This window comes from Lycium barbarum, chromosome 2 (genome assembly GCF_019175385.1).
Source record: "Lycium barbarum isolate Lr01 chromosome 2, ASM1917538v2, whole genome shotgun sequence".
NCBI lineage: Eukaryota > Viridiplantae > Streptophyta > Magnoliopsida > Solanales > Solanaceae > Lycium > Lycium barbarum.
This window is the reverse complement of record NC_083338.1, coordinates 147963055-148031774: the sequence shown is the minus strand read 5'-3', so window position 1 is coordinate 148031774 and position 68720 is coordinate 147963055. Positions and strand designations below refer to the sequence as shown.

The 68720-nt window shown below is 33.8% G+C and overlaps 4 protein-coding genes and 1 pseudogene across 4 annotated transcripts; 3 read left to right on the top strand and 2 right to left on the bottom strand.

Moving 5' to 3' along the window:
* Positions 1 to 11376: 11376 nt before the first annotated feature.
* On the bottom strand, positions 11377 to 16958 carry LOC132629132 (uncharacterized). Its single transcript, XM_060344864.1, has 11 exons — positions 16608 to 16958; positions 15072 to 15896; positions 14186 to 14530; positions 13906 to 14007; positions 13737 to 13835; positions 13165 to 13281; positions 12704 to 13064; positions 12461 to 12602; positions 12242 to 12374; positions 11630 to 11742; positions 11377 to 11542 (listed from the first exon to the last, which is right to left on the bottom strand). The coding sequence occupies exons 1-11, from the start codon at positions 16956 to 16958 to the stop codon at positions 11377 to 11379; spliced, it is 2754 nt and encodes a 917-aa protein (XP_060200847.1).
* A 10219-nt stretch (positions 16959 to 27177) lies between these two features.
* Positions 27178 to 28620, top strand: LOC132623573 (calcium uniporter protein 4, mitochondrial). The gene is made up of 2 exons (XM_060338355.1): positions 27178 to 27751; positions 27905 to 28620. The coding sequence occupies exons 1-2, from the start codon at positions 27281 to 27283 to the stop codon at positions 28361 to 28363; spliced, it is 930 nt and encodes a 309-aa protein (XP_060194338.1). The 5' UTR covers positions 27178 to 27280; the 3' UTR covers positions 28364 to 28620.
* Positions 28621 to 31483: 2863 nt separating this feature from the next.
* On the top strand, positions 31484 to 34981 carry LOC132627963 (uncharacterized; annotated as a pseudogene).
* Positions 34982 to 49099: 14118 nt separating this feature from the next.
* LOC132627962 (uncharacterized) lies at positions 49100 to 58286 on the top strand. Its single transcript, XM_060343608.1, has 16 exons — positions 49100 to 49666; positions 50469 to 50816; positions 50908 to 51048; positions 51533 to 51665; positions 51786 to 51899; positions 51983 to 52131; positions 53209 to 53301; positions 53447 to 53507; positions 53590 to 53922; positions 54366 to 54492; positions 54577 to 54676; positions 55955 to 56024; positions 56133 to 56285; positions 56372 to 56467; positions 57325 to 57644; positions 57744 to 58286. Exons 1-16 carry the CDS (start codon positions 49535 to 49537, stop codon positions 57924 to 57926), a joined length of 2553 nt encoding a protein of 850 aa, XP_060199591.1. The 5' UTR covers positions 49100 to 49534; the 3' UTR covers positions 57927 to 58286.
* Positions 58287 to 65770: 7484 nt separating this feature from the next.
* Positions 65771 to 67164, bottom strand: LOC132623564 (pathogenesis-related thaumatin-like protein 3.5). The gene is made up of 2 exons (XM_060338345.1): positions 67046 to 67164; positions 65771 to 66676 (listed from the first exon to the last, which is right to left on the bottom strand). Exons 1-2 carry the CDS (start codon positions 67095 to 67097, stop codon positions 65979 to 65981), a joined length of 750 nt encoding a protein of 249 aa, XP_060194328.1. The 5' UTR covers positions 67098 to 67164; the 3' UTR covers positions 65771 to 65978.
* Positions 67165 to 68720: the final 1556 nt, after the last annotated feature.

The following is a 68720-nucleotide window of genomic DNA, read 5'->3' as shown; positions in this document are numbered from 1 at the left end:
TTGGAAGGTTGGATGTGTCATTTAATATTTAATCCCGATATTGTCCAAGTGAGACTAATAATCGTGGTATAAACAACCAGCTGATTACTAATTAGGGAATTAAATGGGATAAGTTAATTTTGAATTTAATCCCGAAATTATAATCTCTTATTCTACAAACTAAAGGACCCCCTAAAGTGATAGATAGATGGTGTAGCCATCAAAGGATGTGGTGTATCGGATGAAGTTACTCCTCTCTTAACTAGAGGTCTCGGGTTCGAGCTTGGGTATGATTTTTTTTTTTTTTGTAGGGAGCGCTTCCCCTGAATGGGCTCCACGCGAGGCGTATTCGGATATAGTGGGGCTTCAATACGGATGCAGGACACCCGGTGGGAAACAAAAGTAAAAATAGATAGATGGTGTAAACTCTTGTGATCATGATAGCAAGAGAGAATATGGAAAGCTATAGTGATGCTGCCAAAATGGTGGGTATAACCTTGGACGTGAAAAAGATTGATACGAAGTATCTGATCCATTTTCAAGTGACATCACTATTTATATACATATAATATTCTGGGAATTAATTATCAGAAATAAATAAAGATTCAAAGCAGATTTAGCAAGAGATTTATGGAATTAAGAAGCTTCTTTCGGTTTGTAAGGTTACACAAATTTCTCAAGTGGAATGAGGTCCAAACCAGCCTTAGCGCATTTCGGTTAACTTTATGAGGTATTCGTTATTTTCGGCCAGCACAAATATCGGTTTTGAACGAGATGTTTGTCTAAGTGCAAAATTTAAAAATGTTGGTATGACTCATACATTATGTTTGTAAATAATAGTTAATTTGATAAAGAAAATATTTGTTATATTTAAATTTGAATAGTTAAATAGTTTTGAATGCATAATTGCTATGAAATTAGAATAAGATATTAGGGGTCGTTTGGTAGCTGGATAAGAGTCAAGTTATTCATGTATTAGTTTCTACATTAACTTACACCATGTTTGGTAACTAGTAAAGAGACACCTTATTCATGTATTAGTTTCTACATTAACTTACACTTGGTAGCTAGTAAAGAGACACCTTATTCATGTATTAATTTTTGCATACTTATACAACGTTTGGTAGCTAGTTAAGAAGTAAGTTATTCATGTATAAAATTAGTACGAAGTTTGGTTTGCAATTTAGAAACCCGCATAACTAATACATGTATAAGTTATGAGGGAATCTATGTATTATTTTATGCGGGGTAAAAGATGGAATAACTAATACATGAATAAAAATTTGAAATGACTATATTACCCTTATCACCCCCACTTAAATACTTTCCTTTTCTAAACAATTTTTTTATATATTTTAGTATAATATTTTAATTTTAATTGTAAGCAAGTATTTTAATTTTAAAAAGTATATAATATTTATTAACTTTAATATAACAAACCAACATTCAAAGAAATAATTTATGCATAGCTAAACACTGCATAACTATTATCTGCATAACTAATACCAGCATTACTAATACCTACATAACTAATACCTACATTACTAATACTTGCATTACTAATATCTACATTGCTAATACCCGCATAATCCTAATCAGCTACCAAACGACCCTTAAAAATTCATGTCAAACATTATGGACGTTTCAAAATCAAATAATATCACATAAATTAGGATAAATGGAATAGTTGAACCACTAACCCTATATTCGACAACGAAAATGATTAAACAGATGTCTATCATAGTGTGATTTAGATTTTTGGAATTTCTACTTTTCTTTCCTTTCCCAATTGATATTATGTACAATGTCAACTCCTTTTTCATTTAGGAATATATTATCCCAAATGATTCTCCGCAACTAAACCAAATCCTAACAAAGGAAACGAGAACTTCGTATGATTATTCTTGTCGAAAGTATAACAAAGTTTGTGGAGGATAATATTCTTTTGCAATAAATAATCAGATGCGAAACTCAGAATTTTAGGTTAATGAGTTTTAAATATTTTAGTTCTGTAAATTCAATACTGATTTTCAAGGATAAAACCACGAAAAATTATATATGAGGTAATGAATGAAATAAACAATCTACCATGGAAACAAATAACAATAGATATTAACTCTCTATAATTCCATATTCAATTCAATTAATTCAAAATAAATGTCATTTAATTCATGATATTTGGTGCAGCGGATTAAAAGGGCTGCTCCTCCCTTAACCATAGGGCTAGGGAGCGCTTCTCTTAATTAATGTGCCTACGCGGCGCGAATCTAGATATAATCGGGATTCAATGCGGATACCAGACACCAGGTGAGAAAAAAAAAGACATTTGTATAATCCATAATCAATTTAATTAATTCAAAATAAATGTCGTTTAATTTCAAGGTTAATTCCAAAAAAAAAATACAATAAAGCAAGTGTTATATATTAAAGTAAGTATATATCATATACTTGTAGATTATATCTAAAAAGTACTTCAATGAAAAGACATAGTATATTTTATCGGAAATATATCCATCACAAAGTTAAAGTTAAACAATTGAACGTGAAAAAAGGGATATATATTATAGTGCTCGCTATATTGTAACCTTAGAATATGAAACAAGCTTTTTCTACAGTTGAGTCATCATCATTTCTTCTCCTTGACTTTCTGAAAAAAAAGAAAAACAATTAAAAAGCAAATAGGACACAAGTTAATTGCATATTTTCGTAGAATAAATTAAGTTGCTTATAGTGTACATGAATTATCGACTTTCATTTGTTAATACTTTGTATTATTGTATTATATTTAATTTCGTTAAGGATAATTGTCGCAAGACAAAGTTGCTCATGAATCAGAAGCTCATTCGTTAGGGAACACACACACACACATTGACTTTATAGTCTCATTATCATTATCCGCAAATCACAACCCTACCAATTCGCCATTATTATGAATATTAATATGATTTAAGTTTTATGCAAGGGCATTATAAAATTTATTTAATTTACACAGTCAGGTTATTCAGAAAACAATTGCTAATAACCATTTATAATTTTATTGATTGGATAATTAATTTGAAACATAAATAAATGCTTACTACTATAACAGGTTAAACATATATATAAAAAATCTTTACATTGTTAAGGTGTAACTTAAATTCTTAATATATATGCTAAATTCTAATTCAAGTTTTAGTAACGTATCTCCTAATTATATTCTAGTGGTCCCCTTATTATTTGCTATATCATGCGATCCAAAGCGACATTAACATTAAAAGCTTAAAGAATGTTCTTTAAAACTTTAAACCCCTCACATTATTAAGTTTTTTAGTTTAATTTAAGGTTATTGCTTTTTTCGCTACTCGTAGCTTTATAGTTAGGGCAATGATGTAGATTCTAATTCCATTAATACGATTCCACACTCGTTAATTTACCTATAGAATATTGAGCTATTTTGCAGCTTATTTTAGTTTCGACCCACCCCAGTTCACATTACCTTCTACATGAAGATTGATCAAATACATTTTAATATGGTTAAAACAGGAAAACTTTTTAACCTTAACGTTCTAGAAAAGCCGCATATTTCCATTAGTTCAAGTCGCACTAGAGGCAATTGGAGTTTATGTTCAATATTTAACTGAACCCTTTATTTTTGCACAAAATATAGATATATCTACTCTGTAAAAGTTATTAAATTTCGAAGAATATTAATTATTAAACTCATAATTTCAAAAGTATAAATTACTATATGCATGAACTCAATGTCAAGACCCTTAAACGGGTTGAACTCGAATCAGTTTAAATTTTGAACCCGCCTTTCATCGTGGAGTAAAATAAACATATGTTGAAGGAATTTCAAGAATTTGTGAAAAGGACATTCGTTAAACATAATGTTTTCCAAGTTCTGCAGCACTAAGCTTAAATGATTGGCCACAAGGAAGGCATCATCGATCGTCTTCTCCACTTAAAAAAGTGATCATGAGAGTTAATTACCCATTATTATGTATTTTAGAGTTTGTTGATTCTTCCCTCAAGGTCAATTTTATCTGTTTTGGCTCTAACAGAACTAATTAAGCCATATAATACAAGGAAGAAAACAACAATCAAACAGTATTGACCCCTTTCAATCTAGCTTTTAATATTCAAATTTGCAATTATTATGGTTTTCTTTCAAGTTGTGGATAGTGGATACTAGCATCAACAACTTTTAAGATGGATAATGGCATTTTGACAAGGAAAAAGGATTTATATGAAAACAAATTAATACCTATTTGTTTATGCTAAGGGATCTTCGGTTTAATTTGGAACAGAAGTATCATTAAATTGTCTCATATTGGTTGAGGGTTGTGTTGTTTTCTTCTTATATGGGTTTGGATGATTCTCAGCCTTATTAGGTTGGTGTTTGTGATTGACTTAGACCATAGATTGATTATCTTATTGTTGTATTTGTGTGAAGCAGCGTCAAATCAAATTAAAATACCTAACAAACATTAGCTCGCCCAATATTACTACATTGTACGTCTTTACTCTAGATTACACACTATGTTGTGAGTTGGGAAGAGAATTGCTCCGCCAGGCTGAGTGTTCAATGTTCTTATGGCGGAACCATACTAAATAGAGTGGATAAGGAATAAACATCAATCAAAGGCGTCTTGGGGATTGGCAATAGCTAAAGATTGTGGCATCTCAAATAAGCTATGTATGGTTGTAGTACAACCTACAACTTTTTTAGCCAAAATAAAAAGAGCAAAAAGAATGTATTGCTTTTGACACTTTTTTCTGATGCGAATTTGACACGATCGATGTAGGAGAAGCTTCCCTTTAACATTAATCTTTATATTATTGTTATAGACAATTCCAACCATATTATCTATTTAAGATGTACTATGTTGTGAGTTGGGCAGAGTGTTGCTCCGCCAGGTTGAGTGTTCAATGTTCTTATGGCGGAACCACACTAAATAGAGTGGATAAGGGATAAACATCAATCAAAGGCGTCTTAGGGATTGGCAATAGCTAAACATTGTGGCATCACAAATAAGCTATGTATGGCTATTGTACAACCTACGACTTTTTAAGCCAAAATAAAAAGAACAAAAAGAATGTATGATTTTGACACTTTTTTCTGATTGAATTTGACACGATATAGAAGAAGCCTCCCTTTAACATTAATCATTATATTATTATATTATCGTTATAGACAATTCCAACCATATTATCTATTTAAGATAGTTATTTCTCGAGCACAGATTTAAGCTCGGCCAACCAACAAAAGGCATTAACACTGCAAAAATCGATGCCCCAATTATTGTACAAGACGATTCTAACATCTATGATTAAGTTTGAAAACTTCTAAATAGATATCATTACATTCAAACCGAATTCTTTCTGGTGAAAGAATCTCTTTCTAATTAATTATCTGTCCAATTCTTGATTTACCTAATACTGAGTGCCCGTATTAAGTAATTCACGTTCCAATTAACCAGATATGAGCATGCAGTGGTGTTAGATTAATTGAGTTGATTTTTTCAGACATTTACTCAACTAATAGTTATCAATCAGAAAGTCACATTTCATCTTGATTCCAATTTTTCCAACAAAAAAGTGACTTTCTGAAATAATAAACTATTAATTGAGTGACCATATGAGAAATCAACCCTAGATTAATGTGTCACTTTGATTGATTGAACGAGATGTTTCTCCTTATTTTCTTATCAATCATTAAAGAGACACAAATTAAAGTTAACTAACTACTTAAAGAGGTAATTATAGACTCACTGCTGGAAGACTCGCATTCTTTACCCTATAATATATAGTTAATTAAACTGACTGTGTATGTAAAATAGGATCTTAATTAAACCACGTCATTTATCATGTCAAATTTCAATGTCTTGTAGGTAAGTGGAAAATGACTGACTATATAGAAAAAGATTTAATTTTGGCACCAGAAAATTGGCGTCATCATCATTTGGTCCCAAAGTCCTGTCGCTGTTGAATACTCCCACAAATTAGACACGAAAAACAGTTGTGATATTAGTGGGCTTACGTAGACTTTCCCTAGCATTCTGAATTCCACCACTCCACCAAATGATATGTGATGACAAAAAGTCAAAACTTTGATTAGTAAATAGTACTCTTTTAATTTGGTCTTAATTTTTCGTCCAAATAATTTGCACCTATCCAGAGTTAATTTAACATAATTTTGAATATAACTAAATTAATTATGTCACAATCTAAGCCAATGACACGTATTGTTCATTTTGGCCTAACAGATTTTACAAATTCATTTCTTGAACTTTGTTGTCCCATCGAGCTCAAAAGTGTGGGTAACATGTGAATTTTTGGTATGTCTAATTATGAAGCTCTTCACTCTTCCTTCCCAATGTGAGGTTCACTAAAGTGTCACGTATACCCTTTCTTCTTCAACAGAGTGTCGGTATAGAAGTTTGCTAGTGCTTCTTTTTGACCCGTCCTCATCGACCTATTTTCCGTCTGGTCATCACTTATTCAATTCTTAAATGTTGAAAAATTATAAGAGTACATATATTACTGATATGAAAATGATGAAGTAATATATTTTAACGCTAGATGATTTCTTTTCATATGTTTATGTCTTATCGCCAGTCCTTAATTGGAAAATTGTATCGTATAAATATTTTTAAACTTTAAGATTGCTGCAAACACTCTTCCTTGTGGCAACTACATATGTCGCCACAGAGAGTCGTCACAAAGTCCATACTTTGCTGTTACTTCTGTTATTAGAAAGAAAAGTTACCAATATTATACGACTAATATTACCAGGTAACAGTACTATTACGTATATATTTAAGAAAAAAAGGAAAGGAAGGTTAATTAATTTGGGTGAGCCGGTAGGTTCGTAAGGATGCATTTGAATCTTTGTCGTGATTCGAAGTAGGGGTGTTAAATATAGCCCAAAAGCTGATGGCCCGCACAATCCGCTCAAAATTTTATGAATTGGGCTCAAAATAATTTCTTATTGGGTTGGTTTTAGCCCAACTCAACATAACACATTCTAAAGTGATCTCAAATTTAGCCAAGTACTAGGCCAATTCTAGCCCATTTTAAGATTTACTTAAACTTGGGTTTATTGCTCGAGATTTAGTTTTTTTTTTTTTTCTATGTATTCACTTTTCTTGTAGCATGTATCTTATAAGTTTGTGGTGTGTTTGATATAAAGGAAAATATTTTTCACGAAAAATATTTTTATCGAAAATATTTTTTCCATGAAAAATGTTTTCCTCAAAAATATTTTCCTCGAAAAATCTGCAAAAATATTTTTCGTGAAAAATGTATTTCTAGAAAAAAATTCCACGAAAAATATTTTTCTAGAAAATAGACCCTTCAAAACAATTGGGTCAAGTTGGGCGGGTCATGACCCAACCCATTTTTAGCCCATTCCAGTCACCCCCATTTCAGCCCAAGTAACTTTTGGGCTAATGTTAGCACACCCCTCTTTATGGGAAAATTTCATAAATGACTACTATTTGGGGGTTTTTTTTTTCCTCATAGCTACAGTTTAGCTATTTACTTTTCGTGGCAAACATATAGCTAAAGCAAGCGTTTGTTTCATGTTGTATTCGTTATTAAGTGTCACTGTATTCATGAATACAGTCATTAAATTTTGCTAAAATCGTGGGATGAAATCTCCTAAACAAGGCAAACTAAGTAAAATCTTCCTAGAATCACTCTCAATGACCTGGCTTCCAAAATATCACACGATTCTTTTCGATTACAATTACTCCAATTCAAATTCAAAAAATAATATTCAAAAATGGAAAAAACAGAGCTTAACCTCCTAACAGTAAATTCAACTCAAACATATAGAATGCGTTCAGAATACAATTTCAAAAATCAATTGCGATTTTAATTTAGATTGTCGCAATCGAATCTGCTGTTGTTCGTATGAGTTTCTACAGGTTTTTTTAGAGTTGTTCTATACAGAAATTGCTGGACTTATTATGAATTTCAAAGGTAAATAATAGTTCAGTTGATGTTCATGATACAACGAGTAGTTTTACATTGAAGTTGTTGATAATCATTAGCACTACTGAATTCAAAAAAAAAAAATGTCTACCATACCGGCAGTAATTCGACATTCCGGGATTTGAAACGATGAGAATCGTTTTGTGAATTACACAATCGATGCAATAGTTTTCAAAGATTATGCATCGTATGAGAATGTAGTTGATGTAATAGCGAAACAGGTAGGAATAGATACAAGTAACAAAACAATTAATATCAAATACATGATCAAAGGTGATTCGATGCCGCTTGAAATACACAATGACATGAGTGTCAGGGTGTATGTTGAACTGAAGAAAGATAGTAGGCAGTTTGGGAGTTATCCTTTGTGTATTACCACAACTGATAAGTTGATTGAATATAATGTGTCTAGTGAAAGTGTAGTTGAAGGTGATTTAACGCAATTAGAATACAATCGTCAATTACAAGTTATGAATACAGATGATGCGACAGAAGTGGCAACGTCAACTTTTGGTCAGCAAATAGTTGTGTATAATGATGTGATCATTTCAAATTATAATCACAAGGAGATCATGGTAAATCAGGTATACAATGACAAGAATACTTTGAAGGCTGTGATGAAAAAATATGCAATTGACAATAGGTTTCAGTTCCGTACAGAGAGATCAAATTCTATAAGGTATGCTTGTTAAACTGTTTATTATGTATTTGTATATAACAATAAAATTGTATATTTTTTCATTAAGTGATGTGTATTTAACTAGTTGATATTTCTTACATATATCTGACTATCTAGTTTAAATTGGTATATGAAATTGTATTCAATTCTTTGCCTAATAATTTGATATGTGTCGGCAACTGAATGTATAAGTATACAATTGTGGATTTGCAGCTACACCATTGTATGTATATCAGAACAATGTGAGTGGAAAATGAAAGCTTCAAGCATTAACAAATCTGCAATGTTCAAAGTTAGAGAGTTTGTGGACAAACATACATGTCCATTGAAGGATAAGGCGTGTTCTTGTATTCAAGCAAGTAGTGGTTTTATAGCAGGCATTATTAAACCAAAGTTAACAAATCACAAGAGGAAGTATACGCCAAAGGATATAGTAGATGATGTGAAAAATGAAATTGGGGTGGATGTAAATTACATGAAGGCTTATCGTGCTAAAGAAAAAGCTATGATCGAGTTGAGGGGACAACCAGCAGATTCTTACAAGAAGTTACCTGGATATGTATACATCTTGGATAAAACGTATCCAGGTTCTCATATAAGAATGCCAAAATCGCCTGAAAATGAGTTCTTATATCCGTTTGTAGCATTGTATGCCTTTATAAAAGGGTTCGACTATTGTCGACCAATAGTGGTTGTAGACGGGAGCCACCTAAAACAAGAATACAATGGCACCTTTGTTTCAGCGAGCACTTTGGGTGGTTGATAAGTTGGTATTTTACCAACTTATCTCTTCTTTAATCTTATATTTTTGCTATATTTGCTTGAGAAAATAGTGTATTTAATATCATTTACATCTATTTTACAGGTCTTACGTGATTTAGAAGTGATCAGAAGAAACCAAGTGAAAATTTAGTCAAAAAGAGGCCAAATGGGACAGTTTTGCAAAAACGGGACAGAACTGCAAAAAACGGGCAGAACTGCAAAAACTGAAAGTTGGGGCATATTTTGTCATTGTTTTGACTTGGAAAAATCTGGGCATAAAGAGAGGCTTAGGGCAACAAAACATGATCATCTTTGGCTCAACACAAGTCCTTGGAGGCTAGGGTTTCACACCAACACATTGGAGGAGAAGATTGGAAGCACTTTAATGAGATATTCTTAATCCTTTCTTCAATTTCTTGTTTGGTATTGAATATTTATGTGTGTAGTATTTCATTTCAATACTTGAACCTTGTTTATGGAAGTATATATTGTTTAAGTTTGGATTGAATCTCTTGTTTTGCTTATGTGTTGAATGATTTTATTCCTAATGAAGTGAGTTATTGTTTCTTTAATTAATCTCATTTTGAATGATTCTTAAGGGAGTAGCTAACCCTAAGACTTGCCCATTTATTTCGGTTTAAACTTGGAAGAGGCAAACTCGGGATTGGGAAAGATTAATTAACAAGAATTTGGGGCGTTAACCCTCATCTAATGGAAATCGACCTAGGAATAGGCGACACCACTTGTAGCCATATTCGGGTGTTCTTAATGCTCCTAATTGCTTTAGGGATATTCAATTAGGTAGTCTAGTTAGTCTTCGGAAGAAGCTAATTTAGAGTCATTATCCGAGGCTAAGTAATATAAATTCACCATTATTTGTAAATCATGAAATACATTGGATCGTTACTTGAGCGTAGTCTCCCTTGTATCCATGCTTGTGGCCATTGATCATTTTACTTGCTTTCTAGGTTAGTTTACATTTTTGCATTAGTTATAATTTTCTCTCAAACAAAACCAAAATATTATCCATCGTTTGGCTTTAGCGTAGTTGGTAAAAATTCCTACTTTTCCTAATCGCCTACATATTGTTCTCTGTGGGATTCGACCCCGACTCATAGTTGGGTAAAATATATTTGCATACGACCGTGCTCATTCTAATTAATAGGGTGGATTTGGACGTTATCAAAAATGGCGCCGTTGCCGGGGAACAATTGGTGTATTTTGGCTAATCTAGGAAATAAGCTAACTTGCTTTGAACCGAACCCGTAAATATTTGTGTAGTTGTTTTCTGTGTGATATTTTATTTTATTTAAAAAAAAAAATGGCATCATATAATGAAAATTGGTTGGATGGTAGTTGTTCATACTTTGATGACCCATGCCCATATTGTGGAGGACCTCACTTTTGGCAAGATTGTGAAAATGCTCCCAGGAGAGAGATGTGTGCACCGTCTCAATCCTATGATGGGAATATTTGTACTATATGTGGTGGTGAAAATGGACATTGGAGTGATTGTCCTAATTATTTTCCTTCCCCTCCGCCAAGTTGTTCTAATGAAAATACTAGTTGTGCTTTTGAGTTTGATAGGAACAATGATATGGCAAACGAAGGGCAAAGTACCGGATATGAAGGTATCATGGAATTGCTCCAAGCATACTTTGACCGGGAAAGGGAGGAGGAGCGAGAACTCGTCGGGCAATCCATTTTGGAAATGAACAAATCACTTGAGGATGAAAATTTTTCAATTTCCATGGATGTGCCTATTCCTCAAAATGAAGTAGTTGAAGAAGAGATTTCAAATTTACAAGCTCTGTATTATCTTTGAATATATTATTTTAACATCTCTATATACAGCAAATGGCCAATGATTAAATCGACAAATGTAAAATAATGGCATCCCATAATGATTAACTCAACAATGTAAGAACATTTAATTGTATTCATCAAAAAAAAAAATTGTACATTGTGAATTCATACTAACAACTTCCATTTTGACAACAAAACTCCTTAGACCTGCAAGCGTAATCCCACAAAAGAGCACCATATCTCGTACGAAGTAATTCTGCATCAAGGTCTCCATGTGGAATACCTTCTCCCTGACTCAAATACTCCGCATATGCAGCAACATACATTCCACAATCCCTGCACGAAAGAAAGAAACAAAAACTGTATTTAAATGATGTATTATCCTCATATATGTCAGTTTTAAAAATCCAAAAATTGACATACATGCTTCCAGGCCTCTGTTGTGGCAAATTGTCAACAAACATGACGTCAAATTTGTCAGCCAGTGCTTTGTCTTTGTACGCAAGGTGATAATTCCAATCAACTCCCTGCTTGGACTGGTAGAAGTCTGTTAAATGTAAATACAAGGGAAATAGATTGGCGAGTTTGTCTATTTGAGATCTAACAGTTGCATCATGACCAGCCGCTCGGTACGAGTCATATATATATAGACGTCTGTCAAGGAATGAAAGGACTGCCAACAACCAATGGTTTTTTTCTTTAATGTTGACTGGGATGAATACATAGTGAACCAAATGCCACGGGACAGTGCAATGCAACCGGTGACCTTTAACGTATTCACATAAAACATCTTCTTGTTTCCCAACACTTATGGCACCATCCGGGTCAAGATAGCCTTTGTGAATAGCATCAATTTTGATATTGAAAACACAGTCTACAGTGGTAAACTTGTATGTGCTATTTGTATCATATTTGACTTTTTTCCCGAAGTAGTAAAACATGACATCAAGATGTTGCAATGAAAACGAACAAAAACATTGAATATTTAAATCACAAAACAATATAATGTATGTAAAAAAAGAAGGTAAATCACACCTCGTCATTCCACATCTGACCCTCCATTGATAAAAGATAGAACCAATTTTTGTCGCTGATTTTCTTAATACCACAATCCATGGATGTTGGCAGTTTTGCCTTACCCTTTTTGTAGTGGTCCTCTTTGTTCTTTCTATAAAATACACACAAAATATATATCAAAACATTATTGAAACTATGTCTATACAACAAGTACATACGATAGATCAACTAACTTACCTGCTGTCATGCCTAACAAGCAGCCCATCTTTTACCCATTTTGAGAATTCACCGAACAGCTTGGCATCATGTCGCCCCGTGATGCAATTATTATCAAATGGGTGTTTTTTGTCAAATATCTCTGTCAACTTAACTGAACTACCTGTTTGAATACGAATAGAGTTGAATACAATCTTTAATCACATTAACTACAAGCAGAGTCGAATACAATGTAAAAATAAAAAAATACATCATAATGCTTACCCGAAGCTGACCCAAAATTTGTCATGTAAGGAGACATTTGCAAAGGGCCAGGACGCCTCTCTTTACGCAAAGTCATGACAATTTTTGTTATAGTATTCTGTGTTGGAAGGAATTCATCCGCCAGCTCATACTGAGGCACATGTTCCTGTTCCTTACCAACATGAATACCCTCAAACTCAACAACGACATTGTGCGGCGTCACTTGATTAGAATGATCTGTACCGGCACAAAATGAAGAAGAAGATACACCTTGCACAATATTATCATGAACTAACATGTTGCTTCCTTCGTTGATAGGTATGGCAGCAGGAGTAACAACGATAACATCAGCTGTCTTGATAGGGATTTGTGATCCAAACGGCTATAAACAAAGAGATGACAAACTTTAATCGTAATCTGAAATGTATTTATCATATAACAAAATTTCAACGAAGAGTTGAATAAACTATTAAATGTAGTACCTCTGGTTCGACATAATCTCCCAAAATATCACCTGGTCCCTGAATTTCCTGTGTTGAATCCCTTAATGTATCACCAGTAGAATTAACCTCGTTTACACCAACATCTCCCACTAGGCCCTAAAATGGAAAGGAAAAAATCAATAAATTTAGTAATGAACATGCATTACACAACCTGCTCATATGTGTATATAAGACTTTCAAGTATTTGTATACTGGACTGAGATATGAATACAGTCGTTTAAACTGTTTCAGTAAAATATAAGGTGTTATATTTATGAATACAGTCAGTTAAATATGAATACAATCACTTAACTGTATCATAAAAATGGAAGTATAAAGATAAGTTTAAACATGAATACAATGTTATGTTTATGAATACAGTCTGTTAAAATATGAATACAATCACTTAACTGTATCATAAAAATGAAAGTCTGGATATAATTGAAAACATGCATACATGTTTGGATACAATCAAGTATTTTGGATATAGTCAAGTATTTTTGATACAGAAAAAGATACAGTCAAGTATTTTGGATACAGCAATAGACTGATACAGGCAACTCATCAGATACCTCTGTTGGAAAATGAGTCGTATAACTCCCGTTTTGTATCGGTGATTTATTGTGTATTCCATTATCATGTTGCTGAAATGTAGATTCTCTGGCAGCACCCTTAAAGAAAAAAAGATCATATATGTAAAGATTATTTCAGTTGAAAATATTCAAATTGTTTTTATTTTACCTTTTCAGAATCCCTATTCCCTTTAATTGCTTCAATAGCTTGAAGAATCGTTGTCAAGTTGTCATTGATCAATTTGTGCAAATCATTGAACTCATCCTTCACCTAAAAATATTAAAGAAAATCAAATATAGGAGAGACACATTAACTCCTTGAACTCATCCTTCAACTAAAAGCTATAAATTACACTCACCGACTTTTTAAATTCATCAATTTCTTACCTCATGAGACACAACTCGTCTTGTTTGGTAGATGTCGGGAATTGGACAGGTGGGGTATTTACATGCACTTGTTCATTCCCAATTGGAGAAGACGACTTTCTTGTTTGTACAATAGGCGTCTTCCTACGAGGAGCAATGTTGGAAATTGGAATTGTTTCAGGTTGCAGATCTGCTTTCTTTGATGACGAAGTCCCAACAGACATCTGCCTACGTTTCTTAGACGGTGGAGATTCTGATTGAACAACTCCCTTTTGATGTGTGTCGTTATGGGGTGGTGTAGAAGCAAAATCATCATCATCAAGGACGGGGGCAGTGGTACTTTCTGGTACACCATTGACAAGTGGGGGCAATTGAAGACAAGCAAGCTGATCGACCGTCGGGACTATGTTGGCAAAAATACGCATTTCCTAATCACCATTTTAATACTGTCAGAACTTGTATCAAAATACAAAATATAAGTAGTTTTTGAAAAATTTGTCAAGTATACAAGAATGTAAAGTATACAGTGTATGAATTATATGCTACAGTCAAAATGCCAGTGAATACAAGAATTGTACTGCAGATTTATGAATACAACAAGAAAAGCAACGTAGACTACAGTGAAATATAAAGTTGATACACTGTGTCTTTGACTGCATTGTATCAAAATAATATCAGAAACAGTGTATCAAGTATATACTATAGTCAAAATGACATTGTATCCAAGAATTGTATTGCAGATTTATGAATACATCAAAAAAATGCAACATAGACTACAGTGAAGTATAAAGTTGATACACTGTATCTTTGACTGCATTGTGTCAAAAATAAAAGTCAAAAATAGTAGTTCCATATTTATGATTATAACAAGAAAATATAATACATTTGTCAAAATATAAAATAAAGAAACAGTAAAAATTTAAATACATGAAGGGAACTTATATAACAATGTTGAGTACAACATTTTACCGGGGTGTTATCTTCTTTAAACATGTCGTCCATCAGTTCCTTAAAGCTTGGTTGACTTTTAATGGTCGTCCAATTCAACATTCTGGGAATGTTGTTGCCCGTCTTGACTGCAAGAGTGGCGTCAACAAATGAACAACACTCATAAAGCCAAACTTGCATAGCAAGTGGCATTCCATGGAGCCTATAAAACTTTTTCTCAGAAGTCATCTTGTGAGTCATACTTTTAATCAACTCATTGAATGCTTTCTTACCCCATGGGTAATCCACGTATCTTCCAGACTCTACCAAATCAAAGTGTAGCCTTGGTATTTTTACTGCATTCTTCTCATTGGACAAGATATAGGTATGAATGAAATAGAGGACAGCAATCTTAACGGCATCAGCATTATTGAGGCCCCAATTTTTATCTGTGAAGCATTCAATCAAATCTGCCTTTGAGGACATTTTCTTAGAACCACCAAAATATGTCTCCAAAATCCTGTTTTTACCCTTGCGGTTAACTTTAAAAGCATCTTCATCACCAACACACTTCAAACCAGTTATTATTGCAAATTCTCTTATAGAAAACCGCAATTCATTACCATTTATATCAATCAAAAAAGCATCAGGAGTACTTCCAATAAGTTCTCTCACCATGCAGCACCTCAACATTTGTGCTTGAACATCAGAGTGTTGCATTCGGGTGAATACACCAAAGCAAGTTTCCCCAAATATTTTGTACTGCTTATCAGTTAGTTTGTCCTTGAGATCTTTAAATACTTCAATATTGGTGTAACAACTCATGTGCACCGAATGAGGAGGAAGATCTTTCAGAAAAAACTTACTCTGCATTATTCAGTTCAACAACAGTCAAAAACTCAGTATGCAACAATGACAAATTTAAATACACTACAGGTAACAAAAAAAAAATTCCAATTGTATCCAGAAAGAAAAATAATGTATCTATTTAACTATACTACAGTCAACAAAATACAAATTCATTCTAATTGTATCCAAAGAAACAATGTATCTACTGGACAGTAGTTATGTATACATTGCATTTTGTGTATACATAGTATTCAATTCTACAAATTGTATTCAATACTTACCAAGACAAATTTCAAATTGTATTCAATTCTACAAAAATGTATTCACAAGTAGACTGATATACAGATTAAATATAGAATATATACACAATATATATTGTATTCAACACTAAAATGTGCAATCACAAAGTGCATCAAATTGTATCCAAAGAAAAAATGTATCTACTGAACAGTAGTTATGTATACATTGCATTTTGTGTATACATAGTATTCAATTCTACAATGTATTCAATTCTACAAATTGTATTCAATACTTGCCAAGACAAATGACAAATTGTATTCAGTTCTACAAAAATGTATTCACAAGTAGACTGATATACAGATTAAATATAGAATATATACACAATATATATTGTATTCAACACTAAAATGTGCGATCACAAAGTGCATCAAAATTAAAAACTAATAACAAATAAACATTGTATTCATAAATATGAACTAAATACAGTACCTCCCCTGCTTTTGAAGGAACATCTTCAACAACATTTTTTCCCTTACTAATTGAAGAACCATCGATAATTTTTCTCCGTTTTTCAATACTTGGTAGGGATGCTTCAGATATCGATGAATCAACGACATCTTTTCGTTTGGTAGATTTTGAACCTTCAACTCCCATTGTTTCCATACTTACCGGGTCATGGCGCCTCTTAATACTACTCTCAGCATCCATTCTAGCAACATAGCCTGCAATTTCTTCATCATTTTGAGTGATACACAAATTAAAAGATGGACCATCATCATAATGGTGCAGATAATTGGGTATGCCTCTAGTAACTCTGCATGGAGTGCTTTTGTCCGCCATTACACCAAAAAATCAAAGCAAAATGCAGTAGAAACCCTAACAATGGCGTAAAATCAAAAAATTGGAAGAATATATTTAACAAAATAAACACAAAAACTTCTAAAAAACTTCTAAATAACTTACCTAGAAATGCGCAGCAAGAATTTAGGTAATGGAATCGGTGGAGGATCGTGTATAGATATAATGGAGAAAAAATCGGAAGAGATTGAGAGACAATGAGAGAGAAAATGTGTTGATCAGGGGAAAAATATGAATACAAGCCTTATGTTGCGGTTGGTTTTTAATTTTAACCATGTTTAAATGTTTTAGTTATGTACAGTAAATTGATATACACCTTTTAGTTATGGAATGTAATTAATTTAAAGTATAGCTACTAGATATAAATAAGGCCTAATGTTATCTACACCGTGTAGAAATCTCTTAAATCACCTCAGCCCATTTTAATTGAGCCAATTCAGCCCAACCCGCCCATTTGACACCCCTGATTCGAAGCATCAATTAATACTGTATTAGAAGAGATAGGTAAGTTCTCTATATGCATGGGGGATTCCCACTACCACTACTCTATATTTTGGAAAGGTGTTTGCTTTCACGGTACTGCCACCCAACAATTCTTACATAGGATTTCTTAGGTTTTAATTAGGTGTTGTCCCATGCATGTATGTTTCTAGTGGATAAGATTGCTTGATATAGATGGTGATTTTTTTTTTTTGTTAATAATCCAAATTAATTAAACCAAGCATGAAGCGTGACGTTTCTTGGTACACGAATCATATCAACATGAAAGAATATATATTACTCGAGTTATATGTCTACTTTACAAATTAAAGGTGCCACAAACTGCTCAAGAGTCACAATTTAAATGAACAAAACTTTGGTCATTCACTTATTTAGCAGACTAGCTAATTAACAAATGGAGTCAGGGAAAAAATCATTTCAAGAAAGCAACTGCAAACTTCAATGAAGAGGAAATAGCGAGAGATAATTTATGTCGTTAAAATTTGTCGCTAATTTTATTTAATAAATGATTGACAATAAATAATTTAAAAATAATGTTACCTACAGACTATATAGCGATAAATTCCGTAATTAGTTCCTATTATTTTTAGTGGCATGCTGAAAAGATAGAAAATGGGAGTAGTAGACATCCCACCCAACATGGAATCCTACAACTTTGGATGATTCTCCAAATTGGTGGGGATTCTTTAATCCTTGGAAAACAAGAAGTTTTTAGCCATAAATATCCTAATGTGTGAATCACATCAATTCTTTCAAGTACTTGATTCATTCTCTACAAGGGGATGCATTAGAATCACCGCCCAAAGCACATTCTCTAATTCCCTAATCCGTTGTTGTCCATTGATGCCAAAGACGACATCATTTCTTCTGATAAATACTTACCCGCACTTTCGTATTTATATTAAATTTAATAATTTAATGTTTATATTAAAAATTAAACTCTAAAATTATAGTAAAGATATATCATTTAACCATGATCAAATGATAAATGTGTATATAAATACTAATGTGTATCCAGTTAATCAAGTTGATAGGTAAAGAAGGAATATGCAATTAGATTAATTAGTCTGTAAGAAGGTATTAAATTCAAACTTGTGATACTGTGATTTAAATTAAATCTCTTATAGTATTCAGTAGACTGTAAAACGTGTCTATTTTTATCACTTTATTGTGATTTTATGTTGTTTTCTTCGATTGTAGAAATATGAATGTTGTTCTGCCAAACATTGTCAATTATGGAGTTTAAGTTCTAGACACTAGCAAATATATTTATGCAATCAGATAATTTTTTTTAAAAAATTACAAATAAATTCCTTGATAGACATTAATTGGCAATCTAGTAAAAAATAATAACTCACTATAACAAATTAAAAGTTACTGATACGGAAAAGACCAAATATACCCCTGTACTATTGGAAAAGGGCCAAATATACCCCTCGTTATACTTTTGGTTCAAATATACCCCTCTTCCGTTAAAGTTGTCTAAGGTGGATACTTAATCCTACGTGGACTAACATTAGATGAGGTGGATGCCACGTGGCATGCCACGTCAGCGCCCTAACTCATTTTACCCCTCTCTTCTAGTTGATCTACCATCCCTAAAATTTCCTTCACCTCCACCACTATTGCCACCCTTATCGCTGCCGCTACAACTAAAATTACTACTTTAATTTGTTGAAAGGTTTCGAGCCAGACAGCATTCCCTCAACAGTTGTTTCTTTCTATCTTTAGGAAGAAAATTAGGAGAAGAGGTGGGGGACTAATCGTGAAGTATACAATAGAGACGGGCAAAGAAAAAGATACAATCTTTGTTGATATTCAGATAAGCATGACATATAGATAATTCTAATCTTTGTAAAAAAAAAAAAAAAAAAAATCTAGATGGGTATCGATCAAAATGTTTAACTGAAATAGGGTTACGTTCTTTTAATTTTTTTGGGTTTTTATTTATTTGGCTAGTAATAGAGATACAATCTTTATTGATTTTCAGAAGAAGCGTGATATACAATAATTCTAATCTTTGTAGATGATTAGTTGATCAAAATATGTCGATTGAAACGGGTTCCTTCTTTTTTTTTTTTTGGCGAATTGCTCAGCCATGATGACGTCATCATCTCCGCCACCATTGCTGGGCTGGCTATGGGGGAATGGTGGCATGGTGTGGAGGGGAATGAAATTTTAGTGGTAGAAGAACAAATAAAGGAGAGGGGTGAAATGGGTTAGGAGTGCTAACGTGCCTTGGACAACTTTAACGGAGGAGGGGTACATTTGAACCAATAGTATAACGGCAGAGGTATATTTGGACCCACAGTACAACGAGGGGTATATTTGGTCCTTTTTCAATAGTACAAGAGTATATTTGGCCCTTTTCCGTTACTGATATAAAGATATGTTTACTCATCTGTGCATCCCACTTAAATTCATTTTATCTAACGTGGGCACGTAAAGATATGATTATTTTTGTTGGAATTACGAATCATATTCTTGTTAAAATTGGATTGCATCAATGAGATAACTCCAAATCTTAAACAAATGTGTGAAATTGCAATCCAAATCGTGAAGGTTCCCTAAAGAATTCTCTGGACAAAAGTAATATTGAATTCCATATTAATCTCACGTTCTATATACTAGTAATTACACTTAGATCCGTTTCATATTTAATTACCATACATCAGCAAATTAAAGAAGATTCTGTCCCCGAAGAATGATTTGATATTAAATGACTTGATATTAAACTGATATGATGCTTATTCCATTAAAAATCAAGTTTCAAAAATCATGTGGTATACAGTAAATAGTGAATTATACCGCCGCTTCGCGTGGATACTGAACCAAATTAAAATAATGATAAATAATGTTTGTGTTAATTTTTGTACCTAAACAGGTTAAATTTTATTCGATATAACTTTTTCTTTTTTCTAAACTCCAATTTTAACACTATCAATTGTTCTAATTATATTTTCTAGATCGATATCAAATGGGGAAAAAAAGAATGCAGCCCAACACATTCGCTACCAAACAAATGAGAGATGATGTAATTTTAAGCGATATGTAGGGACTTAGTAGCTCAGTTGGTTGGCTACCTGAACTTTCACATTATTGGTGAGGATCCGAATCCCCGCATTGTAATCTCCTCCCCAATTCCCCTTTCCCTACCCCCTATGAAATAGAAACAATTTTTGTTTTTGTTTAAATCTTCTCCTATTATCCAACAATCCACCGCCTCTTTCTCCTCATTTTTCTCCAATCATCCTTATGTTATGTACTACATTCCCCCCCCCCCCCCCCCATAAAGTTGCTCACTTTCCTTGATAACTCCCCGTACCATTTTAATACTACATACTCTTTGTATAACAGTTCATCTTGAGGATGGGTACCTAATATCTTCTCTCTCCACTCTCCTCTCTCTTCCATCTCTCTTCTCCCAACGGTAATAATCTGACCTGATCTAATTGCCGACCAGCGACTACCGGAGGTCGCACCAGGTAAGTCGTCAGTGCCTCTCTATCTCTCTTCTTCTCCCTCTCCCTCTATCCTCCCAGCTGGTTTCACTAATTTTCCTCTTCTTTCTCTCTTCCTCTTCTTTTTTCCCGAACCATCGCAAACCCTAACCATCACTATAGGGTTGGTGTGGTGTTTCTCTTCGGCCCTCATCTTTGCTGCTCTTTTCTCACTTTTTGGTTTTCTTGTGGTCTTGCAATACAGGTGCAAACTGAGCAGCGGACATTTGCCGGCGAACAGTACTTTTCGGTGTACAGTATTTCCTGTCACCGGCGAACTGTACTTTCCGGCCTCGGCAATCAGCGACTTTCAGTGTTTCGACAGCAGCAACGGCACTACTTAGCAGCTAATTCAGGTTACATCCAGCCCTGAGTTGGTACCTCCGGCTACACTTAGTCGATTTTGTTTGTGTTTCGTCATTTTAGCGAAGCTATTCTTGTAATTCTATTCCTTGTCGTTCCACCTTAGCTCGACCTTTATTATAGTGGCTGCGATGAATGATGGTAGAGTAAGGTCATGTCCTCGGGTGGGGCGAGGAGTGGGGGGTAGGAAGAGGGGCAAAGGCAGAAAGAGAGCCGCTTAGACGGGGAACATTGGGACTTTGACGGGAAAGTCCATAGAATTAGCAAAGATTCTCGAGAAGAGGAAGATCAACATAGCTTATGTCTAGGAGTCAAGATAGGGGAGATATGGCTCTGGATGTAGATGGGTTTAAGTTGTGGTTCTCCGGAGGCGCGAAGGGTAAGAACGGAGTTGGCATTTTAGTTGACAGAGAGCTCCTTGATATGGTGGTAGGGACCAAGAGGGTGAACGATAAGCTGATGACTATTAAGATAGTAGTTGGAGGGCATGCTTTAAATATGGTTAGTGCTTACGCACCACAAGCAGGCCAGGATAAGGAGATCAGAAGGAGATTGTGGGAGAATTTGGACGAGGTTATGCGGGGTATTCTGTACTCAGAGAAGTTTTTCTTGGTGGTGATTTCAATGGTCACATCGGGACGACTGCTAGTAGTTATGATGTTGTGCATAGAGGCTTCGGGTTTGGGGATAGGAATGAGGGAGGTACGTCGCTATTGGATTTCGCGAGAGCTTTCAACTTGGTGATAGCAAACTCTAGTTTCCAGAAGAGGGAAGAGCACTTGGTCACCTTTCGCAGTACGAGGGCCAAGACCCAAATTGATTACCTACTTTCCGGGAAGTGCGACAGACGTTTATGCAAGGATTGCAAGGTTATCCCGAGCGAGAACCTTACGACCCAACATAGGCTCTTGGTTATGAATATGGAGTTAAAAAGGAAGAGGAGAAAGAAGGTTGTGTCTGGTCAGCCGAAAATTAGGTGGGGTGCTTTGAACAAGGAAAATGCCCAGGAGTTGGGGTAGCGGTTGAGAGCATTAGGAGCTGGAGGAGTAGTAGGGATGTGAGTAGTATGTGGACTACGACGGCTGCTAATATCAGGGAAGCGGCAAGAGACGTGCTAGGGGTATCGAAGGGTTACTCTGGCAGACACAAAGGGGAATGGTGGTGGAACAAAGAGGTCTAAGGTAAAGTGGAAGCTAAGAAAACAGCGTATTTAAAGCTAGTAGAGAGCACAAACGAGGAGGAGAAGAAGACTAACAGGTAGCAGTATAAGAAGGCGAGGAAGGAGGCGAAGTTAGCGGTAAAGTCAACTAAGACTGCTGCGTTTGGACGCTTGTATGAAGAACTAGGGAAAAAAAGTGGGGACAAAAAGTTGTACAGGCTAGCCAAAGCGAGGGAGAGGAAGACTCGAGACCTGGATAAAGTGAAGTGTATCAAAGACGAGGGAGGCAAAGTTTTGGTGGAAGATGCCCATATTAGACGAAGATGGCAGACTTACTTTCATAAAATCTGGAACGAAGAGGGAGACCGGAACATCGTATTATGCGAATTGGAGCTCTCAGAGAGCTGCCGCAATTTTGGGTACTGCTAGCTCTCAAGGTTGAGGAGGTCGAGAGGGTTATAGGGAAGATGACCAGGGAGAGAGCGACCGGGCCAGATAAAATTCTGGTAGAGTTTTGGAAGAATGCGGGCAGGAGAGACCTAGAGTGGCTTATGCGGCTGTGCCTGAAGAGTGGAGATGGAGCACCATGATCCCGTTGTACAAGAACAAGGGGATATCTAGAACTGCAACAACTATAGGTGTATCAAGTTGTTGAGCTATACGATGAAAGTTTGGGAGAGAGTAGTGGAAGCGAGGATGAAGAAGATAGTGTCTATTTAGGAGAACCAGTTCGGATCGGGGCGTTCGACTTCATAAGTCATTCACCTCGTGAGGAGGTTGGTGGAGCAATATAGGGATAAGAAGAAAGACTTGCACATGGTATTTGTTGACCTAGAAAAGACTTACGACAAAGTCCCAATGGGAGGTGCTGTGGAGATGTCTGGAAGCTAGAGGTGTTCATGTAGCTTACATCATAGTGATTAAGGACATATATAATGGAGCCAAGAGCTAGGTGAGGACAGTTGGAGGTGACTCAGAACACTTCCCAATCACGATGAGCCTGCATCAGGGGTTCGCTCTTAGCCTCTATTTTTTTTTTGCTTTAGCGAAGGACGCACTGATGCGTCACATTCAGAGGTGTCGTGGTGCATATTGTTTGCAGATGACATTGTGCTAATTGACGAGTCGCAGATGGTGTTAACGCGAGATTGGAGGTTAGAGACAGACCCTAGAGTCGAAAGGTTTCAAGTTGAGCAGGACAAAGGTAGAGTACTTAGAGTGCTAGTTCAGTGATGTGATTTAGGTAGAGGACGAGGACGTGCAGCTAGATACTAAGGTCATCCCGAAGAAAGAAAGTTTCAAGTACCTGGGGTCGATCATCTAAGGGAATGGTGATATTGATGACGATGTCACACATTGTATTGGAGCGGGCTGGATGAAATGGAAGCTCGCATCGAGGGTGTTGTGCGATAAAAAGGTGCCGCCTATACTAAAGGAAAAGTTCTACAAAGTAGTGGTTAGACCGACTATGTTGTATGGGACAGAATGGTGGCCAGTTAAGAAAGATCATGTACCAAAAAATGAAGGTAGTAGAGATAAGGATGCTGAGATTGATGTGCGGGCATACTAGGAGAGATAGGATTCAGAATGAAGTGATTCGTGACAAGGTGGATGTGGCCCCAGTGGTGGATAAGATGCGGGGAGGGAGGTTAAGATAGTTCGGCCATGTGCAGCGGAAATGCGTTGATGCGTCAGTGAGGAGGTGTGAGAGGCTGGCAGTGGTGGCCTAAAGAGAGGGAGGGGTAAGCCAAAGAAGGCCCGGGGAGAGGTGATTCGACAGGATATGGCACTACTTCAGCTTACCGAGGATATAACCGGTGATAGGAGGGTGTGGAGGTTGAGTAGCAGGGTAGAAGGATGGTGGGGGGACGCAAGGATTTCTTTTTCGTATTAGGAGTATTATTATCTTTGTTCACTCACTTATTTTTTCTAGATCTCTCACATGGCTTGCTTGTTTCTTTCTTTCTTTCTTTAGCGTCATTTATCTTATTATATGTTGCTATTACTGCCTATTATTATTGTTGTCTTGACACCTTTTCTTGAGCCGAGGGTCTATCCAAAATAGCCTCCCTACCTCCCAAGGTAGGGGTAAGGTTTGTGTACACTCTACCCTCCCTAGACCCCACCATGTGGAAATATGCTGGGTATGTTGTTGTTGTTATACTCTTTGTATAAATTAAAAAAGTAGAAAAGAAAGAACTTACACTTCATGTTGATCACCATCCCACACTTCAAAAATATGTTAAGCACACATTTCAAAAATACAGCTTCAAAGGAGATCTCGAAGGTTACCGATTCCGCTTTATTGATATTCGTGATAAAATAAGATTTTGTTTTTACTTGTTAGATCTTGTGACTGCTTGTAATGACTGTTTGGAACCTAAGACCAATTATTAATTTTTTTGTCCATTAACCTCCAAAGAAAATAGGCATAGAATAAAATTATGACCATACCTTAATCTTCTTCTATTTCAGTCCATAGCCCCGCCCTTCTCTAGTCTTAGAAATCATGATAATATTTTGGTCTGATCATGCTTTGGTAAAGGATTCGTTATTATCCTTTGCTCTAGAGAAAAGGATGACAAAGAGGTGTTATAATTAAGAGAAATTAAATTGAGCAGTTTCAAATTTTCAATGCAAATGACATTTATTTTTGGAATTTGGGAAGGCTAAATTAATTGCAATTAGACATGACCTGGGAAGGCTAAAGTAAATGCAATTAGACGTGACTTTCATAGGGCCAAAACTGTCAATCCTTTAATAATTGAATAATAATTGCATTAAAATGTCTCAATAAATGTAATAAATGCCAATAATGAGAAGAGATATATTGATTATTTTGGAGGGTTTTAGGACCAAAAAATGAGGAAAAATTCAAAATTATGAGAAAAAAGATAAATCGTGCCAATGAGATATGCCACATCACCGTGTCATTCCCAGCTTTATTATTATATACAGATATAGATTGAAAGTAGAATCATAAGATTAAGCGTATAAATTTCTCGTTTGTTATTTATGGTTAGAAAAGTTAATTTGATGTTCTTTGTACATGTTTTATTTTATGTAATTAACTGTTTTTTTCTTTGTGTATCTAGTCCAAATCCAATGAGAGCCTTCCACTAGACACCTATTTATCATCTATGCGTCTGAACAGAAGTCAAATGAAACAAAATGAAAGAAAGAAAAAAGTAGTTTCGTAGCTCGTCCACAGAAAGATCGATAGACCCGTTATACTACAAATTTGTCAATCCTTATGTTTGGCCAAAGACGTATCCGAATTTTTACACAAACGAGATTATTAGTGATTAATTTTGACACCATTCATCTTTAAAAAAAAAAAAAAAAAAATTGCATAGGGGGTAAGGAAAAAATGGGGGAGAGGATTAAAACAAGGGGATTTAAAACTTGAGATAATCATATTTTTGGCCCTTGATTATCAGTTAATTCTAATATTAGTCCTTATGATATATGATTAAATGCAATTAACCTTCAAATAAGTTCAATGCGTGTTTTTTACCCCTTTATACAAGAAATATGCTACATTAAGAAATTTTTAGAAATATATTACTCTCAAATATGGAGTAGTAAGACAAACTTAACATAAGATATGAGTAATTAAATAATGTAATGATTAATAATTAATTAAACTTTTGAAGATTCAAGAGGGATCAAAAGAGGGTATGTCTAAATCTGACGTGACATAGTATATCATTTAATGGTGTAGTTAAATCAACAATAGTTCAGGTTTATCCGAACAAAAGTTGTCAAGTTTAGAGAGTCTTGAACTATTAAGCCTATTGAAAAATATTTTATTCAGTTAATCCCATTATTTACATGCTATAACCACCGTCGATCGTAACTGGCGTAACTATTTTCAAAGTGTCCATCGTCCATTTTGCTCTTTTTGGGCACGATAGACTTGATAGTATAAACAAATATTAAACGACTCCTAAATTTAGGAATTAGACACTTGTATGCCTTACCATGTTTGGCTCAAAAAAAAAAAAAAAGGAATGGGCGAATGTAAGCCTACTATACGTAGTGGATGTCGACGTAGAATAAATAAAATTCTGATAATGAGTCATGACGCTATACGTAATTTTAGACAATTATGAATTTTCTAACCAAGAAGTTTAGTTAATAGTACCCGTTTGGTCCAAAAAAATATACAATTATTTGAGGAAAACATTCTTTCTTACTGCAGTTTTTTGAAAACTAATTATACTTTGTACTTAAAAGAAAATGAAGAAATCGGCTTTCGAACACACTACAATAAGATATACATAAATGAGTTTTAAGCGTTATGCACTTATGATATAAACAATTTTTACATAATTAAACTATTTATTACATGTATTTTTTTCAATAGAATTAATTGATAGTTCGTTAAAAATAGTAAGTTACCTACTATCACATGTTTAAATTTATTAAGAGTGTAAAAGAAAATACTACCAGTGTATATGACTTAAATGCTAAATATATTAACCCTTTCACGCTACATATAGTCATTCTATTCATTGTTTTAATAGAGAGAATATTCCTCCTATTTAAGTTTTGCAAAATAAAAATCACGGGTACCCATTTTCTTTTTCTTATGACATCATAGTACCATTATTTAATTGTAAAAGGAAAGTAAATCAATTCAATAGTAGTATTTACAGAACAGAATATTTCGTCTTCCACCAAATTAGGACACTATATAAACCCCCATCCTTCAGTTCCAACTCAACCATCACAAATTTCCCGTTTTTCCTCCACACTTAGACTCCTCAAATTCATAAATGGCGCTTCGGCGTATATTAGCGAAACGTCTAATTAACACCCTAAAAATAGATCCACTTCCATCGGTTAAAGTTCTAGAACATTCTAGAGAAATTAATCATGCAGCTAGACTGCCTGAATTTTTATCTATTCCGGTAGGTGAAAAATTAAGAGAGAAATTAAGGTCTATGAACAATATTACCGGTGAAAGGATTCGATTTCAAGGCTTAGCTCCACCAGCTCCGGCGCCGGCGTTGACGGCGGAGATGACGGTGAATGATGCGAAGAAGATATTGAAGATATCACAGTTGGAGAAAGTGAAATCGAGACTTAGAGAGATACCGATGAACTCGATTACGTATGATAAATTTGTTGAGATTTGTGGTGAGTTTTGTTTCAGTAGAGAACAGAGTTTGGAGTTTGCGAAAATGTTGGATGAATCTGGGAGCGTCATCGTTTTGGGTGACGTCGTTTTCCTACGTCCACATCAGGTATGGAATTCATGCACGATAAATATTAAAGAAAATTAATCGTAGCGTCTTAATTATTCATTTTATAGATATATGATGTTATTTTACTAGTGAAAAGCTGTTATTAAAATTTACACAATTTGAATTAGTAGCTAATCTGTTGATGTGTTATAGGTGGCAAAATCAATGGACAAATTAATTTCAGAATCCATAGCAACGCCAAACGACCCAAGAAGAAGAGAGCTAGAACATATGGAAAAGCAAAAATCCCTAATTGATCAAAAAGCCCAATCACTAGTTAAAGGCGAACTTTACTGTGGGCTGGGCTTTCTAGTCCTTCAAACACTAGGCTTTATGAGGCTAACATTTTGGGAATTGACTTGGGATGTGATGGAGCCCATTTGCTTCTTCGTAACCTCACTTCACTTTGCCCTTGCCTATGGATTCTTCCTAAGAACATCAATAGAGCCCACTTTTGAAGGGTTTTTCCAAAGACGTTTCAAAGTGAAGCAAAAGAAGCTCATGAAGGTTCACAATTTCGATCTCGAAAAGTATAATAAACTACGAGAAGCATTTTATAACCAATCATGTCATGGATTCTCGTCGACTTCTTCGATCATGCAACAAGTGTAGTTTTTGGTACTTTGCATGGTTAAGTGTGTATATGGATGGTTTTCATCAAAACAAGGGAGAGAGTATAGGTAGGAATATAACGATGATGATGAAAATTTCGGAACGCTCGATGTAAAATGTGTTTGTTTTTCCTTCGAGTATGGAATGAGAAATCTTTAGAATTTAGATATCAAACTTGATATTAATACTAGTATTTGCAAATCATGTTTGAAATATATGGGCGCAAAATAGATCAATTAACTTGATTTCTATCACTTAGTCCATTACTATTGATTAATAGAATCTAATCTAGAATGAAATGACTTGTGGTTACTCGTTCGAACATGTATCATTAAGTTCGGTAACATCAGCATCCTGGCTATAACAAGGCTTAGGTCATGGATGGGCTGTGGATGGTGCGGTTCGGAGTCATGGTCATCTAGTGTTAGTACAAGTTATGCATAACTTATTTCGAAACCACACGACCCCAAAAGTCTTTCTTTTATCCTTGCTTCTGAACAGTGTTATGAGTGCGTCTTTTAGTTGTCTGAAATTGAAAGGGCTGGCTCATCCAACGAGGAGTATTGAGGTTCTTCCCTTTTCGGAGAACTTGAATCCTTCTGCAATACTCATCCTCTTCTGTCATTCACGTTCCATCACTTCCCTATTACAAAAAAACATATCAGACTTGAGTGCGACATCTGATTCAGGACTCATTCTATCACTCATCCTTTTCATCATCTACTTTAAAACTCTTCTCACTTGTTAGCTCACATCTCCATCGCCACGCCCTTTCCCTTTCTGCCTTAATTTGCCACATCTTTTCCCTTTTTTCCTCTATCTTTTTCCCCAGCATTACCTAAACTCCTGGATATATATACATAAAAGGAGATAATTTCACTTTCAAGTCAAAATCATTCCTTTTGAAATTTGAAATGGGTTGGACTCAGAATTTCATATGTCGTCAAACACTTCACAGTCTTATAATTCCACTTCTCCTTCTTATGCTTTGCTTATCCCAGCTAACATTCAAGGCTGAAGGTATTTTTCTTAGCCTCTGTTCACGGAACACGGGAACAGAGTCCTCTGCTCTGTTTTTAGCTCACATACACACATCGCCACAGGCAACTTTAGAAGCTGAAATTTGACATGTGTAGTCCAATTCTTCGAATATGATGCTTGCTTGATAGGTTTAGTCAAGAAATAAAGGTGTCTTTTCTATTAGCTATAGCTTTTACCATAATGGTAAGTGATTGATCCTAAGACGTTATTAGCATAGGTAGGCCTATGCACAAATCGGTTCAACCTGAATATCTGAACAGATTCGAAACAATTCGGATAATTCAATTTGGATAATACAGTTCGATTTCGATTTACAAATGCAATTGTAAAATATTACGGTTTAACGTTTCGGATACGGTTGGCTTCAATTATCAACCGAACTGACCCGAACAAATCGAATTTATATGCCACTAATGACTAATATGACTAATACTCTAATAGTCTAACTATATATGCGGCTAATATTTAAAAGTAATACTTATTTAACTTCAAAAGTGGTGCAAATGAATGTTTGCATGCATACCTTGCACTGGATATTCGTGGCCTTCTTGTTGGCCTCAAGCTGAATTCTACCAACAAGTATAGCAGTCATTTTTCGTAAAACTCAATACAACAGCAGTTTTGAGACTACTCAAGTGCAGCGACATTTATCCACCATAGTATTCCAGAATATAGTTGAGTTGCAGCAGTTACTTATCTCAAAGTGCAGCAATTACATCAATGTTACGGCAGCAATTAAGTATACGAAAATTTAACAGCAAACGGCCTCTAGAAAGCAACAATATTTGACCTCAAAACCTCCCAAAATTCAACTAGAAGTGCCACATAAACCAACAAACACATAGCAGCCAAAAGCATTACTTTTAGCCTCAAAACACCAGTAGTTATCAGCTTTACAGTGCAGCAACAACAAATAGCAACAACAAATTGCAGTTATTCTTATCGCAGGCTTAGTAGCATCTCAAGGATATTTGGGATGAAAACTCCCCAATTCATGCAAAAGAAGAGGGGTGAAGGATGAGTATCAAGAATCAAATAACAACTAAAATGGAGAAGGCCATCCTCAATTTAGACAGAACCAAAGCAATTAGTGAAAAAGAAGTTTAGAAACTCAGCATACTTTCCTAAAAGCTGCCTTTCATCTTTTCGGCATTCTTCTCATGAGCCATCTTTGCCTTTTGGCCATTGCCTCCACCCATGGCTTTATTTGTTCTTTGATCTTAGCCTGTACAAATTAGAGTTTTTTTTTTTTTTTTTAATTTTTAGGATGCAAACTGAGTTATTATACTTGTCTGCTTGCAAGTTGCAAGATGCTAGATTATTAATTTGGTTTATGTAATGTGGTGTTGGCGGATTTGTGTGCTTGCACAAGTTGTCAAGCTCTTGTTTTGCTATTTATATGCTATTATGCCTGCAAGTTTATGGTTTTTTCTTGGTTAATGTCTTGGTTATACGGCTGCAAATTTATGATTTCATTATTTTTTGTTATGTTTACTCTAAAGCTGAAATGAAAATAGTTGTTTGTTTAAATTTCGAACAAACCGACCAAATCGATTTGTGTAACCGAATCGAAATAATAAAAACGAATCGAATTGAACCTAGAATGAATCGAGTTTGATTTAGAATTTCAAAAAGTCGAAATTTAAAATTTCAACTCGATAATGATCAAAACCGAACCGAACCGATTTGTGCACTGTGCACAGGCCTAAGCATAGGCATGTAAGTTTTGATCTTCCATCTCTTCCTAAAGTATTCAGTGTTTAAATTTGTTTGTTTGGGTCTAACTTCAATATTTAGTTTGTTTCATTTATTTTTGTTAGAAATATTTGAGCTTTCAGTTTACATTTGTTTTAAATCTTTAACCTTATTGTCCATAATATGTCAATTATTATTTTTATCAGATGACTAATTAATATTTATCAAAAAAATTGTCTATAATTACTTAAAAGATAACTAATTGTTTAAATATCTTTTAAACCAATTCATTGTAAAATAGTTTTGTCTTCATCATAATGGTCCCATTTTTTTCCCACGTCCCAATTTATCCTACAGGTTTTTTTTTTTTCACTTCTTAAAAACTCCACTTTAATTAATTCCGTTGCCACGTCATCAGTTCATGCCTCTGGCGTGCGCTCTTTATTTTCTGTTTGCACGATCTTCCCCTGTTCGTTTCTCTCCTTCTAAAATCTTGGCCTTTTGATAATCGTATGAAATTCCAAAGTCAAAACACTTCCATCTTAGTATTTTTTTTAAAGAAAATTACCTAGCTTTGAAGATCAGTTAATCCATATTACGGATTGTAATTAAATTCATCTGAAACATAGGAGATTGGTAATTAATTAATGGCGGGGTTGTTCGACAAGCAGGCGCAATTGTACTCCGATGCACGGCCAACTTATCCCGGCGAATGGTTTACGATGTCGGCACCGGCAACGGCCAAGCTGCCATCGGCGTAATTCCCTCTCCCTCTCATATTTAACTTATACTATAATTATAAGTGCGAAATCCTTTTTACATATCAATATATTTTACCTTATTGTAGCAAATAACTTTGCTTTATCCCTTTTTTATATTGCTAATTTCATTTTTAAACAACAACAATAACATATCCATGGTAATCCTATCAGTGGGGTCTGGGGAGGGTAGGATGTATGTCGGGCTGTTTTCAATAGACTCTGGGCTCAAAAGAAGAAATGTAAGTCATGCAGGAATGTAAGAGACAACGAAATAGCAAATGCACAAAACAAATGTAGTAACACATATTAATACACAGTAGTGAAAAAGATACTACGCAATCTAAAACATACGACTATAAGTACGACAACACTCTGGTACCTACTAACCTTCTACCCTAATCATCGGCCGTTATACCTTCCTATTATGTCCTCAGTCAACTAGTGTTGTGCCTTGTCCTGTCTAATCATCTCCCCTAGTTCTTCTTCGACCTATCTCTACCTCTCCTAACTCCTGCTATAGTCAACCTCTCACACCTCCTTACTAGCGCATCCTCGCCCATCTTCTTCACATGTCTGAACTATCTCAGTCTCGCTTCCTTCATCTTGTCCGCCATTGAGGCTACTCTGACCTTGTCCCGTATAACTTCGTTCCTAATCATATCCCTCCTAGTATGCCCACACATCCATCCGAGCATCCTCATCTCTTCTACATTCATCTTCTGGGCATGTGCAGTCTTGACGGCCAACACTCTGCCTCATACAATAGTGTTGGTCTAACCACCACCTTGTAAAATTTACCTTTAATCCTTGGCAACACATTTTTATCTCACAGTACCCAGAGACGAGCCTCCATTTCTCCCACCCCAACATCAACATCAATCTCTCCATCTCCTTGGTTTATGGACCCAAGATACTTGAAGCTGTCTCTCTTAGGTATGACTAACTCTATTTAAATTTAAAAAGAAAATGTCCGTGAGTTAACAGCGGCTAAGCTAGAGATTTAGTTATGGGTTAGTAACTTTAGCGGGCCGGATCCAAGATTCAACCTTCAAACTTTTTAGCATTAAATTTATTCTATTTTAAATTATGTTCAAACCTATCAGTTTTACATATAAATTTATGATCTGTGTCGAAAGAATTAAGCTCAGATGACCAGGTACCCGCAACTCAACATGTCCCCTGCCCGTAAACTGCCTTTTATAAAATACAAAACCACTAAACTTAAAATCTGGATTTGTTTGCGTGAATAGTGAGAAGGAAGTAAAAATATAAGATATTATGGTAGAATTAATATCTTACACGAATGTGATGGATTTGCTAATACTAAATTACAATTTAAGTTCTGAATTTGGAAGTGTTTGCATTTTCTCTAGTGTATTCTTTTCTATTTTTTATTTTTTTTTGGTGTCTCAGGTAGTTGAGCATTACAAAAAAGTAATAGCAACAGATGTGAACTTAATTAAGGCATGCTCAGCAACACCCAAGAATTCAGTATTTCCACACACCGATCTCCATGTCTGACAAGGAACTTGTGGCAATAGTTGGAGGTGAAAATTATGTAGATTTGATCATTGTTGCTGAAGTAGTTCACTGGTACGACCTCCCAAGGTTCGACTAATTAGTAATAATTATATCTCCAAATGATAGGTAGTTAAAACTTTACCCGCAGTAGGTGTTTACATTATATTAATGCAACTTACCATAATGAAGTGCTTCAATTAGATGAAAATATACATTCATTGGCCATTGTTAAGTGATAGTTGTGTATTTTCCGATACATGTCATACATTCACTGATTTGGTATAAACAATTGATGTGGGTTTTACCCGTGGTCAAGAGGTGACAATTTGTAGCATAATGTTATAAATCGAATCTCAATTCCGCTTGATCACTATTATGTGGTTGTAGAGCTGGAAAAATGGGTGTGTTGCTTCTAAATTGAGCGGGTCATCGAATTTGACATTACCCAACTCGCCAAAAGTTTGTTTGAATCAAAATGGAGGGTCAAGACGAGTCTAATAACATGACACAGTACAACTAGTCCAACATGCATGCTGACCTGCTTTGGCCCAATATTTTGGTAGGTCATTTTGAATTAAACCCCGTTAGGTCAAGTTGACAAACGGGGCATAATCCAATTCATTTAAATTTGATAAAGTTCACAAATAGCTACTTTTTAGCTCCTGTAATTGGAAAACGGTCACTGTCGTTGGAGTTTCATTTGTGGAGTTTGACTCAATATTAGTGGTTATTCTTCAAGGACGGAATGAAAAAGTAACCGGTAATCGGTATTTGTACGTTTTTAAACTTGGGCGTCTGGAATGTTATTAGAAAGATTGGTTGATTTTACAAATCTATCTCTACCCTTATAACATATGATGCAAAAGCACAGCACAATAGATGGTTAAATTTGTTTTAAATGATTCAACAGGTTCTACTCAATTGCAAATCGTGTGCTAAAGAAACCAGGAGGCATAATAGCTGTTTGGGGATACACAGTGATGAGTGTAAACCCTGAATTTGATCCAAAAATGATGAGCTTTCTTGATTTAACACTTCCTTATTGGCACCCAAATGTGAAATTCTTGTTTGATGGCTACAAAACACTGCCATTTCCTTTTGATAGTATGGGATTAGGTTCAGAAAGTGAACCAACTCCTGTTGACATACAAAAGGAGATTTCATTTGAAGGGTTTTTGGGATGGCTCAAGTCTTGGTCAGCAATTAACTCTGCTAAGGAAAAAGGGGAAGGTTTGTTAACAGAAAAAATGGTTAAAGAGTTTGAGATTGCATGGGGAGGACCTAAATTAGTTAGATATGTCGTTTACAAGGCTTTTATGCTTGTTGGTAAGGTGAAACTATGAAAATTTTAGGCGTATTTGGTTGTTTATTACTGGCACATGACTGAGTGTTCGACACCATGCTCGTATGGGGATTTTAAGTCAGTGAGTGCATAATAATGCTGTATGATATTACTTTTTATGGCATTATATGCAAGCTTAGTAATTGCTATGAATATATGTCTCTTAACAAGTTTTCAACAATGTAGATATATATAAGGTCCACCAGCATACGCATTGCTTATAAGGTACGTTAATAAACGTATTCAGAATTTGAACGTTATGAGTTTGAGATTTAATTACCTTTCATTTAATTGATTGGGTTCGAAATATACTGTTTGTATTCATTTTGTGAATATTTTAACATATATAGAGAATCTAAGCTAAAGCTATGGAATTCGGATGAACCATAACACGAAGACTACACCTTTTGGCTTGTTGATGAATAATGGAATAATTTCCTAGCCAACCCTATTATCTTCGTCCTAGTGGGCTAATTAAATCCATTCGAAGTGGGCTCATTGCTCTATCAAGACAGCCCAAACCGAAATCCAACCCAACTCATCATAATGTCTACATACTTTAAGTGCTCCGTGCATTAAACCACGGACAATTTGCACGATTGACCTTATTCGGGTGTGGTCTTTAATTTTTGGCCTTTGCTAGAACGCCTTGATTTCGGGTTTGAACCTCCGCTCAGTCAAAAAAATTAAAAAAATTCACAATGTAGAATTTTGATTCGCAAGGCAAAGATTTGCCTGCAAAACTGAAACTCTACCTTAGGGTAGAGAATTTTTTTTTAATTATTATTTATTTTAATTCAGTTGGAATTTTGCAAAACTTGTCTTAAGGCCTAACTTTGCTACAAAATTTTGCTTTGCGAAATTGTCTTTTTTTTTTTTTAACTGAGCCGGGGTTCGAACCACAAACCTCCTGGTATTAGGCGAAGGACAAAATTAAAGGCCACCAATTTGAGGGACAAAAATTAAAGACCAAAAAAAAATGTTAAACCACAGAGAACAGTACCTTTTCTTTTCTAGCGGAATACTATATTTTAGGTGCAAATGTGCCCTTATAAATAAAAATTGAAATGCAGAAACTTTCGTTGATATTCAATTTTTACACCAAATCAGTATATTTGAGTGTGGACCCTGCACCATTGATATATGCAGTAAAATTACTACTATATGTCTTAATACATATCCTCCAATAGTTGTATAGGTGAGGCAAAAAGACTGAGCAGAGCAGGCAACTTTGTAGAGGAGAGTTTTTCTCAGCCTATTTCTTCGTGTTTTAGAAACGACCAAAAGCACCAGGTCTGATCATTTCTTCTTCTAAGAGTTGATAGGTACGTGATATGTAATCAATAAAGTTCGATTTTTCAACAAAGTCCTTCTAACTGTAAAACCGCAAAGTTTTTCAGTGCAATCAATTTCAGTATGTCGATTAGATTTGAAGAGAAAAAGGTCAAAAATCCTTAAAATCACATAACTAAGGAGAGAAGGCCGTGAAGGATTAAATTCACTTTTTTTATTCGATTCAGCAACACATCACTCTTTCATAACATTGTTCTTGTTCTTTCGTGGCTTCTTAATATTCCATCTTCTATAGGAAATACAGTAACATCAGAGTAGCCTTTCGACCATATAAACAAATATACTTACCACAATAGAAAGTAATATTAATACATATAACTGACATAATAAAAGATGTGATGATGAATTGATAGATATTTCAATGCTTACATGGCGATAATGATCCCAACATAACACACTCACACATTTGTACTGAAAAAGAGACCTCAAAAAATAACTTTAATTAGGTGCTAACTGTATATGCATATGCATTTGCCACCATTTCATGTATGCTCAACAAACTGATGGCCCACTTTTCATATACGATTTCTAATATTTGGACCCTCCTTGTTTGTAATTAATTTGCTTTTTCAAGAAGGGCCACATATCCTCCATTTTTTGATTTGGCGAGTCTGAAAAAGAGGTGCCAAATTATTGTTGTATTTATATTCCTTTAAAACTAAACTTGAAACGCGAGAAAAGAAGAAAAAGAAACAGGTTGAAGGACCTCTGCGAGAAAACAAAGATGCCTAATCATGAATAGAGAATTAAAAAAATTGAAATTTAATAGGAGCTAGCTAGGATAATTGATAATTTATTATGATATTTACCAGTACAATGATTCTTATAAATGACAAGTATTAGTGTGTAATTGCACTAAAGTATATATCCGATCTTATCAATCATATGATTTATTAAATTAGTGTCTAAATGTTAAAATACATGATACTTACTAGTACAATATAATGATGGTACTTGAACGTTTTGCTCAAAATATTAGCAGAGACGAATTTAAAATTTATGATTCCTACGATAACCACTGATCACTAACTTAAAGTCAAATTTTTATGAATATTTAATTGATTTTTCACTAAGTTCATAAGTTACAAACTAGATTGGCATCTGAATATTAGTACTATTTCAACAAAGATTAAACCAAATGGAAGGTGGACCAAAAGTGCATATCCAACCACCGCTTTGCAAGTTGCAATTGGGTAAAGGGTAACGTAACACTCACTTTACATATTGTGCAGTCCCTACTCCCACAAGCAGTGCTGCTGCCTGCTGGTGATGCAGCAAATACTACTCCTACATAAATATTCCTTATTGATGTAAGTTCTGAAGATTTGGTCATCTTATATTGATTTTGGATAAGCAGTAAAAAGAAAAAAAAAGGATGGAGTGAGTACTAATTGATAAACAACTCCTAGTATTATTCAATAACAACTAACATGTCCGGTGTAATCTCACAGGTGGGGTCTTGGGAGGTTAGATTATACGCAAATTTTATCCCTACCTCGTGGGGATAAAGAGGTTGTTTCCGAAAGATCATCGGCGCAAATAGCGCATATCACGGCAGTTTTTTTTTTTTTAAAAAAAACGAAGTAAAGAAGACATAACAAATAATAGGAAAATCATTACATAGCATTCCAAAAAAAAAAAAAATAGTAACAATAGCAGAATAATACGATAACCGAAGCAGCAAAAACAACATGTGGTTAGAGAAATCGAAGGACAAGAAACTACGAGAATAGTGCTAATACTATTGATATGAAAGGGGAAACAAGTACAGTGTACCAAATTACCACCGAGTCTATCCCGCAGGAAATTGGGACAACGCCCACCTGCCTACTAACTTTCTACCTTAATTCGCGACTCTCATATTTTCCTATCTAAAGTCATGTCTTCGATAAACTAAAAATGTGTTATGTCATGTCTAATCACCTCTCCCCAAAACACTTATGTTTCCTTAAAAATTTAGCCAAGTGTCTTAATATTTTAAAATAACCATTTTTAACTTCAGAGAAACTTGGTTAAACAAGTTATAACTATCCTAAGGAAATAAACTTCAAAAGGGCATGATGTGGCTGTTAAGCACCTTTCAGATAGAGAGAGAAAAAACAGATTGATCAATCCTTTGTTGTATACTGTGTATTACTAATATCATGTACACTTCATCCTGTTAGATAATACAGTATGTTTTTGTTTTTCCTTTGATAATACAGTTCGGTGAAATGGAATATCAAAGACGTTATTATCTATTAAATGTCTAATACGATCTCCAAAACGGCTTATCAACCGACGTCACACACTGTAATAGAAAAATTAACATACAAAATTCGTCTATGAATTGTTAATTAATTGGAGAAGAGTCCCCATCACAAACATTTGGTGAACGAAAGTCGTATTATTTTACTAATTATGGATTAAACAAATGTACCCTCAGGAGATACCTTTCAATTAGTATAGTTGTTTATCAGACCAACCGCGACTGATTACTTGATCAATATCTCACAATAATTATATTCAAATGTTTCATTTTTCTAAATCCTTATCCTTAAAGAACTATCGTTATATAATTTTGGCCAAATACTTAAATATGAAGAATTTTTCAGCGCCGCTGAAAGATTGAAACTTACATATTTGACGACTAATGATTAAGTTTAACGATATTTTATTCTCGAGTAAATGTAATAATAATAATAATAATAATAATGATAATAAATAAATAGTAGAATTGCTTTAGAGCAAAGCAATGGAGGTCACCTTCCTAGTTAGTTAAAAATCATAATGGTAATTTGGATATAAGAGGCCTTTTGCAAAATCAAGGGGAGACAAAAATCCAATGACTAGCAAAAATTCTTGATTTTTATCGCCAATTCGAAAGAGTGTTGAGTGTTAGGCGCCGTGCCAGCTTCGATCCACCATCCACAATGACTGTAGCTTAACTAGTACCGTGGATATTGTTTTGAATGCTATAGTTAAATATTTTTATACAGAACGTATAATATACATAATACATAACATGAAAAATTGGTTCTAAGAAAAGTTTGATTATTATAGTGAAATGTTGTTATAGAGAATGACTGTTACAGAGATGTCTATTATATGAATTCATTAGGAACCTGGTTAAAATAATAAGTATTAACTTATTATCACAAGTTAAACTACACGAATAATCTATTATTCGTGTATTTGACTTGGTACATCCTTAAATAAAATAACAAGATTCTTGTATTTGGCTTATATGTTACTATTATTACAAGGTAATATTTTTTATTTTGCCATAAATATATATATATCAATTTTTCTCAATAAATGCGTAAAGCATATTTAGCCCCCGTTTGGCCATAAGAATTATTCAGTTTATTCCGAATTTTTTTTTTCACTTTTTTTCGGAATCAGCGTTTGGCCATGAAAATTCCAAATACAACTTGAAGTTATAATCCGGAATATCAAAAACTCAAAAAACTTATTTTTTTTTTTAAAAAAAATCACTTTTTTCACTTTTTTACAACTACATTTCATCAAAAACTACAATTTCAAAAACTATGGCCAAACACAACTCCAACTCCAACTCCAAAATTCCAAAAAAAATGTTTTTTTTTTTTTTTTTTGATATCTATGGATAAATGGGGGCCTTAGTATAAATTGTGATATGTGAATTTTTATCAAATTTTAAATATGCTTGGACCCAACGTCCGACTTATTGTTCCTTTTAGACACAGAGCAATAATTAACAGGAAAAAAGGAATAGTTTTCATGTAGAGACAAAAACCTTACAACCCATAGTCTACTTTCCTCTTTAGTCTTTTTAGTTTTATTTTAAAGAAATTAAATAACTTCGAATTTAATTGAAAGTGGATTAGGATAACTAGAGGACAACCCCACCTCTTTGCATTTTATTCAAATTGGGCCAAACATTTAAGGCACTTCATTTTTGTCGTCCTATTTTTCATACTCTATAAATCTCTCAATGCACTTTTCAATAAAACTGTTTTTGCTTTATTTCGGTAGGTTCTATTTGGCTTTGTTGCATCAATGTAATGTTGCACTTCCAATTACTCTCTCCGGATAAAAAATAATGTCCACTTAATCATTTGCACATTCCTTAAAAAAATACTAATTCATAAACAAAAATAGGTAATTTAACTAAATTGCCCTAATTAATTATGTATTGGGATTATATTACATAATACTTAATAGGGGCAAATCTGAAAAAAATATGATTAATTCTTTCTTGATTTGATAAGTGAAATCTCTTTTTGACCGAAGAAAAAAAGGCTAAGTGGACACTCTTTTTTATCCGTAGGGAATAATAAATTTACATTAGTTCTTTTTTTCTAAAAAAAAAAGATATTTACTTGCAACCAAAGGCGGAGCCATAATTTGATATTTTTGAGTTCTGAATCCTAATTTTTTTAGATTATTGGATTCTAAATTAATAATTTGTACATATTCAATCAATTCTTAAAACAAGCACATAATTTGAACTAAAGCTTTTGAGTACGCCAGAAGTCTTAGGCCATCCTCTAACTTTGCCCTTGTTTGCAATCTAAATTTTCAAAAAAAAAATATTAGAGTTATAGAGCATGTTTGGATCGGCTTATTATTGTAGGTGTTTAAGCCAAAATAACCTTTAAGCATTTTTATAGTGTTTAGATAAACCAAAATAATAAAAATAAGCCAAAAGTCATTAAAAATAAATATCTAACACATATTTTTCAAACTTTTATACTGTAAATAATTATAAGTAAGAAAAACATTATATATATATTAAGAACGCTATTTTGTTCATTGATTAAATTATTACATGTATAATTAATTAAACTCAATTTTCTTTTATTGTAATCTCCGCATTGCTTCATACCATCATTTTGTTTCTGGTCCACCTCCCTAGAAAAGGTTGCTAAGGTAGAGAGGAGTCGATAGGAATACTATAGGTTTGGCAACCAACAAAAAACATTCAATTCAAGTTCTTAACGCTAACTAGGAGTATTAGCTCTAATGCTACCCTCTAAATTAGATAGTGGAGCACCTATTTTGTCTCTCCGAAAATAGACGCCGGACTGAGTTTGCATACTTTGGTATTAAATAGTCTTTTTTGTTTTCTTTGTAAGTAATAGTACATCGTCCCACATTATCAAATGCCATTTTTTTTTTCTTTCTTCCAAAAAAAATGTAATCATAATACATAACTACCAATTAATAACAATTTTAATGTTTTCTCTTGTATATCTCCTCTGTCAATTTGCTTGTCTTTGGTTACTTCTCAAGATCAGCTTTTGGAATTAAAAAATTGAATTAGTATTTTAAGAATCACATTAAAATGTTGAAGGTCCATTCATGGCTTGAATTTTATGGTTTAGAAATTTAGGACAACTACCCCAAGCACTATAACTAGGTCTGAAATTTAATATTTGTAAAAGTTTAATCAACTTTTTAACATAGATATATGTCTAGGCTAAGTTACACAGCAGATCCCCTCTTGCAAAATTCTATACAACTAATCGAGAGTAAGAAACAAGCGTGCTGATTAATAAATAAAAAATTACCAATTGACTTTCCAAAAGAAAAAAGGAACAATCATTTTAACTCACGGAGTTGAAATTTATCCATGTAACCACTATCTAGACCACAAGTATCGTGACCCTACAGGATCAAGGTCATGCATGACCCAAAGTTTAAATGGATGTACATGCATTAATTACGTACGTGACTGAAAAAAATCGTTTTGTATTAACATGTGATAGTGTCACTTAACTGCTCTTGTTCCACAAATTTGTTTTAAAAGAGTACTCCAGAGTGTAACCTTCATGGAAAAGACATTTCCATTGCTAATTTCAATATTAAACCATGCAATATTCTGCAATGTAAAATGAAAAGGAAAGACATTTCTATAATCTTTAATTTTTACCTCTATACATAATTTAGTATATATAAAGGTAAAATGAAAAGGAAAGACATTTCTATAATCTTTAATTTTTACCTCTATACATAATTTAGTATATATAAAGGTACGTGGTTCGACTGACCATCTTTCTAGCTCTGTCACCAGAAGCGGATGTAGCCTGTTGGCTATGGGTTCATCTAAATCATAAATTTCAACACGAAATATCGATATAATTGTTAAAAAAAAAAAAACCAATATTAGATCCGAACCTATAATCTTAACCCGCACAATATGAATTTAGTGCTAAAAGTCTTAATTGAACCCATTAAATTTAAATTTTAAATTCTCCTCTATCTGCCACACGGTGAACCAAATAAAAAAGAACTCAGAGAAAATTTAAAACAAAAAATCAAAAAGTCTACGTCTAATTTGACTTTACAAGAAATAACAAAACTAAAGTCATGCATGCATGCATGTTATAAAGTACTTAAATAACTAAAAAGATGAACAATTTTTTCAAATTTAAGTCAACGGAAGCTACGTTAATTGAGGGGAGCATTTGAGGAGAAGGGAGTTGATTTTTTTTTTTTTTCCATTCGGTGTCCGATGCTGATATTTATGTGCCTACTAATTCAAATTCACATTATATAACGCCCATGTAAAGGGAAAGTGTTTCGAACATAATTCTTTTTCATACTCAGAGCTCAAACTCGAGATCTTTAATTAAGAGTGAAAGAATTCTATTCATCCCATCACATTTCTCATTGATTGGGAGTTAAATAGCGGTGCTTTTTACGGCATTTTCTTTATTCATGCCATTTGGTTGATTAATACATAACCAACAATAATATAAACTGTTTGCACTTATCCAGGGTTGATGAGCTGTAACTAACTACAACACTCATTTTGTGGACCAAGAATCCAACAGAAAATAAGCCCCATTTTATTCTTAAAATAAAAAAACAACTAGTATATTACATGATGTGAAATTTTGCATGATTGGGGTATTTTTAGGTAAGGAAAACACCAAAACTTTAACTACTCTTTTTATTAATGATTTTAAATCGTGCCAAATGGTAGAACTGATTGCTTGTTATAAGGATCATATTTTTTGTTAATATTTAAAAATTAATTATTTGATTGGTAGGATTGTCGCATCTTGATTAAGCCAATCAAAAGTGGGATTTCTATTATATATAAGTGTGGAAGAGGGACCAAAACAACATCGATTGCTCGTATCAAAAACTTTATAAATTATACATGCAATGAATGCTTGTACCAAAAGCAATATAACTTGTACACTTTAACCAATTACTTTTTGATCCCACATGGACATATGTCATAATACTTAATATTTATTCCCTTCTCGTGTATAGACGTATGCACTTCAATTTTAAATCTCTGACACGTTTATTTCGTCCGTCCACTTTTACTTGTTCACTTTTGACTTTTCACATTCTTGTTGAATATTTATTCTCTTCTCATGTATAGACGTATGCAGTTCAATTTTAATTTTCCTACACAAATTTATTTCCTCTGTACGCTTTTACTTGTTCACTTTTGACTTTCATGTTCTTTAAGAATTAATAAATCTCACATGGATATATGTCATAGTACTGAATATTTATTCTCTTCTCGTGTATACATGTATGCACTTCAATTTTAATTCTCCGACACATATTTATTTCCTCCGTGCACTTTTACTTGTTCACTTTTGACATTTCACGTTCTTGCTGAATATTTATTCTCTTCTCGTGTATACATACATGCACTTTAATTTTAATTCTCCGACACATTACACTTTTACTTGCTCACTTTTGACTTTTTACGTTCTTTAAAAATTAATAAATGAAGTACTCCCTCCGTCCTATAATACTTAGCCACATTACTTGACTTTTCACGTTCTTTAAGAATTAATAAATGAAGTACTCCCTTCGTCCCATATTACTTGGCCACATTACTATACTTGACTTTCCACGTTCTTTAACAATTAATAAATGAAGTTCTCCATTCGTTCCATATTACTTGACCACATTACTAAAAATATATGTCTATTTTTCTATTCTATGTTTTTCTTATTATATATAAACGCCCAAGGTAGACGAACACATCAACAATAAGTCGTACAAAAAGCAACTGAAATTGTACTCTAAGCAGGGACTAACATGTGTACGTTTCAGAAGTTGAACATTAATTTTACCTCTTGTGTGCTTACTTTTTAAGTCCCCACGAGCAGTGGCGGAGCCACATAGAGCCGAGGAGATTCATCCGAACCCCTTCGGCGGAAAAAAATACTGTTTTTACAAGGTTAAAATTATTTTTTATGTATATATAGTAGATGTTAAACGCTCTTAGGCTTCTTCGTATGTTTACTTTTTTATATTTTGAACCCCCTCGGGGGAAATTCTGGCTCCGCCACTGCCCACGGGTGCGCAGTGTCTTAATTATCATTTCATTTCCTTCATCTGACATATACTCCCTCTGTCTCAATTTAAGTGTCTATGTTTGACTAGACACGGAGTTTAAGAAATAAAGATAGACTTTCAAATCTTGTGATTCAAAATTAAAAATGTGTATAATATAATAAAATATCCTTTGAATCTTGTGATTATAAAATTGACATGTATGATATTTGAATTGTCAACTTACTAAATATAAAAAGAGGCGAACCTAACCAAAACAAGATAAATTTTAACAATAGTTGAAAAATTAAGGGGAAAAATATGAGAAAAAGAAAAAAAAAATATGAAGACTCACTAAGGAGAATCGTAATATCCTTTGCAAAGTTTACAAACAACAAAGACTAACTAAATTGAGTAATCAAATTAATTATGTTGAGCCCCGTGCATCGCATGGGCACAGTTTGCTAGTGTTTTAAATAAGACCCGAATTCACGTAATGATGCATATCTTTGCGTTTTTTTTTTTGTAAAGAAGAAAAAAGAAAAGTTGCTCGAGACAATTTTACTAATCCTATTCAACGCTACAGTGATTCTATATGAAAGATATTAAATCAAGAGTTATGGCCTGCTGTATTTGTTTTGTATCCTGCTATCATGATGTCGCGTTTTATTTTGACCTGAGCGTCTATCGGAAATAGCCCCTCCACCTCACAAAGGTAGGGGAAGGTCTGCATACTTACCTTCTATCCTCCCAGACTCCACTTGCAGGATTACATATGTTGATGACGTTGAAATTAAGAGTTATGATGTAATCTCTCCATTTTTAATTAGAAGTCCAATTTGAGTTATGAGAATGAAATAACATGTAGTAAAAACATTCTCTTCTTTTATGGGCCTTACGCAATGAGAGTTTGTGGCTACAAAATACTACCTGATGATTCTACAAAAAAAAACTTCTTATCGTACCATGACGTATTCTTTTAATAATTTGGATTAGTGTCGCGATTCTTTTTCTGCCCAGCTAGGTAAATAAAATGTTTTATGATATTCAAGTGGTGTATGAGAGGAATTTGTTTAATTAGGTTTTAAGTCATATAGTATGTTAATTGTGTAAATATTTTTAGAACTACTTATCAACCTTTTTTTCCGAACACATTAACTAATTATTCTTAATTTCAACACTTTTCTTAAGCACTTTTATTCAAGCATACATAACTGCTTATTTATAAAAATCAGTTTTAACAATTAAAGATTATTCTTAATTTCAACACTTTTATTCAAATCTATAACTGTATATTTTTCAAACACATAACTGTCTATTTATAAAATTAATTTCAACACTTAAATTTTTTAATCAACTAACCCAAACGGGCTGTAAACATCATGTTTATACAGTCAGGTAATTTATGAGATAATTACAAGTAAATAGTCATCCATGATAATTACTTATTTGAATTTCAGTAAAACTTAATATAAGTACTTTGCTATCACAGTGTAAACTATACAGTATAATGTAAAATAATGCATATAACGTATTCCCTCTGTTTGATATTAGTTGTTCGATTTCGCTTTTCGAGAGACAAGTTGACTAATCTTTAGAGTTAAATTGAATTAGATCCATTTAATATTTTAAAATTAAAATTAGATATTCAAAAACTATACGAAAAATATTACAAATTGCAACTCTTCTCATATTAATATAATGAAAGAATATATATCAAAATATTGGTCAAAATTTGTATAGTTTGACTTTTAGAAAAGAAAATTGAACAAGTAATAGAGTGTGAGACCAATCCCAATCTGTAATCGACAACTGACTTATACGTTCAGAGTTCCGTGGTCAATCAGAACTAGTAAAAAATAAATGCAGTTAGCACTCTATAATTACCCCCATTAAATCCTATATTACTGGCTAAATAAATTAATGACCGTTCTTGTAATAAATAAATTCAGCCACTAGCTCTAGCCGTTTGACTGAATCACTTAAATTAACCGACAATCAATTGTACAACATAATATAGGCAAACGTGTCTGGGGACATGACTTTTATTTAATTTTACCGTATATTTCTTAAGATTTTATTTTTGACAATTCTAAAGTTTCATCGTTTTTCTACTACTTTTTTCTATTAAACCGTTGTTTAGTTGTTATACTTCGTAATCTTTTAGCAGGGGGATATTCTATTTCTAAGTTTGCGCACCAAATGATATAAAAATATTTATATAATTATATCACTTATAAAACAATTACTGATGAATTCTTACTATACGTACAATAAACTGATAAACATATACTAATATCAAAATGTTTATATTGTCCATAATAAACTAAATCATTTGAACAATTATTGAGGGCCCAGCTTTCGGTTGTTGATCGACAAGTTGATGGCTTTTTTTCTTTTTAATTTATCTGAATGATAACTCTACCAATTCATTTCGATTTCTCTTAAAACATTACTCCAATTACTTCACTAGCTTGCTAGGGAGTACTATATTTATCACCTTTAGCGAACTACATTTTATTTGAAATAGAAGGGAATAGTAGAAACAACTGAATAATATAGTAATTAACAAATAGACTGACAGAAATATTTTTTAATTGACCCAAAAAAGTCAACAGGCTGTCAACTAGAGATCCTGGATCACTTTCAATGTTAGGGACTAATTTGTAGATTATACTTTTAGTCAGTACATTTTTCAGTAGTTATTTATTTTGATTCTCACTCGGTGATTGGTATTAGTACCAGGGCTGACTAAATATTTGAATTCGCATCGGAATTCGAACTCGATTATCAAAGTAGTTATTTCTTGTACTTCTATTTCTTATTTATTTGTGGAAGATAAAACCTTCTTTTCAAAATGCTTTATCATGACTTTTTTCGCTCTCGTTAGTTTCATTTCTATATTGCATTGATCAGCTTGTCCTTATCTGGCCTTTTTCGCCATGTTTTCTCTTAAGCCGAGGGTCTTTCGGAAACAGCCTCCCTACTAGGGGTAAGGTCTGCGTACATTTTACCCTCTCCAGACCCTACATTCTGCGATTTAACTGGGTATGATGTTGTTATTGCATCGGAATTCGAACTCGAGACCTCTTAATATAATTAAGGAGGTAGAAGTACTTGCCATTATATATATATATATATATATATATATATATATATATATATATATAATAATTTCTTATATCTGAGAAGAATTGTTAATCACATATAGTGGATTATTGATTAATCAGCTAGCACCTACCATGTATGTCTTTCTAGAAAGGACGAACGGGAAGGAGTGCAAGACTTAAATGCAATTAATTACCCAATTAAGGTTGTCAGTTGCTCCAAATCGTCGAGCCATTAAAAGGTTACAAGATTTGGCCTTTGCAAGGTAGAAAAGTACAGTTTGTGCACACATGCTGACATGCATATACACAATCCACCAACGGTTGGTCCTGAATTGTAAAGAAGAGAAGAAAAAAATTAATCTCATTTCAATTTTCAAATATAGTTTAGAAGGAAATTGATCCTTTTGTAATTCAACCTGGAGTAACTGTCAAAGGGCAGAATTGACCTTTTCCCCCTTTATGCTTAATTTTGACATGTAATAATAATAATAAATGCGCATCAATTCCAAATTGTAAATCTAATCGAGGTGCGCACTGTTATGAAAATCGAAAAAACAAAGAGAAAATTAAAAAGAGTATAAAATATACTCCTTTATATTGATTCTTGAATTATTTCTTGTATTGAAAAATAGAAGACTACCTCTCTATTTAAAGAGAATAAAATAAAAAATATATATTATTTTTCTTATTGATTCTAAATTAAAAGGAAATTAAATATTTTATAATTAATGTAGTAACTAGATTTAAAAAAAGAAAATGTTTTGAAAAATTACTAGACTAAAAAGAGAGTAAAGATTCCACTATTAGTGTAGATCATAAAATATAAGGCAAGTAAATGCTAACACGCACAAATTAAACCGTGCATCATAATTATCAAAAATAATATTCCATCCTTTTTTGTGTGTCTATAATAAAGTTGTTAGTGCTGTGACGAAAGAGTGATTATAATAACCCCAATTATTTTAGCTAACTAGCTAATGGACAACGAACTTTCCCATAGGTGATTTGCTGTACCCTTTTTACGAGTCTTCACCTATATTTTGTTTGTCACTTATGTAAAATTGGACACCAACATATATTCTCAATTATATATTTGTCAAACAGCTCCCTATATTAATCAATACCGTGTCATCACATAATCCAAAAAATAAAATAAACCATAATTAAAAAGTTCCTCAAAATTTAATATGGTGTCATCGCATAATTTAAAACCAATAAAACAAAAAACATCATTAATCTACTCGTTGCTACTGAAATTCTGTATTGACAAGTCTCAAACCCAAAATTTAAGGTCTCTACTGGACAGAAAACAGACAATTTATTTTGTTCTTTACGACTAATATTAAAAAGAAGATCTTTTAAAACAAATTCAAATCGCATTTTTACTCGTCCTTATCATCATGGAAATAAAATGATAAAAGTTATTACCAAAAAAATAATTATACGAACTTTTGCGTAAGCCCACTCATTTTATAATGGAATAAAAAGGCAATGGTATTTCAGTAGTTCCAATAAAAAGCAAGGCTACTTCAAAAAACACCGTGATATTTTACAAGTGTAACTTTTTTCAATGAACAAAAACACATAAAACATTAATCTAATCTTAAAATAAATAAATTATGATCTAACTCCACCCACCCTACCTATTCTTACTCACTTTATTGTATACTATTATTAAATTATATAAACATTTTCATATCATCCTCTGAATATTTCTTCTTTATTAATTCAGTGTCCAAACAAATACAAGAGCTTTGCTTTCCACAAAAAATGTACAGATTTTTGGTTCACTGTTTAAGAAGAAAAGCTAAGATAGTATAACCCACAGTTCATCTTTATTCAAGAACTGAGTTTTTTTTTTTTTTAATCTCATTGTTCATTTTTCTCAAAAGGGTATCTTAAAGATTGATAAAGTTTCAATCTTTTTACTTTATTTTGTGTATACATATACACAAATCTGTTTGTATAATGTGGTTGATCGGAGAAACATCGTTAATGTTGGAGATTTGATGGGAACGAGGTTGTTGTTGTTGTTGTTGTTAGTAGTGTTGTGTTTTGTTAAACGCAGCGTTTCATGGAGTTGAAGATTTGGTGTTGTAGTAGTAGAAGTAGTAGTGGTAGTAGAAGTAATACATGTACTTTGTTGAGTGTTCATTCAAAATCCAGCTCTTCAACTAAGCTCAGATTTGCTGTAATTTTTCCACAGGTAAGGATTTTTAATTTGGGATTTTAGGGTTTATTTTCAATTTTTTTTGGTTAATTTTATTTTCATTTTTTGGGATAATATGATGGTATGTTAATGTATGTGGGATAGTTGAAAAATATTTGAAGTTAAAAGAGGAGTTTTTTTGAGGTGGTTTCTTACTGGTAAAGGATTTTGGACAGTAGAGAAAGATTTGGATCTGTTGAGGTTATGAATTAGGCAGAAAGTTTGTTCTTTTTGCTGTTTTCCCCTTGAAAACTTGTTGCATTTTATGGTAATTTCCATTTATAAGATCTTGTAGTTCCTGATGAAGTTTCAGTTTTCTTTCCTTTTTATTTTGGGCAATGGGTATTTTGTTAAACTAGGTGTATTTGATTAACTGGCTCAAATAAGAAAGTTTTCTCCTTTGTGGTTGAATTGGATTATAAAGATTGGGGCTTTTTTCTTGAAGGGTTAATTTCTGCAGTTTCATTTATAGTCATGGACTTTATTCAGCTTGGGGTAATAGTTAGCTTTTTGTAAGGTCCTTTACCATCTGTAGTAAGCTTAAATTTTTGTAAGGTTCTTGATCAGCTCTAGTAAGCTTGTGGAGTACAAAAATTTGATTTTGATTGTTGATGTTCATTTTGGAGATTAGCTGTTCATCTCAGAAGAAACATTTCTTAAAAAATGCTTTTTTATCTTTTGAACATCTATTCCTAATCTTAATTTGCTTGTTAAGTGTTAGGGTGATTGCATTTAGGAAGCGGAAGCTAGATTTTGATTGATGTTTTTCCTGAAATCTTCTTTACCTGGCCTTTCTTAGGTTCTATTGCTGCTATTATGTCTAAAGACTAGTTTAGCAACTTTCTCGGACCATCAATTATTGAGAAAAGACATTCAAGAAGAAGCTAAGAATACCATATCCCATTCTTGCATTCATGATCAGATAATTGAACAAAGGAAAAGACCGGGTTTGCAAGTGTATTCTGTCACTCCCCAAGTGTATGAGGAGTCCGTGGCTTCGAATCCTCCTCACCGTAGAGGAAGGGCATTACTTGAAATTCCCAAAGAACAAAATGATGTCATGCAACCGATTAGAATCTTTTTGAATTATGATGCTGTTGGTCACTCATCTGAGAGAGACTGTCAGAAAGTCGGGGACATTGTGAAGGCAAGTAGTAATCATCAGTTCGAAAAGTATTTTTTTGGGAAATTTGACATGTGTCGTTACTAATTTATCAATTCTCTTTCTGCCTAATTAGCTTGGGGAGCCACCAGGTGCTTCTTTTTCTGGTACATCTTCTTGTAATCCACATGGGGATCCTCCAGTTTATGGCGATTGCTGGTATAACTGTACCTTAGATGATATAGCTGAGCAGGACAAAAGGCATCGGCTTCGCAAGGTTTATCCTCTTTTCCTTCACCATACTGAAATTTTTGCAGATGAACATGTTTTGTGTTTTTTCTGCCGTAAATTAGTGTAGTATCTCATGAAACATACCAGGCAAGATTACCGAATCTCTTTAAAAATTACTGATAAAATAAAGACTCACCCGCGAGGGTGGCTCAGTTGGTTGAGCATGGGGATTTCATAATGGAGGTCTCAGGTTCGAAATCCCTGCCTACGAAAGTAGGGGATTTTGCCTTCTGGGTCAAGCTCGTCGTACATGGCTTGCCTAGTGCGGGTTATTTCTCCCGTGTGGTTTGCGGGCTATTGCACAGTAATTAGTACTTGAGCAAGGCCGCTGTGATGCCGCTTTTGCCTCTACCTCCACAAGGTAGGGGGTAAGGTCTGCTTACACACTACCACCCTCCCCTGACCCCACCTGTGGGATTACACTGGGTATGTTTTTGTTGTATTTTAACTGGATGCAATTTGCTATTCAGGCCCTCGAGCAGACAGCGGATTGGTTTAGAAGAGCGTTATCCGTTGAGCCAGTTAAGGGAAACCTGCGGTTAAGTGGATATTCTGCTTGTGGACAAGATGGAGGTGTACAACTCCCAAGAAAATACGTCGAAGGTACTTTTATTGGATTATCAGCTGCTTGGCATTCCTCATACTCTATTATGATAGTTTCATTTGTATTTGGTTCGTTATTTTTATGTTTGAATTATCATATTTTCTCCATGTATACTTCAGAGGGTGTTGCAAATGCGGATTTGGTTCTTCTGGTAACTACAAGGCCAACAACAGGCAACACTCTTGCATGGGCTGTAGCATGTGAGCGTGATCAATGGGGTCGTGCTGTTGCCGGTGAGTGTTGTGTGAGCAAAAGCATGTGATTGGATAAGAATTATCATAGACATCGCAGCTAAACGGAGATTTTCTGGTTTCAGGACATGTTAATGTTGCTCCTCGCCATTTAACTGCTGAAGCGGAAACTTTACTTCAAGCTACTTTGATACATGAAGTGATGCACGTTCTTGGATTTGATCCTCATGCCTTTGCTCATTTTCGTGATGAGAGAAAACGTAGGCGTAGTCAGGTAATTTTAATTTTTGCATGTGCTATAATCATGCAGAGAGCACCAGTTAGAAACTCATGTCAATAAGAGTTCATAAACTGCAAAAACTTTTCACCAAGGAAAAGTTATATGCATTACGATTTCCAAGTAGAGGAGCACAAAATGCAAGACAGACTATATATTCATATAAATTCTGATATCATCGTGTTTGCTCTAGAAAAGAAAGTTTCTCTTTCTTGTAATTTATAATTATCTCCAAAGGAGGAGGGGAAAAGAAAGTGTTCTTGTCTTAAGAGTTTTGACGAAGATGATTTCCTGTTAAGAGTTTTTTTCCGACAAAAAGTCATGTATTCCTTCTTCCTGAGTTGACAAGCGGCAAACTCCCTTTAGTTATATATTGATTGGTTAATGGCGCTACACCAAAAGATGAGTCGGTATACCTAAACATGCAACAAGTGGTATTTTTGTATATCTAAAAAGCATTGGTTTGCACTTCGTAAGTTTTGAAATAGAAAATGACATTTGTTAGTTTTGAAATAGAAAATGACATTTGTTTTTATTATGGTTTGTCCGTTCCTGAACATTTATTTGGGAATCATGTTGAATATTTTTAGACATAGATGAATGATTACTGTCCTCTGGTTTTGCTTTTTATGAGATTTTGGAGAGCCCTGGCATATTTTTTCTTTTATATGGTCAGTTGTGCTCAAACTGTTCAATATCTGCAAGTTGGTTCTTCTCTTTTCTTTTCTGAAAGCATATTAGTCAACTGAAATAAGTTGGAACACAGAAAAAATGAGACTAGAAGTTGGGGTGAAAGGGGGCTAATTTTTAAAATGATAAAGTAAGGGGGCTCAACTTATTCTTGTTGTGTTCTGTCCCTTCCCCATTGATTGGTAATTCTGATGTTTGGGGTCCTCATTATTCTCCAAATATAGGAGCTTTTTATGTACAATTTATTTATTGCTGGAAGTCCATACCTAAACTTACTAATACTTTGTCTGGATAATTGGAAGCTGTGAATGATGCTCAAAATCTGCCCAAACTTCTTTAATTCCTACTTGTTCCAGGTAATTTACTTGTCATTTCCATGTATAGGTTACTGAACAAGCAATGGATGAAAAACTTGGAAGAATTACAACTCGAGTGGTGCTTCCTCGAGTTATCATGCATGCTCGCTATCACTATGGGGTATGCTCTATAATATTTCATTTTCTTTCATTTTCCTTCTCCGAAGCCTATAGCTTATGTTAGCTAGTTACTTTTGGCCACATTAACTTTATGCGCAAAACTAAAGCCAAAAGTTAGAATACCCTTAATTAGTTTATCAATGCAGGCATTCTCTGAAAATTTTACTGGACTCGAGCTAGAAGATGGAGGCGGACGTGGTACATCAGGTTGATAATTATCTTTTATATCTTGCTATATGAGTATCTTAATGAATTATGGATCGATTGTTTAATTAAAAAATTGCTGCAGGTTCTCACTGGGAGAAAAGGCTATTGATGAATGAGATTATGACTGGGTCGGTGGATACAAGATCAGTGGTTTCAAAAATGACTCTTGCTTTACTTGAGGACAGTGGATGGTACCGGGCTAATTATAGCATGGCCGACCGTCTTGATTGGGGTCGCAACCAAGGGTCGGAATTCGTTACCTTCCCCTGCAATCACTGGAAGGGAGCCTATCATTGTAACACCACCCAGTTATCTGGATGTACATTTAATAGGGAGGCAGAAGGTTATTGTCCAATTATGAATTATAGTGGCGATCTTCCTCAATGGGCACAATATTTTCCACAAGCTAACAAAGGTATTCCATTAATTTCTTTGTTTATAATATTAACGGCGACTACAAAAACACGGCACAAACCGAGCTCAGTAGGTTTTATTTTCCTGGTTTTTGGCGCAAAAAGAAAACGACCAAGCTGGTTGGTTTTATTTAAGAAAATAAAAACAAAAATGGGATCGAACTGACCAAGTCAGTTGGTTCGAAAGTCAGTCGGTTGTTTTGATTGGTTTTTGCTGTGTTTTTTGGTAGTCACCATTAGTTTTCAAGTCCATTTTGTTAGTTAGACCAAAGGTGCTCCACTATAGCAAACTTAAGGGACTAAAGCCAGGTTATATTTGAAGGACCAAAATAGACCTGCTCCCTTAGACAAGGGACATTTTTGGCTAAAAACTCAAACATTACTGGTTTAGTAAGTTTCTAGAACTGGCTTTTGTGTTGTAACTTCTGATGGATGGCTATTGCAGGTGGTCAGTCATCATTGGCCGATTATTGCACTTATTTTGTTGCTTACTCTGATGGATCATGTACAGACACCAACGGTGCTCGTGCACCTGATAGGATGTTAGGTGAAGTGAGGGGAAGTAGTTCAAGGTGAGGCGTTCGTTCGCCTGTAGCTTTTGGAGATTATATCTAATCGCATATGAGCTCACCAGTTTTTAGTTTAAATCCATACAGGTGCATGGCATCATCTTTAGTGCGTACCGGATTTGTACGTGGCTCTATGGCCCAAGGCAATGGTTGTTATCAGCATAGGTGCTCAAACAATTCGTTAGAGGTATGACTTCGGAAACATTTGCAATATGCCTAATATTGTTAGATTTCCAAGAACTTATTTGCAATATGTCTAGACTAAAAAATAGTACTGGATCATTATGAGCCCGTTTGGATTGGCTTATAAGGAGCCGTTTGGACATGATTTCATCTCATGAGATGAAATCGTGAGATGAAATCATGTTTGGACATGCAATTTGGATTTCTTAAGTTGCAATTTTTTTTATAAACATAAATACCCCACAAGTTGTGAAAACCATTAAAATTTTCCCAATTCTTATACAATCTTACCAAATTAGTAAATCATAACTCATAATAAAATTAATACGCTACTAGAAGGCCTTTCTAAAAAATACAACATCAATTGATCAAACTTTAGTCCAATAAAAAGGAAAATTTAACATCAATAGTAATGTAACTACTCTTTAATATAATCCTCCCACATGGTAAACATGATTGGTAAATATATTTTACCAACTTGCGGATTAATATTTAATACAAATGGTTGGTAAACATGATTGGTAAATATATCTACCAACTTATGAGTCTTTTTTTTACAAAATATAAACGTATGGGTCAAATTTTACATTTATATTTTTTGAAATCATGATTTCAAATCCCAAATCATGCCTTTTTGGATGATTTAGGATTTCATCTCATGAGATGAAATCGCATGTCCAAAGGCCTACTAAGTTGCTGAAAACAGCTTTTTTGAGTGTTTGGCTGGCCAGCTTATAAGCCATTTTGTGCTTAAAATAAGCCCAAAAAAAATAAGTTGGCCCATTTTTTTTTTTTTTTTGGCTTATAAGCTGTTTTCAGCTTATAAGCTGCTTTTTTAAAGCTAAGCCAAATGGGCCCTATGTTTCTTTTTAGCCATATTATTGAATAAACTTAGTACTTAAAAATATCTACATTCTTTTGAAGCATAACTGTAAAAACTTATTGAGTATTACCCTTCTGATATTAAAAAGCTATCTAACCATCCATTAGAATGCCATAGTTTGACTAATGTGGAGATAAAAGAGAAATACTGCATGTAGTTATAATATTATTTTTGTTAGAACACGATAAAACAAGCAGTTGGAAAATATGGACATAGCATTTATGTCCTATCAAACTTAAAAGTAAGATGGAATAGTATTGCCAAGTTAATCTGAATACGTGGGTATTGTAAATTGTCACCTAGTTCACTTCTTCCAGCTCAGATTATATTTGGAAAAAGAACAAATCCTGGGAAGGAATATCTTACGTTTAGCTTATTGTATGGTGAAATTTCTCGCAGGTTGCTGTAGATGGCATTTGGAGAGTTTGTCCAAAAGCTGGTGGACCCATCCAGTTTCCCGCCTTTAATGGTAATACTAATTATACTACTTCTGTTTAATCACTAATTAGCATCTCTTTGTTGATTTATGAAACTTAATCTCTTCTTTTTTGTTTACTTTATTTTTTCTAAACTGTAGGTGAGCTTGTCTGCCCAGCTTACCATGAACTATGTGATGTGACTCCAGTTTCTTTGTCTAGTCAATGTCCCAATTCATGCAATTTCAATGGAGATTGCTTAGGTGGAAAATGTCAATGCTTTATTGGGTTTGGTGGTCATGATTGTAGTAAACGTGAGCTCCCATACTTTCTCTGTGATTTTTGAAACTCTTGGGAAAGCAGGTTTATTTGGTGTAATCACTTCTGCTTTCTATTTCAGGCTCCTGTCCCGGCAATTGTGGTGGACATGGAAAGTGTCTCGGGAGTGGCGTCTGTGAATGTGATAACGGGTATACCGGCGTTGATTGTTCCACAGGTAACATGGTTTAATTGATTCCTTCTTTGCACATGTTAGTTATTCTGTAAAAGAAGTCGTCAACTTAGTTTGTTGAACCAACTCAAAATCTCGTGTGGAAGCTACCATTTTTTTCCTTTTTCTAAAACAAATTATTTTTGTAACCGAGCTTGGAAGTAACTGTACTTGAAGAAACTGTTAAGTAGATGAATTTGTAACTTCAAATTGACCCTATCCTGAAGACAATATTCCGACAACATCTACTTTATGATATACCTTCGTTTGGTAGGGTGTATTAGGTAGAATATTGCTGGTACTAAATTTTAGTACAATGTTTGGTTGCAAATTTAAATCTCATACAACTCATACCAGTATTACTTTTACGCCCTATTCAGTACTATTCTTATACATAGTAAACAATGACATTGACAATACCAGTGCTATTCTTATACTTAATACACCCTATTCAGTACTACTTCGAAATTATGCAATGCTTGTTATTTAATACAACACCTCAAACAATCGATAAAATAATGCCAGCATTATTAATAGAGCCCGTTTGGATTGGCTTATAAGTTGCCTATAAGCTGTTTTCAGCTTTTTTGAGTGTTTGGCTGGCCAGCTTAAAGCCATTTTGTGCTTAAAATAAGCCCAAAAAATTAATTGAGCCTGTTTGGATGGGCTTAAAAAAAGCAGCTTATAAGCTGTTTTGGCTTAGCTTATCTAAAGCAGCTTATAAGCTGAAAACAGCTTATAAGCTGCTTTTTTTAAGCCCATCCAAACAGGCTCATACTCTCTATTCAGTACTATCATTCAAAGGTTGCATTAAGTTTTTTTTTTCTCCTACTTTAGCTAACATTTCCATTGGTGATATGCAGCTGTTTGTGATGAGCAATGCAGCCTTCATGGTGGGGTTTGTGATAACGGAGTCTGTGAGTTCCGTTGCTCTGACTATGCTGGTTACACGTGCCAGAATAGTTCCGCGCTTCTTCCTAGTCTCTCAGTTTGCAAAGACGTGCTTCAAAATGATGTATCGGGGCAACACTGTGCACCTAGCGAGTTAAGTATCTTGCAGCAGCTGGAGGAAGTAGTTGTGATGCCCAACTACAACAGATTATTCCCAGCTGGTCCTCGAAAGATTTTGAACATTTTTAGGGGTAGAGATTGTGATGGAGCTGCTAAACGATTAGCCTGCTGGGTGAGTTTTTTCAATGCCCTCAACATTTTGATTCAGAAAAATCCTATGCCTTTTTTGTTATTACCGTTTATTCATTCCTATCAATTTGCTTAAAACCAGATTTCAATACAAAAATGTGACGAGGATGGGGACAATCGTCTACGAGTGTGTCATTCAGCATGCCAATCATATAATGTGGCATGTGGTGCATCGCTTGATTGCTCGGACCAGACACTATTTAGCAATGAACACGAGGGTAAAGGTGTTTGCACAGGTTGGGGCGAATTGGACGCTTGGTTTTAGAAAATGAATTTGGTGTACATTGTAGGTTAGCTCTAGGTCTTTTTTTCCCTTTCCTTTTTCATTAGCCGGCTTGTAATGTGTTGTAAGCTTTTCGCTTTGGGGTAGGAGGAAAATGTGTGCGCGAAGCGCTCATAATTTAGTTTTTTTTTTTTTTTTTTTGAAAGTTCCCAGCCCAAATGTTCATTTGGTAAAAGATTTGGGTGGGAAATTAATTTGAGATTTTGGCTTTCAAAGATGAAAGTCTTGATGTAGAGGAAATGTAATCAAAGGAAAAGGATAAGAGTAAAGAGGAGCAAAATGAATTGGCCTAAGGCCTTGCAGCAATTAATTGTGTATTTTAATTCTGGATTTGTGCCTTAACTACTAGCCTTGTTATTCCTGGATTTTAATTTTTTGCTTTTCCAACTCTGGATCATTTTGCATTCTTTTAGATTTGAAAGCTTGACTTTGGTAATAATTTTTCACATACTGACGTTTGTTCAATTCTCACCGTCTCCCTTTCTCCTCGTATTTGATCAATTATTGGTTTAGATTGTACCGTAATTTGAGGTGTTATTCTTCTATGTGAGTTGTCTTCATGTGACTTACAAGTTACAGTTTGGGTTTGAGCTGTGAAAATAGCTACTAATGTTTGCGCTTGAGTAGGCTGTTTACGTTACACTTGTAGGGCGTGGTGCATCGCCGGACCTGCATGAACATGGGATAGCTTGTTTGTTTTAGAAGTGAGTACTACTAAGAAGGTGCTAACTAGCTTGTTCTCATAAGCTTCAGCTCAAACTTAAATCTTGAAATTAGAAATCCCAGAAGTAATTAAGCATATAGGCTTTTTGGCGTTTATGTTTTTTTTTTTTTTTTTTTTTTTGGTTTTCCACCCGGAGTCCAGTACCCGCACTGGAGTTCGACTATACCCGGATTCGCGTCGCATAGGGTCTCATTTTGGGAGAAGCGCTCCCTACCAAGGATTTTTTCATATCCAAGGCTCGAACCCGAGACCTTGCTTAAGGGAGGAGGAGCCCCTTTACTTGTAAGTTATATAGTTTGAAAAACTAAGACATAAATTACCATTTTATATCCATTTTACCCTTATTATTAAGTATTCCAATTCATTTCTCATTTATTTATTGCTTATTAAGAGTGTCACAAGTCAAATATAGACAGAGTAAACATGGATAGAGGGAGTAATAAACAAAAAAAATTATAGAAAAAAAATTAAATTTTGATCTTAATCCAAAATTCCCATTGAGACTCAAATTTTTTGATTTAAATACTCAAAGATTTGAGATTAAGAGAGATGCTCAATTTAAGGGATTTTGAAGTTTTTATTTGTGTGTTATCGATAGAGATCACAGATAAAATAATAGAAAAGATGAAAGGCAATATAAATAATAAAAAGATAAATAGAAAATTGGGAGGGCTGAAAAGGGAATTACTGGTACAAAGAAAGTAAAAAGCGCAAAGAAAAACGGAAGTAAAAAAATATTCAAGGTAGATTCAAACTTGTATCTACCTGCCAGCCGTGACACTAAAATAATAGAAAAGATGAAAGGTAATATAAATAATAAAAAGATAAATAGAAAATTGGAAGGGCTGAAAAGGGAATTACTGGTACAAAGAAAGTAACGAGCGCAAAGAAAAACGGAGTCAAAAAATGTTCAAGATAGATTCAAACTTGTGTCTACCTACCAACCGTGACACTTTTGTCTAATTTACGATTGGGGGTGGCAGGATCAAATATTTAATCTAATTTTAAAAAATTACAACATAAGTATATGAAAAATTTATTAATCGAGGGGGTGCCATGCCACCCACCCTAAAGGGTGGATCCGCCCCTGCTTGTTATTCCTGGATTTTATTTTTTGCTTTTCCAACTGTGGATCATTTTACATTCTTTTAGATTTGACGGCTTCTCATAGTTATCTTTGTTAATTAACTTACCATGAGTTAGGATTTGAAGTTTCGTTATAACAAGGCTTATTATAGTGGTGTTGGTGGGATTTTTTTCCACAGTTTTTGACATGAATTATAGGTTTTAGATTGCATCGTAATTTTTTGAGGTTTTATTCTTCAATTTAAGTTGTCTTTATGTGATTAGAAGTCACAATTCGGGTTAGAGCCTTGAAAATAGCTATTGACATATGCGTCTGGATAGGCCGATTACATTACACCCTTTTAGGATCCGGACCCTACATGAACTTGTGATAGCTTGTTTATTCTAGAAAGTGAGTATTGCTAATAAAGTGCTAACTCCTATAGCTCGCTCTCTCATAAGCTTCATTTCAAATTAATCTTGAAATTAGAAATTCCCAGCAACTAAGCAAAGATGCTTGGTTTTTATATTCCCCGGAGATTGCAGGTCACCCATGGCGAAGATCTTCGATGAATTAAACATTTAAACAATTATTTATTAATCCACATACTGTTATGAGAAAGGGAACATTTTAACGGTCTAGGGGTGAATATTAAATCATTAGAACATGTCAGTGTCCTTGATTAATCTGCGATTAAACTATTTGTAATTTTAACTTCAGTTGCAATCCATTTAAAATGGTCGAATCCCACTGACTCTCTTTATTTCGTATTTGTTCAACTAATCTGTCTTTTAATCAAACGATGATTTGACTCTTCCCTGTCCCCCTATTTTGTTGCCTTGAAGCTACTGACGTGGGCACGTAACAGACTGCTCGTTTCCATTCTTTTGTTACCCATTTAGTATTTCTTTCCTTTTTTTTTTTTTTTGTCTTGTTGTACCTTTTGTTCTTTTTTTTTTTAAATATAAAAATAAAAATAGTAACTAACTATTTTTAGAAGGATAAAAATATAAAATAAATAAATAATTAGGCTACAACAAAAAGTATAAAAAAATATATTGTTACTAGCTTTTTAAAAAATATATATATCTAAAATATGACCTTTTTTATATATAAAAAATTGCTAAAAATAATATAAAAATTAAAATTTTTAAAAGTAAGCTTAAACTCTATTTGTTATATATATATATATACTAATTATGTGAGGCCCGTGCTGAGCCCGGGCCCAAACTCAAGATATAAAAGTAGATATTTTACCTAAAGAAAATATAATTTGTGTTAGTACAAGTGTACAACAACAACAACAATCATATACTCATTGTAGTCCCGCAAGTGGGTAGTTATATGAAAGCAAAATTTTCATTCCACTCCTTTAATATTTTAACTTCCATTTTGATGAAATTATTTACTTCAAATCAAATGTGGAGCCAGAATTTGACATTTATAACTTATGTATCCTAATTTTCTGAAGTTATTTAGTTCCAAATAAATAATCTATACATAGTTAATGAACTTTTAAGACAAATACATACTTTAACTTGTGCAGCGGATGAAGCTGCTTCTCTCTTAATTAGGGATTAGGGGTTCGAACATGGATATGGAAAAAATCTTTGGAGGAAGGCTCCTCCCGATAAGCGCGATACAGTGCGAATTATTTAGATTAATTGGGCTCAAATGCAGATATCAAGCACCAACCAGAAAACCAAAGAACATGAAAAATGAGGTAGGAGGTTCGATAGTTTTTGAAAAGTAGACCTTAAAAATAAAAAAAAATAAAAAAATTGACTTACATAAATAAGATTAGGACCTAAAAGTAATTAACTAAAAAGTTTTAAAAATTTTGAAAATTATTGTGAGGACTACAAAAGTCCCCAGGTTCGATAGCTTTTGAAAAGTAGACCTTAAAAATAAAAAGCAAAAAAATTGACTTAAATAAATAAGATTAGGACCTAAAAGTAGTTAATTAAAAAGTTTTTTAAAATTTTGAAAATTATTGTGAGGACTACAAAAATCCCCACATTTGCTCTTATATATAATAGTAACAAAAAGTTAATTTGAGGGATCATGTATTACCAAAATAAGTTTGAAAGTGTCTAGATTTATTAAAAATATACTTTAATATATATGTAATAAAAATCAAATACAAGGGCAAAATTGAAATTGCAAACAATTTGGTTAGCAAACTCTCCAACAAGAAAGTTGAGAACTAACTAAGGCCTACAAAATTCATTACATTGCCACTTATTATATATAGTAATATATATATATATATATATAATTATTTTTTTCTTCTTCTTTTGATCAAATCAACCAACTTTTTATGATACCTTGTCAGTATATGATACATACCATGTGGGTATCAGAAAGGACTGAGGATATATTTTGAAGGAATGAATCACTCTTTTATGATGCTCTATAAGTATATGATGTATATACCAGTGAGTATCATAGAAGACTTTTTTTTTTTTTTAAGGAATGAACTATTCTATATGATACCCTTTCGGTATATGATATATACCATGTGGGTTTTATAAAGGACTGATAAACTTTTTTTGAAGAAATGAATCAGTCCTTTATAATACCTTGTCAATATATGTATATATCATGTGCGTACCATAAAAGACTGTTTAAGAAATGAACCAGTCTCTATGATACCTTATAAGTATATGATATATACAAGTGGGTATCAATGATGGCTGAGCTCTTTTTTAAAGAAATGAATCTGTTCTCTATGATATCCTATAAGCATATGATATATCATGTGGGGTCAGCCATTCATGATATCCTGCTAGTATATGATATATACCTTGTGGGGATCATAGAGATTGAGTTGTGTTTTTCTTGAAGGATTAATGAATCATCCCTCTATGATACCTTGTCAGTATACCACGTGGGTATCATAGAGGATTTAGTTGTGTTTTCTTCAAGGAATGAATCGATTCTCTATGATATCCCTCTATGATACTTTGTCTATTAATTTCCCCTAATTCATAAAAACAATGGTGGATTTTTTAAGTTGTATTTTTTCTTATAGACATAAAAATCCCACGAGTTATCAAAACTATCAAAATATTCTCAATTCTTATACAATCTTACTAAATAAGCAAGTCATAGTTTAAAACAAAATTAATATGCTACTAGAAGGCCGTTCTAAAAAATACTACATCAATTGATCAAACTTTAGTTTAGTAAAAAGGAAATTTTAACATGAATAATAGTGTAACTACTCTTTAATATAATCTTCCCATTAATATAATCTTCCCACATGATAGACATAAATAAAGGTTGGTAAATGGTTGGTGGGAGTAATTGTTAAAAATATCTACCAACTTATAATTTTTTTTATTTTATTTTTACAAAATATAAACTTATGGGGTCAAATTTTATACTAATTTTTTTTGAAACCATGGTTTGAAACCCCAAATCATGCCTTTTTGGATGATTTGGGATTTCAAACCATTTTTATTTGTCCATTATACTAAAAATATATGTCCACTTTTACTTGTAAGTTATATAGTTTGAAAAACTAAGACATAAATTACCATTTTATACCTATTTTACCCTTATTATTAAGTACTCCAATTCATTTCTCATTTTATTTATCGCTTATTAAGAGTGTCCCAAGTCAAATATAGACAAAGTAAACATGGATAGAGGGAGTAATAAACAAAAAAAATTATAGAAAAAAAATTAATTTTGATCTTAATCCAAAATTCCCATTGAGACCCAAGTTTTTTGATTTAAATACTCAAAGATTTGAGATTAAGAGAAATGCTCAATTTAAGGGATTTTGAAGTTTTTATTTGTGTGTTCTCGATAGAGATCACAGATAAAATAATAGAAAAGATGAAAGACAATATAAATAATAAAAAGATAAATAGAAAATTGGGAGGGCCGAAAAGGGATTACCGGTACAAAGAAAGTAAAAAGTGCAAAGAAAAACGGAAGTCGAAAAATATTCAAGATAGATTCAAATTTGTGTCTACCTGCCAGCCGTGGCACTAAAATAATAGAAAAGATGAAAGGTAATATAAATAATAAAAATATAAATAGAAAATTGAGAGGGCCGAAATGGGAATTACTGGTACAAAGAAAGTAAAAAGTGCAAAGAAAAACGGAGTCAAAAAATGTTCAAGATAGATTCAAACTTGTGTCTACCTACCAGCCGTGACACTTTTGTCTAATTTACGATTGGGGGTGACAGGATCAAATATTTAATCTAATTTAAAAAAAATACAACATAAGTATATAAAAAATTTATTAATCGAAGGGGTGTCATGCCACCCCACCCTAAAGGGTGGATTCGCCCCTGCTTGTTATTCCTGGATTTTATTTTTTGCTTTTCCAACTGTGGATCATTTTACATACTTTTAGATTTGACAGCTTCTCATAGTTATCTTTGTTAATTAACTTACCATGAGTTAGGATTTGAAGTTTCGTTATAACAAGGCTTATTATAGTGGTGTTGGTGGGATTTTTTTCCACAGTTTTTGACATGATAAGTGTGTGTTCAATTCTCACTTGTCTCCCTTTCTCCTCGTCATTGCTCAATTATAGGTTTTAGATTGCATCGTAATTTTTTGAGGTTTTATTCTTCGATTTAAGTTGTCTTTGTGTGATTACACGTCACAATTCGGGTTAGAGCCTTGAAAATAGCTATTGACATATGCGTCTGGATAGGCCGATTACATTACACCCTTTTAGGGTCCGGACCTGAACGTGTGATAGCTTGTTTATTCTAGAAGCTGAGTATTGCTAATAAAGTGCTAACTCCTATAGCTTGCTCTCTCATAAGCTTCATTTCAAATTAATCTTGAAATTAGAAATTCCCAGCAACTAAGCAAATATGCTTGGTTTTTATATTCCCCGGAGATTGCAGGTCACCCATGGCGAAGATCTTCAATGAATTAAACATTTAAGCAATTATTTATTAATCCACATACTGTTATGAGAAAGGGAACATTTTAACGGTCGAGGGGTGAATATTAAATCATTAGAACATGTCAGTGTCCTTGATTAATCTGTGATTAAACTATTTGTAATTTTAACTTCAGTTGCAATCCATTTAAAATGGACGAATCCCACTGACTCTCTTTATTTCGTATTTGTTCAACTAATCTGTCTTTTAATCAAACGATGATTTGACTCTTCCCTGTCCCCAAATAGACAATTTTGAACTCCAATCGATAAATACACCTAATTTTCACAAGATTCACACCGACCCCAGAAAGAATCTTTTGACCTCAAAATGATGGAGTAAGAAATAAAATGTACAATTTATGTACAATTTATTTTATACATAGTTAAATTAGGGAGTGAGAAAGATACCATTAGGAACAACAAAATTGTGCTTCTAACACCAACTTCATCTAGGGATGTATGTCAATGAAATTGGTTAAAACCATGTGAGTTTAAATTCCAACATAGATAACAGAACCGGAAGTGATTTCCTTTCCTTTGTTTTGTTATTAAATAGAGCCTTTCCTTTGTTTTGTTATTAAATAGAGGTTAATACTTACTCGCATCAAGTTTATTTACACCAAACCGATAGAACTAAATGTAGTTCAGTATTTAATGGAGTGAATATCCACATTAGTTAATACTGTAATCGTTAAATGATAGTTATGTATATTCAAATACATGTCATGCATCTATTAATTTGGTGTAATCACGCGACAAGTTAAATTTTTACCGTAGAATTGCCTTGTTTGATGCAATAAAATACTGTAATAGTTATAAGCCGGATCATGCATACTTTGGCAAGTAAGAATTATTGTAATTATCAACTTACCATAATCTCAACAAACGTAAGTGATAGTCAAACAAACCATAATTATTGACTTACCATATGGCACAAATCGAAATTAAAAATACCAAACGAGAACAAAATTAATTCGGTGTCGTAATAATAGGAGTAGTATTTTCAAGATCGAAAATCAAAACTACCGTAGCATGAACATACCAATAGCGCATATAACAAAGTGGAGATCACAAAAAAAAAAATAGTACCAGTAACAACAACCATGGCCATAAAAATTCATCAACTGCTTTGACAAATTGTAGCAGTATTAAGTAAATTATGATTTGTGATTCTTGTAATTACTAAGACCAACCCATTACTGAACCATAGACAAGTATCACAATAACAGTATTTTCCTATAAAAATGCTTATAAATCAATGCAGATTACAAAAAAAATAGCCCTCCATGCTATAGCAACAATAATCATTAAAAAAAAAAAAAAATCACGAACTAGTTGGACAAAATGTAATAATATAATCAGCACCAGAACAAGTGCAAGTACTGGAAGCATCATCATAAGCATAACTATAAGCAGTAGGACAAGCATCCTTAAACATCTTCGAATAATTCGTCGGCGAACATGTCGCTGGCGTAGCATGTTCCCCAGTGCAACAATACTCGGGCGTATTAAACTGCGCACACGCGCTCTTACACGCAACAACCACGTCACCACTTTCCCTGACTTGCAGCTCTTTCGGACAATTAACATTCAAATCCGCAACACAACCAGCGTACTGACAATCACCGCTCCCACCGGTAGCCCGTACACCAATACCAACATTGTAACCATCAACAAGGCTAACATCGTAAAAATCCTTTTCGTTTTTTGTTTTAGCGATGGTGAATTCAACTAGGCTTACTGGCGGCACACCGCCGGCGCCGGCGGGACATTTTAACGCGCCACCGCAGTCGCCGGTTTTGCATGAACCGGTGCCGGAATCGGTGAAGTTGCAACCGGTTCGGGCCCAGAACCGGCCGGACCAGCCGTTAGGGGCTGTGAGTTGGATGGTGGCGGTTGGGGTTAATGCGAAACCGGCGTCCCCGGAGAGGGAAACTCCGTTGCCGGAAAGTGTACCGGGCCAAACTGTGTAACCGCAATTGTTATGGAGTGTAAATTGTGTGGCTGAAACTGCAATTGCTTCTGCAAAATGGTTAAAAAAGAAAACTGTTACATTGCTCTGTTTATTTAACATTCACTTGAATTACACAAAGATACAGCGAATTCATGATTAATTCAATCTTTGTGATTTCTAGCATTGAAATGGTTGTATTAAATTATGTATTCAAATCTATTACTCCAATTTATTATATATTTGATGAAAACACATAAATTTATGATTCCCGCTGAAAGTACTGATTCAGAGTAACCAATGAAGATACATTCAATTGAATCAGACAAAGATATATAACTACGTCTCACTTTCAAATTAGTTAAATACACTACTACTACTACTACTATATATGAATCTCCGACAATACAATCTGGGAAATTAAAGAGATAAAAACTTACTGAACATGAAGAGGGCAAGGAGAAAATAAGGGTGCTTATGCATGGTGGCCATTGGAAGAAACAGAGAATTTAGTGGTGAGAAAATAAGGGAAGTGTGATTCAGTAATTGGATTCGTGTAAGTTAAATTTGAAGCATTAAGCATTGGACTCAATGTCTATTTATAGCCCATTACCCAAACAACCTACCCACCCACCACCCAATCACGTAGGAAAATTATTTTGCATGAAGAATTTATTAGTGCCTAAAAAAAAGGCTATGCTTGATGAATTGAATTATTCTTTTCCTATAATTATCATTTATATAAATCATAAAGATTACCAAGTATAATTTATACTCCTACTAGAGTAAGTTTAATGTATTATACGAATGTATAAATGTTAGTAACAGGAATTGAAGAGCTGAACACTAAAATTTAGTTATGTAAAAATTAATACATGATTTTCTATGATGCGAGTAGTAATACATGAATTATTATGTGGTGAATAATTATAAATGTGCTGATAATACATAGTATATTTTATCACATTCCATCCCGTACAAAAATCATATATTTCCCTACAAATTATACTGAAATTAGTAGTAATATGCTGTTTGATTTTCGTTATTAGTACGTAAACCAAAAACTACATAAGTTATGCAGAGAATATATTAGTTATGTAACATATATACCATAAATAAAATATTTTTTTTATATAAAAAAATTTATATGGAAATTAATTTGAAAGCTGCCATTCTCTTTACGGTCTAAAGAGTGATCAAACTAAGAAGTTTATAAAATTTCCTTTAGTTTCTCCATTTTTTATAACTATATGAAACTTCTCGGCGTGCTATGTGGAATCCCATAAATTATATTGCCATACAAAGGTATCTTTGTGGCCAAGTCGCATTAACTGCACACGCAAAGATCTCGCAGAATATAAATTAATTTTTACTTAGATTTCTTTCCAGAAATATATGACACTCCCTTTGGTCCTTTTTTCAGTTTAGGTAGGTTAAAGAACTTGAAATAAATAGTGCATATTGAGAAAACTACTATAGTTATTCGTAAACGTTAAGAAAGGAAAAAAAAACAAAAAAACATGGTTCGCTAATTTCCATGGAGTAATTTCATGTTTAAAAAAAATCTTAACTATAATAAAAGGAAAAAATAGGAAGACTGCTAAACAGGTCACGTGCAGAGCTTCCGAAGCACGTGATAACGACATAATTTTAAATTTAAACCTATGATTCAGTCATCATACAAACAAAGTATTTTCACCGATTGACCCTTTTTGGGATAGTTACGTAATAAATGACTTTTTTTTTATATAACTTACGGACCTTTAAGAAACGGTTTAAGATAAAGCAAACGATTTTTTTATGAGAAAACGTTAAACCGCACTCTAATAGTTTATAAGTTATTATAAATGTTAATAATAATTTAATGTTTCATTTGTAAGGTTGAGGAATATGTAAGCAAACATAGACCCGAGTCTAATGTTATCCGAAAAATAAAGGGAAAACAACACAAACTACCCATATAAAGCAAATTATTTACCCGAAGCTAGCCCTTTCATAACTAATTTCAAAACTATCCATTACCTGTGAAATATATTACCCGAAGTTACCCCCTATTTTGTTGCCTTGAAGCTACTGACGTGGGCACGTAACAGACTGCTCGTTTCCATTCTTTTG

Excerpts from the sequence above, each read along its gene's own strand:
- LOC132623564 (XM_060338345.1), bottom strand. The coding sequence starts at position 67,097 with ATGGCCACCATGCATAAGCACCCTTATTTTCTCCTTGCCCTCTTCATG. Across the intron at positions 66,677-67,045 it reads CCTTGCCCTCTTCATGTTCA|AAGCAATTGCAGTTTCAGCC; the intron begins GTAAGTTTTTAT and ends ACCATTTTGCAG.
- LOC132627962 (XM_060343608.1), top strand. The coding sequence starts at position 49,535 with ATGGAGTTGAAGATTTGGTGTTGTAGTAGTAGAAGTAGTAGTGGTAGT. Across the intron at positions 51,666-51,785 it reads CCCAAGAAAATACGTCGAAG|AGGGTGTTGCAAATGCGGAT; the intron begins GTACTTTTATTG and ends TGTATACTTCAG. Across the intron at positions 56,468-57,324 it reads CGGCGTTGATTGTTCCACAG|CTGTTTGTGATGAGCAATGC; the intron begins GTAACATGGTTT and ends GGTGATATGCAG.
- LOC132623573 (XM_060338355.1), top strand. The coding sequence starts at position 27,281 with ATGGCGCTTCGGCGTATATTAGCGAAACGTCTAATTAACACCCTAAAA. Across the intron at positions 27,752-27,904 it reads TTTTCCTACGTCCACATCAG|GTGGCAAAATCAATGGACAA; the intron begins GTATGGAATTCA and ends GATGTGTTATAG.
- LOC132629132 (XM_060344864.1), bottom strand. The coding sequence starts at position 16,958 with ATGGCGGACAAAAGCACTCCATGCAGAGTTACTAGAGGCATACCCAAT. Across the intron at positions 11,743-12,241 it reads GTCAGATGTGGAATGACGAG|TCCAAGCAGGGAGTTGATTG; the intron begins GTGTGATTTACC and ends GACTTCTACCAG. Across the intron at positions 11,543-11,629 it reads CAACAGAGGCCTGGAAGCAT|GGATTGTGGAATGTATGTTG; the intron begins GTATGTCAATTT and ends TCTTTCGTGCAG.